The sequence below is a fragment of the Motacilla alba genome, chromosome 1 (genome assembly GCF_015832195.1).
Source record: "Motacilla alba alba isolate MOTALB_02 chromosome 1, Motacilla_alba_V1.0_pri, whole genome shotgun sequence".
Classification (NCBI taxonomy): Eukaryota; Metazoa; Chordata; class Aves; order Passeriformes; family Motacillidae; genus Motacilla; species Motacilla alba.
The window spans coordinates 24,902,699-24,967,987 of record NC_052016.1 but is presented as its reverse complement, the minus strand read 5'-3'; the positions used below and the strand labels follow the sequence as shown (position 1 = coordinate 24,967,987).

The 65,289-nt window shown below is 52.8% G+C and overlaps 3 protein-coding genes across 6 annotated transcripts; 2 read left to right on the top strand and 1 right to left on the bottom strand.

Moving 5' to 3' along the window:
* The first annotated feature begins 4,591 nt into the window (after positions 1-4,591).
* Positions 4,592-17,603, top strand: PDE2A (phosphodiesterase 2A). The gene is made up of 29 exons (XM_038145222.1): positions 4,592-5,482; positions 6,048-6,136; positions 6,602-6,711; positions 7,202-7,257; positions 7,333-7,392; positions 7,491-7,650; positions 7,738-7,790; positions 8,284-8,358; positions 8,469-8,510; positions 8,597-8,665; positions 8,782-8,912; positions 9,041-9,152; positions 9,237-9,276; positions 9,738-9,801; positions 9,893-9,971; positions 10,055-10,232; positions 11,124-11,236; positions 11,486-11,563; positions 11,761-11,883; positions 12,095-12,165; positions 12,544-12,666; positions 12,770-12,857; positions 12,966-13,013; positions 13,121-13,195; positions 13,353-13,452; positions 13,682-13,794; positions 14,053-14,091; positions 14,242-14,348; positions 14,557-17,603. Exons 1-29 carry the CDS (start codon positions 5,126-5,128, stop codon positions 14,780-14,782), a joined length of 2,979 nt encoding a protein of 992 aa, XP_038001150.1. The 5' UTR covers positions 4,592-5,125; the 3' UTR covers positions 14,783-17,603.
* Positions 17,604-19,636: 2,033 nt separating this feature from the next.
* ARRB1 (arrestin beta 1) lies at positions 19,637-32,924 on the top strand. Of its 3 annotated transcripts, XM_038144554.1 has the most exons (17): positions 19,637-19,999; positions 25,015-25,045; positions 25,656-25,716; positions 26,139-26,183; positions 26,552-26,748; positions 27,327-27,386; positions 27,506-27,573; positions 28,019-28,154; positions 28,234-28,318; positions 28,409-28,481; positions 28,824-28,961; positions 29,154-29,237; positions 29,434-29,457; positions 30,315-30,385; positions 30,759-30,810; positions 31,036-31,046; positions 31,446-32,924. In XM_038144554.1, the coding sequence occupies exons 1-17, from the start codon at positions 19,980-19,982 to the stop codon at positions 31,487-31,489; spliced, it is 1,200 nt and encodes a 399-aa protein (XP_038000482.1). In that variant the 5' UTR covers positions 19,637-19,979; the 3' UTR covers positions 31,490-32,924. The 3 variants fall into 3 exon arrangements, with proteins under 3 accessions (XP_038000482.1, XP_038000478.1, XP_038000468.1); XM_038144540.1 differs by lacking the exon at positions 31,036-31,046 and having other exon boundaries at positions 19,648-19,999; XM_038144550.1 differs by lacking the exons at positions 29,434-29,457; positions 31,036-31,046.
* A 2,386-nt stretch (positions 32,925-35,310) lies between these two features.
* Positions 35,311-42,255, bottom strand: WDR73 (WD repeat domain 73). Of its 2 annotated transcripts, none has more exons than XM_038144566.1 (8): positions 42,165-42,255; positions 42,022-42,089; positions 41,559-41,647; positions 40,798-40,886; positions 39,692-39,759; positions 38,858-39,031; positions 37,365-37,739; positions 35,311-36,753 (listed from the first exon to the last, which is right to left on the bottom strand). In XM_038144566.1, exons 1-8 carry the CDS (start codon positions 42,203-42,205, stop codon positions 36,515-36,517), a joined length of 1,143 nt encoding a protein of 380 aa, XP_038000494.1. In that variant the 5' UTR covers positions 42,206-42,255; the 3' UTR covers positions 35,311-36,514. The 2 variants fall into 2 exon arrangements, with proteins under 2 accessions (XP_038000494.1, XP_038000503.1); XM_038144575.1 differs by having other exon boundaries at positions 38,867-39,031.
* Between the last annotated feature and the right edge of the window lie 23,034 nt (positions 42,256-65,289).

Genomic DNA, 65,289 nt, shown 5'->3' with positions numbered 1-65,289 from the left:
GTGTGGGGGGTGACAGAGACAGGATGACAGGGTGTCAGCAGTGTAACAGCTTGTGGCAGAGCTGAAGGGTGTCAGGGATGCTCCTGGTGGGGTGGGAACAGGGATGCTGCTGCCTCTATTTCCCCACCTCTGTGGGGAGGATTCCCTGGGAGATTGTGGCTTTGGGCCTGGGGGAAGGAGCAGTGCGGGGAACAAGGTGACAGGGTTTGAGCAGTGTCACTCTGCCCACAGTACAGCTGGTGACAAGTGGTAACGTGCTGCCTTCAGGAGCTTGCTTCCCCGCTCCTTGGCTCAGTTTCCCCGTTCATACCCCAGTGTCAGAGGCTGAGATCTGCCTGGCCCTGCCGCTGGTTGTTAGCCCGGCGTTGCCAACGCGCCGACAGAGCTTGGCTATATTTAACCACCGTGGCCGGAGCACGAGGCTGAGCAGCTAGGGGAAAGCAGCCCCCCAAGACTGGAGGGAGCTGGGGCGGCTCAGCGTTGCTGGAGGTGGGAGAGGAGGATGAATCATGGCTCAGGGATATTTTGGGATATTTTTAATGCCGCCAGATTGCTCGGCAAATGCTTGGGCAGGGCGGCGCGGGCGCAGGCTGGGTGTTTGCTGGCAGCTGTGGCTCAGCTTGGAGGCCTAGGGGGATCAGCTGCTCCCCGTGCTGCTGTCACTCTACAACCCTGCATTGGAGAGGTGACAAAGGCAGGGACATCTGTCCCCATGCACTTGGAAACAACTCTGGGTATGATGGGTGGGGGCAAAAGGGGGTCCTGGAGCAGCATTTTTCTCCTTGAAGGAGAGGCAGGAGGGGAAAAAATTTCCCTATCACTTTCCCTGGAAAGGGGAAAGGGCTGGGAAAAGTCAGAGCTGGGGCATGAGAGAGAGGAAGGGTGTCTCTGCCTGCAGGGTTGTTGTGGATAGGGAGCCCTTCGACAGGGTCAGGTATCCAGGCACCCTGTGGGTGGGACATAAGGAGTGGTGAGGGGCTGTGCAGGTGGAGGTAGGCTGCCTCCCAGGAATCCAAACGGGATTTTGCTTTTCACCTGTCAAATGTAACAAGATCCAGAGGCTGGTGGCTAAAAATGAATCCTCTCTGAAGAGACTGCAGTGGGAGGGAGCCCTAAGTCCCCAGCACTGGCTCTCAGCCTTGCAACGAGGTGACCACATGGTCACCCTCCTCATCCAGTGCTCTGCTTGGTAGGGAATTCCTTACCTAACTGCTCCCCCAACCTGGGGAGCAGCTCCTCTGTCCTTGAAGTCTGCAAACCCTCTCTGAGAGACATTGGGGCTGGTGAGATAGGCAGCAGGGGGGTCCTTTGCTGTGCCCCAGACCCCTCCTTGCTGTGTTCTGCACTCCCAAGGATCCCAATCCCTTTGCAATCTGAACCTGTGAAATCCATTGAGAAGCATCTGCATGGGATGTGGGTACTGGGATGTGCTGCCCACAGGCACCGAGAGCTGCACACTCAGCATCTTGGAAGCTCTAATTTGATTTGGGGCCCACAATTGGGGGTGAAGTTGTCCAGACAGAGCGATGTCCAGCTCCATCCCAAAGGTGATTGCTCAGGCAGAGGCTAATAGACTAATCCACTGCCAAAATTAATTGGGCTCATTTTCCTTGTGTTCACAGATGGATAAGGTCCCATTGGAGGGCAGGAGCCGAGTAAGCTCTGAGGCTCACTGTCATGGATGCCTCAAGTTCAAGCGGTCACCTCTGGCAGATCATTTACTTGGAATTTTTACAGCAAAGCTGGGCTGGAAGCTCGGCAGGGAGATGATTCATTTCCTCGAGGTTCTTTGGGGAGGGTTGTGGCAGGAGTCTGCCACTAAAGCCTGGGCTGCTGCCAGCATTCCCCTGTAGAATCAGCACCCATGGGTGCTCTGGCAGTGATGGCAGGATCCATCTGGGGCCTCCCCAGCCCAGCATCCCCTTGCAAGGCAGGGTGGGGGTGCTGCAGCCCTGCTCAGCACTCCTCTGGGAGCAGGATGCTCCCAGGCACCTGGTATTGCTGCCTGGATCTCTGGCCCTGTTTTCCCGTGGTTACAGAGGAATCCAGTGGGTGGCAGGTCCCGGTTCTGAGCTCTGCTTCATGCAAACTCTACTCAGCGAGTGCTCAGGTGTGTCCCCCCTCAGAGAGAGACCCCAAGGTCCAGGTACCCTCAAGAGGGCTGAACATCCCAGTGGGTGCCTCACTGCACTGGATCCAGCCTCTGCCTGCTGCCAGGGGGTTCCTCCTCACCCTTGGGGGTCCTCCATTCATCTCCCAGGAGCAAGGCCAGGAGAAGGGGTGCAAGCTCAAAGACCTAACACCTTGTGGCATCACTGCCCTCCTCCTCCAGGCCCCCACCCTCCACATGGCAGGTGTGAAATGAACCTTTCTGAAGAGGAAGCTGGCCAGGATGGGATTTCTCTATTTCATAAACGTCCAGAGAAGCTGGGGGTGCCAGGGAGGACAAACCAAGTTGGTGGGCGTGGGGGGGCAGTCAGGGGACAGACATTGCTGATCCTCTTGAAAAAAAGTCATGTTTTCACTGCTGGTGAATTCCTTCTGATAAAAAAAAAAAAAAAAAAAAAAAAAAAAAAAAAAAAGAAAAAAAAAGCTGCATTTAAATCCCAGCAGGATCTATGGAAGCCTGGGATGGGGGCTTGGGAGCCTGTGCTGGGGGTCCCTACCACCACATGCATGGGGACAGGATGCTTCTGCAGCTATCCAACGGGAAAAAGAGGGGCAAAAACAGCAGGAGAGAAAAGGGCCATTTTCCATGAGGGAGAGAGCAGGTAATGCTCTGGAGGTTGGCCTGTGGCAGGATTTGGCTTTGCTAGAGTGGGGAGGGTCCATGTTGGAGCAGAGACAAATGCTTACTCTAAGGAGATGAATGGGGTCATTAATCTTCCACTAGCTCCAGTGGGAATATTGAGGCAGATATGGCTCTGGTGTTGCACCGCACCATGGGATGCTGGCCAAGGAGAGCTGGCAAAATTCCTGCAAGCATTGAAGTCCCATGGGTCACCCTGTCAGCTGAAAGAGTCTGGCAGGGTGACATCAGTATCCCTGTCCTCTCAGGCCAGAGGAAAGGTAACAACAGTCCCTGGGTGGGGGTTTCACGGGACCATGTGTGTGCACCGTGGGGACAGGACAGGGACAGGGTGCTGTCCACCTGCTCAGCAGGAGCAGCATCCTCAGCTCCTGGGGCTGTCAGCCATGCCATGCTGTGTCCCCTTCCTATACCCTGTCCTTGGATCTGTTCCCAAAGCCCTCTCTCCATGCCCATTTCCAGACAGCATTACCCTCCAGAGCTGCTGGATGTGCAGCACCTGGGATGAGTGTGTTTGACTCTGCTCCAGCAGCTAGGAGTTGCAATCCTTCTATGCTTTCTCCTGTTTTAGTGAAGTTAATTAACCCCCTGTGCCCACTTGGGAAGTGTTACCATAGCTCTGCCCTCCATGGAAGCTGGGATGCAGAGCAGGTGCTGGGAGTTCTCCCTGGGAGAGCTTTGGTCCCCACTGGGTGCAGGTACAGGCTGTGTGAGTCCGGCTTGGTGGGTCCTAGTGACATTCCTGGTGACAGGCATGGGGGGTGGCTGATGGTTTCATCTCTCCACTTGTGCTGGGGATGCGTGTGCCAATGCAGCCTCATCCAAAGACCCTGACATTTGTGGAGTAGTGATGGATCCGAAGTAGCTCCCACCCAAACTGGAGTAGTGCCTGGATGGTGTGGATTGCTGGGAGTAGGACACAGGGGACTCGACAGCAAAGGGAAAGGCTGTTTATGGCAATAACTGGGATTTGGCTACGGTAGTCATTCTGGCTGTGCTGGCTCTGGGCCCAGGCTCTGTCCTACCAGAGTGGGTCTGCAGCACCCTCTGGGCTGGGGGACAGGGGATGAGAGTGTTGGGGTAAACCTCTGCTCTGGGCTGGAGGATGTGGACTGGGAGTGGGATGAGCGGGACAAATGGAATTAGTGGGATGAGCAAGTGGGATACGCAGGATGAGTGGGGCAAGTGGAAGGAGTGGGATGAGCCATTGAATGGGATGAGCCATTGAGTGGGATGAGTGGGTTGAGCTGGATGAAAGGAACAAGCAGGGTGAGTGGGATGAGTGGGATGGGCAGGACAAGTGGGACAAGCAGTTGAGTGGGATGAGCCATCAAATGGAGTGAGTTGGATGAACTGGATCAATATAGTGAATAGGCTGGGATGAGTGGGAGATGCAGTTTAGCAGGATGAGTGGGATAAGTGGAATGTGTGTGATGTCCTTCCTAGCCCACCCTCACTCTCTCTACCTTCTTGCTAGGCTACAAACCCTCCTGCCAGCATCTGCTGCTGTCTCCTTGTCTTTGCAGTATCTTCTTTTAGCTCCTGCAGCTTTCCCCTCACTGTTTCAGGGATGGACCTGTATTCCCAGCCCTAATAAAGCCACCAACCATGTCCAGCTGCCACCTGTCCCTCCCAACACCAAGAATGCCACTGACACGTGATGCCCCAAGCAGACCCAAGGGACCCGCTCAGGCTCTGCCCCATCTTCCCCCGCCCCAGGGGAGCCACTGTGGAGGATCCGATGGGACAGAGGAATGGAGGACAGCCACCTGGCTGAGGCCTGGCTGTATTCTACAGTGCATGTGTCTCCAGTGTGAGTAAGTGACTGGAGATGCGGCCCTGTTGGAATAACATCCAGTGCCAATGTCTTCAGCTGGAAGCACCCTCACCACCAGCCACGCTCCCAGTGCCACTTGGATCTGGCCCCGTGGCCAAGTATGCTCCCAGGGTGGGTAGGTGGCATGGCCCTGCAAGGGGCTGCTGTCCTGGATGGGGTCATGGAGTGCATGACAGTCCCCAGGAATGGAGCCTGGAGCCACCTGGAAAAGCTGGGACCAGAGGAAGAGCAAATCCCAACACCATTATTCAGTGTCTGGTTCTGAGCATCTACTATTTCCATCATTCTTATCCCAGTCTCCCAGACAAGGGCTGGAGGCAGGAGCAGAGCTGGGAGGGTCACACCAGGGAAGCCCCTGTGCCCCCCAACTTTTCCAGGTGTCCATCCTAACACCTCTGCCTCTCCATGGGGTTGTAATCCCCAGATGAGCTTTAATCCATCTCCTTGCCCTATTTTTCTTCTCACTGGTGCTTTATGGCATGGCTAGCACTAAGGGCAGTGTGGCTCAGTGCCAAAGCCTCCTCTCCCTTTTCGGGGACCTCCCACCTCCCCACATGATGGATATTGGCCAACACAGGAGGGTTTGGCTCCAAAAAAGGCACCAGGCACACTGGAGGCCACTGCTAGGGGTCTGGGAGCAGAAGGACCCGTGCCATGGCAGGGGTCAGAGAGGGTGGGTGCTGCAGTGCCCTTCTCCATGGTATCAACCCCCAGTAAGGCCCTGCTCTGCTCTTGTCTCTCTGCAGGATGCTCTGCTGAGCCTGGGTGCTGCGCTTGATGCCGCCACCCTGCGTGATGCCCTCCGCCATGCCCTTGTCACCCTGCTGCCCGCTGTGGTAGGTGGGGGATGCATCTGCATCCCCTGGGGGACTGGGAGGAATGTGGAGCGGAGCATCCTCCTTGGGTGGGTGGGGATTATGGGGTTGCTGAGACTCCCTGGATTGGGGGAAACCCTGGAGGGAGTAGAGAGTGGATTATCTGCTGGTTAATGCTGGGGTTCAGCCTGGGGTGGTGTCTCTTTACCCCCAGCCCACTGCAGAGTTCTCTCCCTATATGGGCCACCTGTCACCACCAGGGTGCTGCTGGTGGCCCTGGTGCTCATGGTGGTCCCTGGGTGCTGGTGACCCTGTGGGTGCTGGTGGCTCTGATCCTGGTGACCCTGATGCTGGTGGTGGCTGGGCATTGTGCCAGTGCCATTCCATGGGGCCCCCCAGCCATGGCTGGGTGTGAATGGGGCACACGTGTACAGGTACGTGTGCACACCTGCGCATGACTCTGTGCGTGGGCAGGGCTGCATTTGTGAATGTGTGCATGTGCAACCGTGGGTGTGCACACGCGTTTATGCACACGTGCGGCTGCGCTCGCATGTTTGCACACACGCGTGCTGCCCCTCTCCCCCAGGAGCATGTCTATATCTACCTGCTGGATGGGGACACACGCCTGCTCTGCGATGACCCCCCCCATGAGCTGCCGCCCAACGGGAAGCTCAGGTGAGCTCGGCTGCCTCCCCAGCCTGGGCAAGGATGGGCACACAAGTGGGGCCCAGCTGGTGTGCATGAACAGGTGTGTCTATGGAAGGCAGGAGGGTTTCCATCCTTCTCCCCATCTCCATCCTCATTGCATCTCCATACTTGTGGCCATCTGCTTTCCCTTCCCATCCTCTTCTTCATCCTGGATGTGCACACGTGCACAGGGGCTATGTGTGTGCACAAGGGCTATGTGTATGTGCAGGGACACACATGTTGGCACAGGGGCGTTGTGTGTGCAGGAAGACACACATTTGTGTCCAGGGACTGTGCATGCGTGCAGGGACGCACAAATGCACACGTGTTGCACAGTCCTTGAGCCAGTCCCTGTCCCATGGGTGTCTCTGCCCAGGAGGTTGCCCCTTCCTGGGGGTTGACCTTCCCAGATGCCCTTCCCAGGGGGTACTCAAAGTATCCCTGTCCCCACAGAGATGCTGTGCAGAAGCAGAAGCGGCTGGAATGTGGGGGGCTGCTCCCTGCCGAGCTCCCTGGCCGGCACCTGGGACCCCTGGCAGCGCCCCTGGCCCCTGGCACACAAGGTGGGAGCTGTGGGAAGGATGCTCTCAGTGGACACATATGGGGGTATGGGCGTGGGGCTGGGTGGTAGGTAGGCAGACGGAGGGACAGGGAGGGGGGTTGAGATGTGAATGGATGGATGGATGGATGGATGGATGGATGGATGGATGGATGGATGGATGGATGGTCCATGGGTGGTCAGAGGCAGTGGCTGAGACAACAGTGTGTGGGTGAGTGATGGATGCATAGACAGGTGGGTAGAAACAGGATGGAGGCATGAGGGACAGGTGGGCACTGGGACTGAGGGGTGTTCTCAGGGACAACAAAGCAGAGAGGTGGGCAGATGGATAATGGGCAGATGGGAGGATGGATAGATGGCTGGCTGACTGGCTGGCTAGCTGGGTGGCTCATGACACATCAGGATATAATGGGGTCATGCACCCCAAGAGCTGAGTTCCACAGCTCTGGGCTGTCCCTGGGGCCCACCTGGGACCAACACTCTCTTGCTTGCAGTGCTCATCATCCCGCTGGTGGACAAAAACAGTGGGAATGTGGTATGCGTCATCCTGGTGAGTGCAGAAACATGGGAAGGGCTCTGGGGGCAGGGCCTGGACATGAGGATGCTGACATCACTCCTGCTCCAGGTACACTGTGGCCAGCTGAGTGACTCAGATGAGCAGAACCTGCGTGCATTAGAGAGACATGTGAGTGACTCCTTCTGAACTGTGGACCTGCCACCTGGGGACCTTCCACCCTTTCCCTCAGCCCTGCTGTTCCTTGTCCCTTCTGCCGAACCTTGCAGGCCCTGGTGGCATTCCGGCGCCTGCAAGCCCTGCAGAAGTTGCAGCCCTGGCCCCAGGTCAGCCTCTCCACCAGCTCCTCCCAGACGTCTCTGGCCAAGCCTGAGAAGGCACCTGACAGCAGCTATAGTGACCTGGACTGCAAGATCCTACAGCTCTGTGGTAAGTGGGGGGACACTGGGAAGAGTGGGGTGTGTGGGAAGGGTGAAACCATGCTCAGCCCCTCACAGCACTGTGACCCTCATACAGGTGAGCTGTATGACCTGGATGCCGCCTCGCTGCAGCTCAAGGTTATCAACTACGTGAGTAGCTGCTCCACCAGCCCCCTGTCCCCATCTGCCCCCAGCCCCAGGACACACCAGGGAGCCCTGTTTTATTTCAAAACAAGAAAATTCCCCAAAGCCAAGAAAAGCCTCAAGCATCAGCTGTGGAGTCATCAGTAGTGACCAGAGTGAGCAGCCTAGTAACAACCATCAATAATTTCCAGAGTTAACAGTGCCACTGTTAACTCGCCAAAAACTCCTTGAGAGAACATGCAGGTTCTTCTCCTGCTCTCTATCATTCTGTACCTTAGTATGACCCTCAGTAGTGTCCAGAGTGAACAGCCTTCCCCTTGCCATCAGTAGTCTCCAGAGTGAACCTGCTCAGTCACGGGGAGGAGGTTCTGGGGAGGGGCACATAGTCCTCTATGGCATGTGTGGGTGCCTAGGGCTCAGGGAGGCAGAGGAGGGGCTGGATTCTACCTGGGGAGTGCTTGGGGCCTGCTGGGCTGCTGACCCTCCCGTTACTCCCCAGCTGAAGCAGGAGACCCAGTCTCTGTGCTGCTGCCTCCTGCTCGTCTCTGAGGACAACCACCAGCTCTTTTGCCAGGTAGGTGCCACTGGGCCAGTCCCCCAAGCCTGACCCTCACAGAGGATTACAGGACACCCCCTGACATGGTGTCTTCCTCATGGGCACCCCCTCCTTCCCATCTTTTCCAGGTGGTGGGGGACCGTGTCCTGGATGAGGAAATCAGCTTTTCAGTGAGTAAGGGGAGGTGGTGAGGGGTTGGGAGGTCAGGGGGGTGGGCAATGGGTGCTGTGCACTAACACGTTCCCTTTTCCCGCAGCTTACCTTTGGGCGCCTGGGGCAGGTGGTGGAGGATAAGAAGCCCATCACCTTGAAGGACATCAGTGAGGTGGGTACCAGCTGTGTGTACCTTCCACACCTGGGAACATGGGTGTCACCCCAGTGTCCCATGGGGCTTCATGGAGTGCACCAGGCATTCCAGCCCCATCTTGCCTCTCCCTGCAGGAGGAGCACAAGCAGCTGAGCAGCATGCTGGGCTGCGAGGTCACCTCCATGCTTTGTGTCCCTGTCATTAGCCGGGCCACCTCCCAGGTGGTGGCACTGGCCTGCGCCTTCAACAAACTGAGTGGGGAGAGGTGAGCAGCGTTTTGGCTGGGACTCTCTGTGGGGCTGCACCCCCTCACTTTTGGGGTGCTGGAGCATTATCGCCATGGAGAAGGGGGGGGACCAATAGGGACGGACAACTGAGGTGTGCCCCCGCCAGCTACACAGACACGGACGAGCACAAGATCCAGCACTGCTTCTGCTACACTTCCACAGTGCTCACAAGCACTCTGGCCTTCCAGAAGGAGCAGAAGCTCAAGTGCGAGTGCCAGGTGAGTAAGTGCAGGGCTGTGCCACATGCGTGTGTGTGTCCCATCTTGCACTGGTCACTAATAGTATTCTCTCTGTCCCCTCAGGCCCTGCTGCAGGTGGCCAAGAACCTCTTCACCCACTTGGGTAGGTGCACTGGAGACTACCCATGGTGAGATAGTGGAATGGGGAGTGGATGACCACCCCCCACCCCCAGCCCTGGAGGGTGGTAGCAATGGAGTCTCTGTCCCCAGCCAGAGAGAACCTTGTCCCCTTATTGGGGAATGGTAACAGAAGGGTGATATGAGCTGGCACAGAACCTGGCATGCACTGATACTGCATGGCTGCATCCATGCATTTAGCCTGACCACAGAGCTCTTAGAAACACGTGTGCACATGTGCAGCTGCGTGTCTGCACTGCTGCACACACACATGTGCTGCTCACACGTACACATGCCCCACACAGCCCGCATCCCTCTGTGCCCCCCCAGACTTCCAGCCAGGACCCTGAGCTAAACACTCCCCCCTGCTTTCATTGCATGAGTGGAGAATGAGGGGGCAGTGCTGCCTGGCTGGGGGGCCCTGACCCTTCACTGCTACCCCTGCAGATGATGTCTCTGTCCTGCTGCAGGAGATCATTACGGAGGCCCGGAACCTCAGCAATGCTGAGATGTGAGTGGTGGTGGTGGAGCACGTGGGTGAGGGGACACGGGGGGACACTGAGCTCCCCTGTGGGTGAGAATGGCAGCGGTGTGTCTTGCAGATGCTCTGTGTTCCTGCTGGACCGGCTCAGTCACGAGCTGGTGGCCAAGGTGTTTGATGGTGGAGTGGTGGATGACGAGGTGAGCACAGGATGGAGTTGGGGAGCCTGGGGTTGTGTCCCTCCCCACAGGCCTTGCTGGTGATCCTCTTCCCCTGCCCACAGAGCTACGAGATCCGCATCCCCGCAGACCAGGGCATCGCTGGGCACGTGGCCACCACTGGCAAGATCCTGAACATCAAGGATGCCTACTCTCACCCGCTCTTCTACCGTGGGGTGGATGACAGCACCGGCTTCCGCACCCGCAACATCCTTTGCTTCCCCATCAAGAATGAGAGCCAGGGTGAGGGAGTGATGGGGGCACACTGGGAAGAGGGGGGCACAGGTCTGGCCCAGCAGGTGTCAGAATCAGCACATGGTGGTTTGGTCACCCGTCATGTGGACATTGTCCCCAGCATGCAGGCACGGGCACAGCATCATTCCCAGCCTGTGGGCATGAATCCTGTTCAAGCACAGGGGCACAATCCTGGCTCAGCACTGTCCCCAGCCCATGGGCACCATTCTGTCCCCAGACCATGGGCACCATTCTGTTCCTAGCTCGTATGTAGAGCACTGCCCAGCACATGGGCATGACCCTGTCCCAGTCCCATGGTCACAGTCCTGTTCCCAGAATCAGGGCAGCATTCTGTCCCATGAATATGGGCATGGTCCTGTCCTGACCCTTGGGCTCAGTGCTGTCTCCTGGCACAAGGGCACAGTTCCTGGGTGTGGTCCTGTCCCCCTGCAGACATACACAGCATTGACCCCAACACATGGACGTGATCTTGTCCTAGTCCATGGGCTCAGCATGGTCCCTGGACATGATCCTGTCCCCCTACAGACATTCAGCACTGTCCCCCAGCCCATGGCCATGATTCTGTCCCAGCCCATGGGCACAGGACTGTCCTGGAGCACATAGGCATGATCATGTACCCTGCATGTGGGCATGATCCTGTCCACCAACACATGAGCACAGGACTGTCCCTGGGCACGAGCCTGTCCCAGCCCCTGGGCACCACACTGTCCCCAGAATGTGGGTGTCATGCTGTCCCCAGCCCATAGGCACAGCAGTGTCCCTGCTACTTGGGCACAACCCTGCCCGAAGCCCATGGACACAGTGCTGTCCCCAGCATACAGACATGACCCGTTCCCAGCACAAGGGCCTGATACCCCTGCTGTCCCCCCTCTGCTCCAGAGGTCATCGGGGTGGCCGAGCTGGTCAACAAGATCAATGGCCCTTGGTTCAGCAAGTTCGACGAGGACCTAGCCACTGCCTTCTCCATCTACTGCGGCATCAGCATTGCCCACGTATGTGCTGGGGGGTCCTCTACTTGGAGGAGGTCACACACAAAGTGGGCTCCCAGCTCTGCCACAGCACAGAGGGATGGGGGGATGTGTGTGTATGGTCCCCATTCCTTGGGGACAAGTGGTGGTGGCCATGGGATGGGAAGGGAACTCATGGGCACAAAGATGTGCTGTGGTGCCAGGGTGGGCTTGGGGGTGCTGGAGGGTGTCTGCCCACCCGCAGCACTCCCATACCCTGATCCTGCCCCACAGTCCCTGCTGTACAAGAAGGTGAATGAGGCACAGTACCGAAGCCACCTGGCCAATGAGATGATGATGTACCACATGAAGGTGAGGTAGCATGAGGACAGGGACAGGAATGGGGACCCCCGCTGCCAGCATGGTGCCCCCACACTTTATCCCAAGGTGGTCACACAGTTGGGTGGTGGTGATACCCCAGGGCTCTCTGCTCTCACTGTGGTTCATGTGGCCTGTGGGACACCTGGTGACCTGGCCGCAGTGTGGGTCACTGGCTATGGCTCCCGCAGGTGTCTGATGATGAGTACACCAAACTCCTGAGCGAGGGCATCCAGCCTGTGTCCACCATTGACCCCAACTTTGCCAGCTTCACCTACACACCACGCTCACTGCCTGAGGATGACACCTCCATGGTGAGGAATATGGGATAACTCTCAACTGCCACCATCCCCTGCCTGGCTTCGGTTAGGTCATATATCCCAACCCTGGGGTGCTGGGGTGTTGGGGTGAAGGGATGTGGTTGCACCACTGAGCATCTTCCTGCTGAGCAGGGACAGGGGTGAATTGTGGGGGACCTTGCTGGGCATTGTCATCCCATGCCACCCACCCTATCCCCTCTGCCAGGCCATCCTGAGCATGCTGCAAGACATGAATTTCATCAACAACTACAAGATGGACCGTCAGACACTTACCAGGTGAGTCCCTATCCCTGTCCACTTTCTCTGTCTCCATCCTCATGTCCATCCCCATCCACATCACCATCCACCTACCTCATCCCCTCCATCTCCTTCCCCATCCCTGTCCCCACCCATGTCCCTGTCCCCATCCACATCCTCATCACTGTCCACCTTCTCTGTCCCCTGTCTGTATCCCTATCCCTATGCCCATCCCCATGACGATAACTGTCTACCTTCTCTGTTCCTATTCCACTCCCATGACTCATCCCCAGCCCTTCCCCATCCCATCCTCATCTTCATCCCCATCCCCATGCCTGTGCCTGCCTGGTGGACACCTGGCAAGGTGGAGGTCCCTGTGGGGTGAGACCCACCCGGCATGGCTTTGCCCCTGTCCAGGTTCTGCCTGATGGTAAAGAAGGGGTACCGTGACCCTCCCTACCACAACTGGATGCACGCCTTCTCCGTCTCCCACTTCTGCTACCTGCTCTACAAGAACCTGGAGCTCGTTAACTACCTGGAGTAAGGCCAGGTGCTATCCCTGCCCCTGATCTCCAACCCCTGGCCTGGCTGGGGTGCTCCCTGCTCTCCTGCCTGTCTCAGTTTCCCTCCTGCCCCTCCCCAGAGACATCGAGATCTTTGCCCTCTTCATCTCCTGCATGTGCCATGACCTGGACCACAGAGGAACAAATAACTCCTTCCAGGTGGCCTCGGTGAGCCGAGCCCAGAGCTGGGATGGGCAAGGGGAAAGAGAGGTATGGGGACAGCTGTGGGGGCCTTCACCCCCATAGTTCCATCATTCTGGGTGCTCTACCTTGCAGAAATCGGTCCTGGCCGCGCTCTACAGTTCAGAGGGCTCCGTCATGGAGGTGAGATCTCCCAGCTCTCCCATTGCCCATCTCTCCTGGGTTCTGGCTGCGTGGCAGCATCCTTGCCTGATCCCTGCCTGCTTTCACGGTCCTGGCTTCTCCCACAGAGGCATCACTTTGCCCAAGCCATTGCTATCCTCAACAGCCAAGGCTGCAACATCTTTGACCACTTCTCCAGAAAGGTGAGCCCCCCCACCCAAACACCTCTCTCATGCCACCTCCTGCCCATGCTGAGCCCCTGCATCCTCTCCAGTCCTCCTGCTCCCCATCCCTGGATCCTAGGGGATGTGGGAGCTGGCAGGGGCACAGAGCTGGTCATGGCATCTGCCTTGCCCACAGGACTACCAGCGCATGCTGGACTTGATGCGGGACATCATCTTGGCCACTGACCTGGCCCACCACCTCCGCATCTTCAAGGATCTCCAGAAAATGGCAGAAGGTGAAGATCCTCGATGGAGATTGGGATTGGGATTTGAGGGGTGGTAGGAACTCATCCCACCAAGGCTGGGAGGTGGCACAGGAGGTTCTTATGTCAGGGGTGACAAGGGTTGGGACCTGACACAGAAGGTTCTGGCTGTCCCTAAAGTGCTCACATGTGGCTTGATGGGGGCTATGGATCTCTGTCCTGAGCCCCACATCCCAACCCCGGCCCCACACTCTGCCCACAGTGGGATATGACCCCAAGAACAAGCAGCACCGCAGCCTGCTGCTCTGCCTGCTCATGACCTCCTGTGACCTGTCTGACCAGACCAAGGGCTGGAAGACCACCAGGAAGATTGCAGTGAGTGCCACACCATGGAGTTAAACCCCTGAATGCCACCTCACAATCCACCTAGGCCACCTGCATGTCCCCAGGCACACACCTGCCCCTCATGGAGTGGGTTCCTCCATGCAGGACCCTGGACCATGCAGAACCCAGTCCCTCCAAGCCAGACCGTATCCCTGCTTGATTCAGAGCTGTGGGGAGGGGTCTGGAGGGCAGTGGGGATGGGGGATCATCCCAGGCTGTACGCCCTGTGCTGACACCTGTCTCTTGCAGGAGCTGATCTACAAGGAGTTCTTCTCCCAGGGTGACCTGGTAGGTACCACCTGGCAGGGTTGGGCTTGGCCAATGCTCCTAGACAGCACCAATGGGATGAGGGGTGTGGGCAGTGAGCAGAGAGGTCTTGCCTGGGAATGGGGGGAAAGCACCACTGGCACTGACCCCCCCCCCTTGCCACCCATGCAGGAGAAAGCCATGGGGAACAGCCCGCTTGAGATGATGGACCGGGAGAAAGCCTACATCCCCGAGCTGCAGATCAGCTTCATGGAGCACATTGCCATGCCCATCTACAAGTGAGCCCCAGTGCTGGCGCTGGGATGGGGAGGACCCCCTGCCACCCCCACCTCCCCTAGGGTGGGATCGGGTGCTGTGTGTGGCAAGTCTTGCAGATGTTGGGGGGTGTTCCAAGCAGTGGGGATGGGGGTTGCACTCAACTAAGGGGGCTGCATTGAAGTAAGGGGTGCAGCCCTGTGCTGATGGAATGCATCCCCCACTCCCCAGATTGCTGCAGGATCTCTTCCCCAAGGCAGCGGAGCTCTACGAGCGGGTGGCCAGCAACCGGGAGCAGTGGACCAAGGTCTCCCACAAATTCACCATCCGGGGGTTGCCCAGTAACAACTCCCTGGACTTTCTGGATGAGGAATATGACCCACAGGCCCCTGACCCCCAGCTCAATGGCTGCCTGGAACCTGAGGTGGGGCAGCCCCCCGAGGCTGGGGCCGAGTGAAGAAGGCAATGGGGGGGTCACAGCCATGGCTGGGCTGGGAGCATCCCCAAGCCTCATCCCCCAGCTTATGGGGAGGAGGTTTGGGGGGATATCAGTGAATCTGGACTACCACGGCAAGGGCTGTGTGCTGCCAGCAGCCACCACTGGTCCTTCCCCACCACTGGGTGACTATCTCCTCCCTCCGGGGCAGGTCTTCAGGTGTCCCGTCCACCCGGTAGTCCGTGGGACACTGCCTTGGTGGCTGGGAGCACCAAGGGACACAGTGGGGCTGGGGGATGGATGTGCTTTAAGCTGCCTTAAGACTGCAGGTCCTGTCCCCATGGGGTGACAATGATGTCCTCGGTGGAAGCACCCATAGGGGGGTCGGTCACCATGACATGGGTGTGCATGGGTTAGCAGGACAGAGGGGGATGGTGTGGGGCAGGATGGCGAGGATGGCAGTGGGAGAACTGTGGGGTGGCTGTAGAGCGTATGGGGAGTATTGCCACGGACCATAGATCAGGTCCACGGAAGAAGGTTGGCTCCAGCTGGAGGAGGGAAGAGACACCAGAGTGGGATGGCCACGGCCATGGCGCCTGCATTCCCTGCTGGGATCCACACTAGAGAACCAGCTGCAGCCTCTCCCTAGCAGCTGCTGAGCATCCATTGGCTAAAAGCCCCACCACTCTACGACCCCTGAACCCACTTACCCATGGAAGGGCTCATATCTCTCACACAGCCCAGTCCCATGCAACCACACAACCACATCCCCTACAAGGGCTACACACTTGCCAAGGCTGGGGGTCCTGCTGCTGGTTTGCATGCACAGGGGAGACTGTGCTCTCCAGGGGGTCCATCTGGTCCCATACATCACCTTCACCTTCTGGTCCCATACATGTCCTTGCCATAGGTAGAGGAACATAGGTGTTCTCTGAGGTGCCCACCTGGGAGCCTCCTCACTGCAAGCAGCTTCTGTGGTGACCATGTTGTGAGCATCCCTAGCTCACAGTGGCTTCACAACTCCTGCCATGCCAACCTCTGTGCATGGATCCTGCTGACATTTTGGGATCCTTCCGGTCTTTCAGACCACTGGAAATGAACCTCAATGGTCTCCTGTGGTCCCTCTGGTCCTGCAGACCACCATGCATTGACCCTGCTATTTTCCTGTGGTCCCTCCAGTCCTATGTGGCACCATGCATGGATGCTGTTGGTCTACCATGGTTGATCTGGTCATGCATGGACCCTGGTGTTTTCCCATGACTCCCTTCTTGTCCTGACTGCCATGCATGCACCCCACCAATCTCCTGTGGTTTTTCTGGTCCTGCGAACCTCCGTGCATGGACCCCAATGCTCTCCTCTGTGTCCTACAGACCACTGTGCATGGACCCTGCTGGCCTTCCTGTGGTCTCTCCAGTCCCACAACCCAACCCACGTGGACCCTCTCACTCCCAGGGGCTCCACCAGCCTCCAGGGTCCGACCAGCTGTATGTGATCCTGGGCTCTATCACCCCAGCCAAAGCCACTTGAAACACCCATGAGCAGGGGAACTGCAGTGAGCAGCTTGTCCTGCTGGGGCAGAGCTGAAGAGGGAGCTGGGGCTGAGTGGGTGTGCTCAGCACTGAGGGATTAGGGTGCACTGAGCCTGCATCATCCAGCTTGTGGGGGTTGGATGAGTCCACCATACCAGGGAAAGGTGATGGGAGCAGCATGGTAAAATTCCAACACTGCTGGCATTGGTGTTGGTTGTGTTGGGATCAAGAGTGCACATGGGGCCGTTTGCCGCGCCATCCCCACTCCTCTGCAGTAATCCATGGCACCATCCCAAGTGGTGCCACAGTAGGTCCCTCCTGGATTTGGGCTGCACGGTGGCTGCTTCTCTCCTTGGCTTGTCTGTAAGTGATGACTTGCCTGTGTTCTCGGGATACCTGGAGCGCGTGTCTGCAAGAGCAATGGGAGACCTCAACGCTGAGCTGCTCCACGTGGCTGAAGTGACCTGAATTCCTTTTGCCTTACCTACTCGGAGATGCCTTTAGTGAGATGCTTTGCCCAAACCCTGGTGGGACCCACCTGGTGACTGAGCCTGTCTGCTGGCCCATGGTTTTGCCTCCAAGACCCCCTTAAGCCCTTCCCCCCCTCCCCACACTGCCATAGGGGTGGGGATGGTCCCAGAAGGCAGCAAACCCCCAAGCTGCAAGAGAAGGACAGCAGCTCCGTCCCTGTCGTGACATTGGCACAGCCCTGGTACCAATGTGCCAGTGCGTACAGGTGTTCAAAGACAGTCCCTGCATCCCAGTGCCGATCCAGGGATGCCTGACGATGCACAGATCTCTCCATCCAATAGATGTGGGGGTGGCCTGCACTTGGGTTCTGCATCCTGGGTACCACACCATGGTGGGGGCACACAGGGATGCCCTTTTCCCAGCTGTATCCTACTTTTCTAGCCCCTGCTACTGGTGTGTGTAGGTAGTCAATGCTTTCCCAGCTCCTGCCCCTGTATATACCCCTCTGGATACTGAGGAGTGCAGCTCACACCCAGCCCAGCTCACCCATGAGTGTGCACAGGCGTGCGTGGGTGTGCAAACCTCCTCCAGCTTTTCTGTCCTTCTGTCTTGCGGCACTGGTTGTTCTGGACTCCAATGGAGCCTAAGGAGGAGATGACTTCTCTTTCTTCCTCTCCTCCTCCTTTTCTTATTCTCCTTCTTTCCATCCTCCTCCTCCTTCTCCTCTTCCTTCTCCTCCCCCTACTGTTTCTCCTCCTCCTGCTCCTTCTTTATTATTATTTCTCTTTTTTTGGTGGGTTTTGGTTTTCCTAAATAAATTTCATATGTCAACCTTCCCGTGACAGGTTGGTGGGCGGCCTTGTTGGGGTCTGGGGAGCTCCAATTAAAACTTATGAACACCAAAATCACCTTCAGGGGGAGAATCCAGTTTGGGCCGTGTACCTCTGACTCCCAAGGAAGCTCCAGCCCCTCCTTGGATGTTCCACTCTCGCGGAATGCTCCAATGCACCAGGATTCACTGATCACCTCTGAGTGCTCCAGCTGCTCTAATCCCTTCCTGTGCCCTGTTCCCTCCTGAAATGTTCCTGAACCCCAGGATACTCTTTTCATCTCTATCTGCTAGGTTGGGGCCTGCCCAAGCCTGGACAGGAGCCATGCTGGGACCCATCCAGCCTGGCAGCAGGAGGAGCTGGGCCTGGGGCAGGATCCAGCTTAGGCCGGGACTGCAGTGGGATCCTAGGCTGGGATGCAGGATGAGGCCTGTCTCAGGACCCCTCTGAGCCTGGGCTGGGACTGGGGCACAATCCAGCTGCTCCTCTGGCTCCCGCAGCCATGCTTGCAGGCCCCAGAGGGGACCCCCTAGCCTGCCCATCATCCATCAGAGCTGTAGCTTTCATTCCCGCTATCCGGCTAAGGAGCAATTTATTATCCAAAATCAATGCAGCACTTTCATCCCAGCCCAATCAGTTTTTTTGCAGTTTATAGCCAGAGGAAAAGACCCCAGAGGCTTTGGTACTGGCACACTCTGGCACTCCATGAGCTGCCAAAATGGGGGTGAAAAACTGCCCAAACTACCAAATGCCTCCATCCTGCTCCAAGCGCCGATTCAAATCCTGGGATTAAATCCTTTAATCCTCCAAACTAGTCCCAGAGCAGGATTTACGGTTCCCAGCCAGGAGCTGCCCCACTTCTGCCTCTGCCACCGATGGCTCTATGCCCTTAGGTGACATTCCTTCCTGGATGCGTCAGGGTATCACGGCCTTCCTTCCAGACCCTCACCGCAGCCTCGGCCCGTCATTGCCTTCTGTCCTTTTGTCCTGGCTGATCCCTAAGGTGGGGTGCAGGTTTCCCCAAGGATGGGGTAAAGCTGCCCCGTGGGTGGGGTGCAGGTGTCTCCAAAGTGGGTAGAAGAGACACCACCTGTCCATCCTCGGTCCCCTCCATCCGCCCTACGATGGCCGTGGGGGCGGGATAGGAAGGGGATGCTCCAACTGGGGACGGACGTAGCCCTGGAATCACCTGAAGCCCGCTCCCATGGGCTGCTCTGCGGCAGGAGGCGGGCGGGAGGGGACGCGGCCAATGGGGAGGCCGCGGGGGGAGGACGGTCGTGTTCCTCCAGGGGAGGCGGATTCCATTGGAGGAGGGGAAGGACACCTCGGGGGCGGGGTGTTGTGTTGGTGGTGTGTGTGTGTGTAGGGGTTGTGGGCGCACATGTGTACATGTGTGCTCACATGGGGTGTGTGCGCGCACGCGTGCATTCTCTGTTTTATGTGCAGGTCTGTGTAGGCATGTGTGTGTGTGTGCGCACATGGATGCGTGCGCACACATCTGTGCGTGCATGTATGTGCACGCGTGTGCGTGCGTGCGTGCGTGTGCATGGCGGCTGTATGCAGATGTGTGCGCGGGTACGTGCAAGTTATGTCCCTCTGCTCACAGACACCTGTCTTTGTACTCACACTGCTGCGTCTGTGTTGACATGCGTGTCTCAGTGTGTCACAGCCGTGTCTCCGCTGACACGCAGCTCTTTGTTCTCACACACGTGTCCCTGCGCTCACACGCGCGGATCTCCCCGCTCTGCCCCCGTGCAGCCGCTGGGGGGCGCCCCGAGCCGCGCGCGTGCACCCGCCGCTGTGTGTGTGTGTGTGTGTGTGTGTGTGTGTGTGTGTGTGTGCGCGCGCGCACGCTCGTGTGTCCCCGCGCGCGCGCTGCCCCACACTCTCCTACCCCTTCACGGCCTTCCCGCCCACCTCGTGTCGGCCCGGTACACCCCCCCCCTCCTCCCCGTATCCTCTCCCCGTGCCTTCTCCCCGCCCGTGCGGCCCTTGCGCGCCGCCGCCCCCGGCCCCGGGGCCGCGCCGCTCAGGGGCGGGTGGAGGCGGCGGCGGCGGTAGCGTCCGCACCGGAACCGGGACGGGCCGAGCCCTGCCGAGCGGCTCCGAACGTGTCCGAGCGGCTCCGAGCGGCTCCGAGCAGTTCCGAACCTGCCCGAGCGGTTCCGAGCGACCCCGAACGGGCCGGCGTGGCGTCCGCCCCGGCCGAGCCGAGCGGTTCCGAGTGTTTCCGAGCGTGCTCGAGCGTTTCGAACGGTTCCGAGCGGGCCCGAGCAGGGCCGCACCGGGCCCCGCGCCCGCCCCGCCGCCGCTCCCTCTACCATCCAGCCAGTAATTTTCCAAGCCCAGCCGGCGCTTCTCGGCTGAGCCCGCAGGATCGGCGGGGCCATGGGAGACAAAGGCACCCGGTGAGTGAGGACCGGGACAGAGCGGAGCATCCCGGGGGGGCATGCCTGGGCATAGCGGGGGAGGGGTGGGACAGGCGCTGCCCGTGCCCTGCGCCGGAGGTCCGCTGAGGTGGCCCCGCTGCTGGGAGATGGTGCCTGCCCCACGAGGGGTAGTGAGGACCTGGAGACTGGGGGCGTCACTGCTCTCTCCCCAGCAGATTTGGAGCTTGGATGGGTTTGGGATGGGGGAGGCTGTTGTCATCGCAGTGACGCCAGGGGATCCAGGCCCTGATGTCACTCCCGGCATGCGGCACAGCTGGGGGTGTCAGGGAGCACGTGCCAGCCCTGGAACGCAGGGACACGAGGGCCTGCGACGCCTTCATCCCATGGGAATGCTGCCGTGGGGATGCTGTCTTTTAGGGGTCCCTGTGCAGAGGTGGATGGGGACCCCCCCTGCGCTCCCCAGGGCTCCAGGTGCAGACCGTGGCAGACACGCGGGGCTATGCATCCTGCAGGGGGCTGTTGGGATTTGAGGGAGAGCCTGATGACCCCTGCTAGCCCTTGCAGGGAGGCCTGGGGGATCTCCTGTGACATCCGCTCACTGGCTGGCACTGGCAGAGTGGTCAAGGAGTTGACACTGCCATTCTTCGCCCCAATCCCTTTCTACCCCCTTAGCCATTAATCATGGAGAACCAGGGATTTCAGAATGCCCCTGCTCACTCCTCAACACCATCGCTCTCCCTTTGCTCATCCCCATGTCCCCTTGGCATCAGGATCAGGAGCTTCAGTGCAGCCTCTGCCCCCCCTCCCCATGGCCACGGCAAGAGAGAAGGATGAGAGGGTCTGGCCCTGCCTGGGCAGAACCTTCCAGAAACATTGCAGTGTTTTGGAGTGGCAGGATGGGAGTTGTGGGTGCTTGTTGAACTCATCCAGCATTCTGGGAAGAGCTGTTGCTGCTGCTGGCCTGCTGGGTGTTGCATGGTGCCCCAGCCATAGCTGACAGCATCCGTTTCCTCCTTGCTCAGTATCCTGAATTCTTGAGAATTTATATTGCGCTCCTGGAGCCGGCGAGCAGCCCCACGAATCAGGGGGCTGGAGAACCCACTGGGTTCCCCCCAATGTCTGGGTGCAAACTCCAGGATGCAGCTAGTTTGGCCTCCAGGGTTTTTCGGGTGCCAGGGGGAGCTTGGTGAGCAGCATTCCCATCAGCAGGCGTGCCGGCAGGAGAGGCATGAGCTGATCTTCTCCCTGCCTACGCAGCGTGTACAGTGGGAGCCGGGGGAGGGTGAGGGGGAAGAATTAGGCTGACAAATCCCTCTTCCTCTTCAGTTTGGATCTCCAAACCCAAATCCACTGGGTTTGATCAGGAGGTTCAGCTGTGGGAGCTGATTTACTATCTGATTTCCCCAAAAGTCCATTTTTGCTGATTCGTGCTGTGGCATCCCACTTTTCTTGGGAGTCACCCGTGGGAAGAGCTGGAGGAAACAACTGAGTTGGTGGCTGTTGGCATCATTGATCACCTTTCCCTGCTTTTCCCACTCAACACCCAGCCAGGGCAGCTGCAACCCCACACAGGATGCCCAGCTACTGGAATTCCTGGCTGCTGGGATTCCTAGCTTGTGGCTTGAGGCTGGCTTTCTGGTGGCTGGGAAGTGCTGCAGTGGTTCTGGTACACCAGAGCCCCCCTTGGTTGGCATTAAGCACCCCTTGCACCTTTCCTCTGGCCCAGTAGTACCATCCAGCCCCTCTGTAGCATTCCACCATAGCATCTTGCTGCTAGTGGGGGGGTGACCCTCGCCTACCGCCAGACCTGCTGCTCAGTCCCTCTACCACCCCATTCATCCCTCTACATGAAGCCATAGGATGTGGGAGCAGGACAGGGATCTCCACTGGGAAGAGAAAGAGCCCTAGACGGTGGCCCAGGACTCCTGCTTCCTGGATGTTGTTTGGAGAGCAAACTCTGGTAATAACAGCAGGATCCAGACACATCCGGGATCCCACAGCTGAGGCGTTTCCTTGCCAAGGAAGTTGGTGGAGCTCTGACCCAGCTGGGGGAAGCTGCTGCTGCTGCCTCTGCGAGGGGATAGATAGGTGGATGCAGCAGGGATGCAAAATGCAACGTTGGGCCTGTGAGATGATTTTGCTTTGGGATTGGCTGGCATGGTTCTCCAGGCTTATCCAGGCACAGCTGTCATGGAGCTTCTGGCCGCCACCATGGGTTTGTGCCGGTGTGTATGATGTAGTTGCTGGTGGTTCCATTGTCCCTGGAGATCCCTTCTAACGTGGCTCTAGCTAATTAGGTCTGCCAGCCAACCTTGTTAGCATGAGAGCTGGCAAAATCCCTGAATTCTCTGCTCTGGGTTCAAAGGCAGTCAGTGCTGTTGCCATCAGATTCTGTTCTGATGCCTAGGGGAATTAAATCCTCATAAATCTTCCCAATCAAGATCCAACAGACCCCACTCAATGATTGGCCACCCAATAAAGCCATCATTAGCCCTGGCTGGGTGCCTAATAAGCTCATTAAGGGATGGGATCCATGGCAGGGAGAGGGCAGGCAAGATGGGATCTGGCTGTGTGGCAGCATAACATGCTCAGGGGGGCACTGGGACTGCCAGCCCACGGCATGAGGCCCCAAGCCTCTGATGGGCAGCAGCAGAGGCCACTTCCTGCCTCTTGTCTCCAGTATTTCGACACCAGGAAGGGCTGGAGGGGGAGGGAAGGCTTCACACTTCCTCCTTTCCTCCCTCTAGATCCGGTGGCGGGTGAGGGTCACCCCGCTGGCAGCAACAGGCCACTGTGTCCCCATGTGCCCCTTCCCTTCTGTCACTGGTGCTTCAGGGGAGACGTGAGCTCCTGCAGCTGTGGTGTGGGGCCAGGCAGGGCTGCTGCACCCACAAGAGGAGGGCAGCGCATGCTCGTGTGCCCACAGTGGGGAGCCAGCCTGGGCTCCTGCACGCGCTGTGCGGGTCTTGCATTCTGCGGAGCTTCTGCACCCATAGCGTGGGGCTCGGCAAGGCCCAGGCTCCATGGGGCTCCTGTTCCAGTGTGGTGCCAGCACGAGTATGTGCCAGGCAGAGTGGTGAGGAATGGCTTCCTGCAGCACCTGCCATCAGTCTCACTTGCACTGGGTTCATTAGCAGCTCTGTTAGTATCTTCAGGGCTGGGTGGGAGCATCACCCGTGTCTCAGGGGGCTGGCAGTGGCACCCACTGAGCCTCCAGCCTTGGCTGCCTTTTCTGGGGCTTCCCAGCACACCTCAGGTTGTGATCCACCATACTGGACCCTCTTTGAGGTTTCTCTTAGGAGCTGGTCTGTGGAGTGTGGGGTGACAGGCTGTCAGGGGATGCTCCTTATCCTGCTTTGAAGTAATGCCTCATTAATAACCCATGAAAATCCTGCTGTTAGTTGCTCTGGGCGCTCAGGAGGATGCATTCATTGCCCCTCCATCCCTGACTCTGAGACTGATCCCCCCATGGCTTTCAAATCCCAGAAACTCTGGGGTGCTAATGCCCTTCCATGGCAAGTTGAGGCCTTTATCTCCTCAAGTTAGTTAATTGTAGCAGCATTCGCATTAATTCCATCTTTCTTTGCACCAGCACAGGATCACACCTTCATCAGCAAACCCTCATGACAAACATCCTACTGTGGAAGTGCTTTCCCATTTTGGCTGGGAAAAGTCAATCTCCCAACCCCCACAGGGAAAAGCCATCCAGGAAGAGCCAGCAGGATGTTCCTGATGTTCCCAGTGGCTTGGGACAGCCAGAAGGATGTCCCCAGTATTTTATGTGTCTGGCAGAGGGTTCCTGTGGCTTATCTGGGGACAAGGGAATGAGGACCCCCAGCCCCCACACTCCCTTATCCAGACTAGATCCTGCTTCCTGGGCAGAGCTTGGCCAGGCTGTGCTGGTCCCCCTGGCTCTCAAGAGAGTGGGATCTGAAGACTTGGGTGTGCAGGAGTGCATGGATACACATATGCAGGGATATGGAGATGCAGGGACACAGGGAGGTGGGGACAGGATTTCAGGGATATGGGAGTGAGGGGTGTGCCCACACATCTCCCGATGCATCCTACCCCACTGCCGGGGTAGTAGTCATCCCCAGGCTGGAACCCACCAGCTGCTGCCTTCCCTGCCTGGCTTGGTGTGAGCAGCTGCAGGCACTGGGGGTGGCTGAGGGTTACTTGTAGTGTGGCTGATGGTCCATCATCGAGTAGCAGCCTTTGATAATTTGGCAGAGCCAAGCAGCTGCCCTGGGAAATTGTTATTTTCCAGCCTAAAACCACCACTAATCTTCCCGGATGGTTTTAATGGAATTTAAAGGCAAGGAGGGATTATCTGAGGAGAACCCATTATGGGTGGCTTTGTGCCAGGGCAGGCTCCAAAAAATTTGGCAGCACCAGGCACCCTACCTGCCTCTGCCCACTTCCTGCCTGCAGCAGACAGGCTGGGAATGCTCTGGCATTTCCCAGCAGTGGCATGTTGGATGCACATCCTTTCTCCCATATCTCTGTGGGGTGTTCCAGAAGGATTTTGGGAGTTGAGAGGGGTGTCTAAGGGTCATGGTTTGGAATAGGAATAAAAAGCCCTGGGGACAGGAGCACCCAGACTTTTCTTGCTTGTCCAGAGGCTTTGGGATGCATCCATGTGAAGTAATGGTGAGGTGGGTTCATCCCGTGGGATGCTCCCATCCTGTGCATGCCTTGAACCCCAGGGTCCCACACGCTGCTCCCCAGGGCCAGGTGGATGCTGGGGTGCTGTTGCCTTTCACGGTGGTCTCTGGACACCATCCTCAGGCAAAGGGGTGGGCTGGGGTCCTGACACCTCCATTATCCTAAACTGGGTCCTGGCAGTGGATGCTGAGGGTTGGATGCACCTGGCAACATAGAACTGTGCCAGGTGCTTCTTCCCCCAGGGACCCATCCTGAAGGGGATAGCTGGACAGCTCCATGGGCAGGGAGCCAGGAGCAGAGTGGGGGGTTCAGGAGTGGAGGAGGGTACCCCTTACTCCAGCACTCACCTTGCCTTTGCTGTTTTGCAGGGTGTTTAAGAAAGCCAGTCCTAACGGGAAGGTAAGGGAAACATGGCGGGGGAAACCATGGGGTGACGAGCACGGCTGGGAGTGGGGGATGGGCACATCCCTGAAGCCAGATTCTACCCTGCGCACTGCTGTCTGCCTCAGCATCCTGCCAGGGTGGCAGGAAGGGAAACTGAGGCACAGCAGGGCTGGTGGGGGGCTTTCCCAAGGTCAGGGGTCAAGCAGACAGGTTTTGGAGTGCTGGGGTACAGGTGACTGTGCCTGTGGGGGTTTTGGGTCAGGCAGCAGGAGCTGATGCAGAAAACCTTCTGCCTGGCAGCTGCCTGCCCTGTGCCTCAGTTTCCCCATCAGGAGAAAGGTGAGAGGGTGACACTAGGGGGCTTATCCTTGCCTGACAGTGGAGTACAAACCCCTGGGGTGCCACTCAAGAGTCCCCAGATGCAAAGTGCCTCCGGCTCTGGGGACATATAGAAAGGTTCCAGGCTTTCACTGGAATGGGGTGGGATTGGCTTTTGGCTACCACAGGAACAGGGTGACACTGGGAATGATGAGGAATATGGACCCCAGTGGGTGGTGACAACATGGGGGGGGGGGGCCTGGGGTGTTTGCTCTGTGCACCCCTGACACCCTGTTCTCCCCTGCAGCTCACTGTCTATCTTGGGAAGAGGGATTTTGTGGACCACATCGACGTGGTGGACCCTGTGGGTATGTGGTGGCAGGAAGGGAACCTCAGTTCTAGGAAAACACATGCCAGGGTGGACTGGGCTCTCTGGGAAGAAGGATTTTGGGGAGCTGAAAACAGCTGATTTGGGATAATATTCATGTCCCGCTGTGGCTTTTCTTATGCCCTGGGTGTGGTAGGTGCAGACTGTCCCCACTAGCAGTGTGTTCCCCCAAAGCCCCAGCTGGCAGCTTGGAGGTGATGACTCCCTGTAAAGGGGAACATGTCCCCCCTTAACTGTGCTGGGGTCCCCCCAAACCCTGCCTGTACATTCCTCTCTAACCCTACCAGCATGTCCCCTGACACTGACAATGTGTCTCCTAACCCTGCCATTGCATTCCCTGACCTTGCCAGTGTGTCCCCCCTGTCCCCGTGGCACATTTCTGACCTGGCTGTTCCGTTGCAGATGGAGTAGTGCTGGTGGATCCTGAATATCTGAAGGAGAGAAAAGGTAATGTCTACCCCTGGGATCCCTGGGGCCACAGAAGTGGCACTGCCACTGGGTGATGCTAGCATCCCCATGCAATCCTACGCAAGCATTGGCGTCTCTGGGCCCTTTGGTGACAATTTCCAGCCTGTCCCTGTGACAGATTCCCTGTCCTGTGCAAAGTGGGGGTGCTGTGGTGGGCATCCGAAGGCACAGCTGGCTGCTGAATCCTCATATTATCAACATGGCATGTCCTCAAGCCACCACTACTTCCCAGTGCTGGTGGGACTGGCATGAACCAGGATGCCACCTTTCCTTGGTGCCTCCATGCCATGATGGTCTCCTCCATGACCCACACCCTGCTACCAACCTCCCCTTGTCACCCTCTCCAGTCTTTGTGACGTTGACCTGCGCCTTCCGCTATGGCCGTGAGGACCTGGATGTTCTGGGGCTCACCTTCCGCAAGGACCTGTTTGTGGCCAACTCCCAGGCCTTCCCCCCAGTCCCTGAGGACAAAAAGCCCCTGACACGGCTGCAGGAGCGGCTCATCAAGAAGTTGGGCGAGCATGCCTACCCTTTCACGTTCGAGGTAGGGTGACAGCGGGTGCTCTGGGGTGCTTGAAGGGACAGTGGACCCTTTGGTGGGGACATCAGGATCCCATCTGGCCCTGTGGGTCGTGGTTGGGGGTGAGATGCTGCTATCTGTGATCAAGACACAGCTTTTGGTGGTGGATCTTCAAACTTGTGAGCAGAAAGTAGCCACCAGTAGGGAAACTGCCAGTCTGTGTCAGCACCAGAGGGTCTATGCTAACACTGAGAATCCATGCCAGCACTGGACAGCTCTGGCAGGGAATGGGTTGGGGCTAGACCCCCTGCTCCTCTGATTTCCCCAGCACAGCTTTGGCAATGCTGGCCACCCCCTCTGGAGCTCTGTGACATTTTACGGTGCTCAATCCTCTGGCCTCAAAAATGGCCCGATGCCCTGATTTCTCAAAATCCCAGATTAATTAAACCCTCTAAAATAATGTATTTTTGTAACATTTGAGATCTGGGAAATGCAATAGTAAAATGAGGAAATCCTTCCTGGATTTCTGTCTTTCCATTATGGATAGGATAGGGAAGTACTGGTAACCCCCAAAAAGCTCCTCAACTCCCTTTCCCTTCCAGATTCCCCCCAACTTGCCTTGCTCCGTCACACTGCAGCCAGGCCCAGAGGACACGGGGAAGGTAAGGTCCCCCATGTTCCCATGCCACTAGGCTGTGGTGAGTGGCCACTGCTGGGGTCACCTCTTGGGGGAGTGCAAAGGGGTTTCTCTGCCTCCTTCTCCCCCCTTCCTGGTTTTCAGGCCTGTGGAGTGGACTACGAGGTTAAAGCTTTCTGTGCTGAGAACCTGGAGGAGAAGATCCACAAAAGGTAAGGAGAGAGGATCCATCCAGCTTGGATGGGAGTGGCATCCTCCTGGTACTGGCAGCAGGAAAGGGGCACCACGATTTGTTACTCACCCTGGGTGAGATGTTTTCCAGAATGGGATAGAGTTGTCTTCCAGGAAGGGGCTTGGATGAGGATGTTTTCCACGATGGGGCTGGGATGGAGGTGTTATACAGGATAAGGATGGGTCAGAGAACATCTTGGGGCTGGGGTATCCACTACTGTGCATGGAGCCCAGCACTTGCTGTGGGCAACCTGGCCCGGCCATAGGGCTTTCCCCTTGTAGCTCTCTCTGGTGGGCATCCAGACAAGACCTTCCATGGCATCCTTCTGACCCAGCAGACCAGAAGAAAAGAGGAATTTGACCCAGAGTGGGCCAAAAAGAGGGTAGCCTTTGGGCAGCCTGAATTCTCCTCTCGTGTTTCCCCAGGAACTCGGTGCGCCTGGTGATCCGTAAGGTCCAGTATGCACCAGAGAGACCCGGCCCCCAGCCCATGGCAGAGACCACCCGGCAGTTCCTCATGTCTGACAAGCCGCTGCACCTTGAGGCATCCCTGGACAAGGAGGTGGGCAAGGACTGGGGAATGTACACTGGTGGCGTGACCCTGGGGATCTCACCATCCTCTCCATTCTACTCCCCTACAGATATACTACCACGGGGAGCCCATCAGTGTCAATGTGCATGTCACCAACAACACCAACAAGACCGTGAAGAAAATCAAGATCTCAGGTGAAGAGTAGGGCCCCACCCCACTGGTGTCCCTGTCCCCATCCCCGTGGGGACCTACCCTGATCCCCATCTTGCTGTGTCTCATCCCAGTGCGCCAGTATGCTGACATCTGCCTCTTCAATACTGCCCAGTACAAGTGCCCAGTGGCTGTGGAGGATGCTGAGTGAGTACTGGCTCCTTGAGAACATCATGAGGAGCCCTGGAGACCTCAGGGGGGTCTTGGAGGAGCATTGGATGTCTCCTGCCCCAGTGCAGCCCCACTGGGATGTTGCACTTGGAAAGCAGGAACCAGTGGGAGGAACGGGGAGATGGAGACCTTTATTCTGGTGGCATCTAGGGGATGTCACCCTCTGCGTCCTCCAGGAAGGAGATGTTCATCAGGCTGTGGCAGGGATGGGAATATGTGGAGTTCACCAGGCTAAGATGGAGATCCCTGAAGTGGCCTGTGGGGCTGTGGGAGCTGTGGGTGGCTGGGGCTCTGGCTGACGGTGGAAATCATCTCCAGTGATATGGTGGCCCCGAGTTCGACGTTCTGCAAAGTCTACACTCTGACCCCCTTCCTTGCCAACAACCGGGAGAAGCGGGGGCTGGCTCTGGATGGGAAGCTCAAGCATGAGGACACCAACCTGGCCTCCAGCACACTGTGAGCCCCTCTACCCCCCAGGGCTCCTGTCTCCCCTGCAGCATGGGGGCAGGACCTGGCCCTGGTGGGCATCCAGCCCCTGCTCCAAGGGTGATACTTGGGGTGGAGGTCATCCCACAGGGGGACCTCCAGGAGGACAGGGGGCTGGTCCCCGTGGATGTTCCCTCACTGATGCCCACCTGGCCCTTCCAGATTAAGAGATGGAGCCAACAAGGAGATCCTGGGCATCATTGTCTCCTACAAGGTGAAGGTGAAGCTGGTGGTGTCACGAGGAGGGTGAGTGTTGGGCACCCCCCCACCGTGCTGCACCTCCTCTCTAACCTTGGGACTGGTCTGTGCTGCAGGTGGGGCCCCATCATCCTTAAAGCTCCCCTGGGACTAAGCAGCATGGGCGGGACAAAAGGTGTGTGGGGGTTGTGTGTCCTTGAGAGGGGACAGTGACTAATGTGTTGTATCCTTTGACTCATGCCAGCCTGCTGGGAGACCTCGCCTCCAGGTAACACTGCACTCCCCCCAGCGCCCCCCAATCCTCACTGCAGTCCCCCATTCTACCCCCTCAGCCCCTCAGGGTGCTACCTGATCCCATTCCTGTCCTGGGAATTCCACTGTGTTGGGGATGCTGTCTCACCTAAAGCAAAAAGCCTGGCAGAGGTGGGGCTGGGGTGATGAGGCAGGGTTTGAATTCTGCATCCTCCTACTTGTACTGGAGTGAGAGGCCTGTGGGTGCTGCTGGGAGAGTGAGCAGGGCACAGAGGTGGCTCCATAGAGCTGAGCATCTCTGGATGTGGGGAGGCAAGTCTCTGGGCCTTCCTAGGTCTTCATCCTCACATCACTTCCCTCTCACAGGGAGGTCCCTACAGGGAACATGGAACTACTCGTTCTCTTTTGGGACCCTTCTCTCTCTGAGCTCTGTCCTACCTGCCTCCGGGGCAGCTTGTGGCTGTGCTTAGGCTGTCATGCCCTGATGTCACCATGCCCACTGAGCACTGGGAAAACTTGGCGCACCTCCTGCCATTCCCATGGCACTGCTGGCTGCAGCCTAAGCTCAAGGGGTTTTGGATACCCCTCCACCATAGCTGTTAAAGACAGATGTTTTTCATGCTGCTCTCCCTCCTGATGCCCCTCTACTTCCCAGGGGGCCTGTGCTAATCCCCCACCCTGGAGTCCAAGCTCAACCAAGAGGCATGAGAGCTGCTGAGCAGCTCCATGGAGGATGACACAGGGGTTTCTCCAGCTTTGTGGCCTCTACAGCAGCTGTAATGGGGGTGCTGTTCTGCTCCCCCTCTGTAAATTTGCCTCGCTTTACATGTAAAGTGCAGGCAGGCCTGTGCTTTACCCTTGTGTCTCTTCCAGTGATGTTGCAGTGGAGCTACCCTTCACGCTGATGCATCCCAAACCCAGGGAGGAACCAGTACACCGGGATAGTGAGTGTCTGTCCCTGAGTGACAGGGACATCCCTAGGGGGTGGGTGGGGGGCAAAGAGAGCCAGTGAGGCTGCATGGAGGGAGATTCGTGGCTCCTGTTGACCCTGTTCACAGGGACTCAGCATTAAAATCATGGGGGTGCTCCCACCACCCCAGTGTAGCCAAACTCCAGGGGGGGTTGCATCCACACAGTGGAAGTGGTGATGACCCCAGGGGAATCTCAGCCACCCCAGTGGGATGGCAATGATGATTGCAGGGGGGGTCTCACCCACCCTGGTAGGAGGGCAAAGATGATCCTGGGGAAGGTGTCACCCACCTCGGTGGGGTGGCAGTCACCACCCCGTGACTAATCCTGTGTCATCCCTTTGTTCAGTTCCAGAGAATGAAGCACCCATAGATACAAATCTGATAGAGCTTGATACAAAGTAAGAGACTAAAATACACCCCTCCCCCAATTCCCACCTTTCGAGTGGGAATGAGAAACATGGCGGTTGCATGGCACCCCCCCCCAATTCTCTAACACCTGCTGTGCCATGGGATTGGCACGTGTGATTAACCCCACGCATGTCACCTGTAATGCATGACGCGTGCTGTTCCCCTCTCTCTTCTCTCCTCCTTCGCCCTTCCCTGCATGGCTTTCCAAAAAACAGGAGAAACTGCAGTAAGAGGCCGCCGGGATCGTGTTGGGGGTGCGGGAGGTTGTTGGCACAGTGTTCCCCGGGCTGGTGATATGTTTGGGAGGTTTTAGGGTACTTAACCCACCCAGCTACTTCCTGCCGTCTGTGGTTCCCCCAGAGTGGGACAAATGCCCATGGCCCTGGTAAAGCTTTATCTGCTGGAGAGCTTGGGGGCTCTTTTTTGGGTGCATTGGGCAAGTATTAATAAGGCTTTGAAAACCAAGGCTGTTTGCTAGGGATGGGGAGTTTTGAGGCCCCCTGAGCTGCTGTAACATCATGGCAGTGCAGGTTGAGCTCACTGGGCAAGCTGGGACAGCTTTGTGGGACAGGAGGTGTTTCACCTTGAACCCCACCTAAACCCCCTTCCCTTGTGTCCCCACTAGCGATGATGACATTGTGTTTGAAGACTTCGCCCGCCAGCGACTGAAAGGCATGAAGGATGACAAGGAGGATGAGGAGGAGCGGACAAATTCCCCACAGCTCAATGACAGATAAGCGAGCCCCCCCCCAGCTCGCCACCCTGCCCCAGGGACACCCCTACATTAGGCTGCTTCTCTTTTCTATAATTAATTAATTTTGTTTTCTACCTGTACTGGGAGCCTACCGATTGCCTGATGGCCACAGGACCTATAACCGTCCAGCTGTGCCGTGTTGTCTCTTCATCCAGCTGCCAGAGCTGCTGTTTCCCGTGCAGGGCACGGTCGGGGAGGTGCTGGAGGCAGTGGGGCTCACTATAACTCCGTCCCTGTCCAGCCTCCTGCCATTTATTAGAGCCCTTTACCATGAGATGCCCCTTTTATGAATTTTATATAAGCCCAGTGTCAACACCAGTTTGCTACAGGGAGGGGGCTTGCAGCAGAATTGTGGGGGGGTGGTTTTTTTTAGGCAGCCTTCTCATGGGAAAAGGCACCTGTGCACTTTGGTGTCCCTTCCTTTCACCCATGGCCAATCCCCCTCTGTCCGGCCCTGCTGCATGTGTTCCCTCCCTGGGATGCTCGTTCCCTCCCACGAGCCTGGCTTTGACTTTGGCCCCTGCCCCAGCTGCTCCAAACAAAGGGGGTGGGCAGCACCTGCCCTTTTCTTCCCCCTAGTCCCCCCAAAGTGGCCAACCCCAGGGGTCCTCCCAGCTGCATCTGTTTTCACACCAGTATAATCTCCCTGGAGGAAACCAGAGCTGGGAGCTGCTGGTGCCAGGTTAAGGCAGCAGAGGAGACCCTGTGGGTCTGTGCCATCCACCACACACTGCTTGCTCTGGGAGAGGCATGAAATGCCTCTTCACAGCCATGGCAGTGTTGTGGCAGAATAGCCTTGTCCCCCAGTGGGATGTTGCCAGGGATACTTTTGTCCTGCCAAGCTGCAAAGCCCCTCTGGTTGATTTTTCGCTCTGCCTGCATGGGATCTAGCACCTATTTGGGGGTAGGGGAGAATCAGGACTTTTGCCATCCTAATCAGTGTTTTAACAGATGCTTGTACCTCCTGGATTGGTGGTGCCTGGACCTTCTCCCCCCTCCAAGGGTCTCTGGTCTCCCACCACACACTGAGAGGCCATTCCCACTATTTATTGTGCTGTTGCAGTCAGCGTTGTCATCTGAGAGCATTTTGTAGGGATAGCTCCATCCCCCCCACCCTGTTTGTGGGGTGCTGAGCTGAGCCCACCCCCCTCCCCCCATAATTTTTGGGTAAAGCTGATGGGCAGCGTGGTACTTCTTTTTGTAAAGTGGTTCCTTTGTACTGATCATTGATACCTGCTGCTTTGGTTTCTTCACCCTGTCTGTGATGTTTCTGTGTTCTGTCAAATAAATTATTCTAGTTTATTAAACTCAGAAAAAAAAAAGTAAAAAGAAAAAAGAGTAAAATACAGTCCCAATGCCTGGACACTTTTGTTGGCTAACAATGGGGGAACTGGCACAGGCAGCAAGTCACAGAACCATAGAATGGTTTAAGTTGGGAGGGACCTTGAAGCTTATCCAATTCCATCCTCCCTGCCATGGGCAGGGACACCTTCCACTAGACCACGTTGCTGAAAGATCGATTGAACCTGGCCTTGAATACTTCTAGGGATGGGGCAGCTTCTCTGGGCAACCTGTGCCAGGGGCTCACCACCTTCACAGGGAAATTTTTTCCCTCCTGCGCAAGCACCAGGGAGCAGCAGCTACCTGCCCTGCTCATGCCACCCCATCCCTCCACTGATAGCCTCCCTGATGTGCAGAGACATGCAGAGGAGCCGAGGAGGAGATGAAGGATTTTGTATCCCACAGCAGGGACTGGGCATTATTTTGGAAATGAAATGCATGGTCATGCAGTACTTGATAAGCACAGGGCACTAACAACCTGCTTGTTAAACAAGCCACGTCCAGTCTGTGTCCCACTGAGAAACTGCTCAGGGCTGATTGTTTTAATGATCACAGAATCATGGAGGTTGGAAAAACCCTCTAAGATCATAGAGTCCAGTGGTTCCCCAGCTCTGCCAAGGTTGCTAAACCATCTGCAGGGAGCTTCTCATCCATCCCCTTTGAGACTAGCAGGAGCCAGTACTGGGGAATGAGCCAAGTAACACCTCCTTTTATGGACCTGAATTCGGAGACAGTCCCTCATGGAAGGGCTGTGGATTGTCCCCTCACAGTCAAGGAAGGAGAAACCCTGTCTCAAATTGTGCCAGAGGAGGTTTAGATTAGATATTAGGGAAAATTCCTTCCCTGAAAGGATTGTTCAGCCTTGGGACAGGCTGCCCAGGGCAGTGGTGGAGTCCCCATCCCTGAAGGGATTTAACAGATGTGTAGATGTGGCAATTGAAGACATACATAGTTTAGTGATGGACTTGGCTGTGTGTAAAGATTGGACTCCGTGATCTTAAAGAGCTTTTCCAATATGAATGATGCCACGATTCTGTCTCCAGCTTTGTAATCTTGCCCAGGGGTTAAAACTCTGTGGCCTCTGTGAAGACAGGCCTTCTGGAGGACCTTTCCATGGTCCCAGGGAGAGCAGAGGTTGGACACATTCATGTCCCATGCAGCTTGAGCTGCCCTTGCCGTGCTGGTGCTATGGGGAGGCAGAGACTTAACTGTCCTTAAGTTAGTTCACTTCATGGGTGTTGGCATTTGTGCCAAAGGCTGTCTCAACCTTTCCTGCCAAAGACAAATCTGGCTCCAGCAAAGTCAAAGTCTCCACAGTCACACAACCAGACTCCGATTGCACATGGACATTGCCAGAGACTCCATGTGGTGCATTCCTGAGAGCAATGTCTCTACTGCCCAGCACAACTCTCCAGATCCCTCCTATATGCATAATCCCTTCCCACAGCATCTGTGAGTACTTAATATTTTTTATATCTCCAGTCCCCTGTCAAATCTGGTTCAAGCTGGACAAGAAGGCTTAAGTTATTTTAGGAAAAAAAAGGGAAGTTTAGATGGGTACAAACTGAACTATTGCTTAAGCTCCATTTTGAAAGCCAAGCAAATTCAATTCCCTGTCCTCATTGCACTATCTGCATCACTCTGATAAGGGAGGGGATCAGTTCCTCCACATGTCCCGGCAAAGGAGGCAGTCAGGAAGAGGTAGCTGGGGTACTGGGAAAGCTCCAGTGGTCTTCTCTCCACCTCAGAGCTCACGTCTCCAAGGTGAGACCCTCCCTCTGTGGGTGTTTCCCCCAGGAAGGAGGAGCTGCACAATCTGAATGCACCTCTGCCAAACTGCCTGCTCCCAGGGGTGCTTGAGGAAAACCTACTGAGCTCCAAGATCCCTCTCTGGGAGTCCTTCATGTCCGTGTACTACACACTGCCCTTCCTGAGGCTGCTACAGGTCCCAGTCATGGGGCAGAAAGGCCACCTCCTAAGCGCAGGAACCTGCAGGTGTTGGTGCAGGGGAAGGGCACGCTCAGCTCTACCACAGCCGGAAGGAACTGACTCAAGAGCAGATGAAGAGACTAGAGAGCCAGGAGCCCTTCCTGCTGCCCACACTGTGGCAGAAATGCTCCCAGGCTCTTGGTCAGAGCCCATTTGCCCCAGTTGAGCTCCAGCTTAACTGGATTGGTTTTGCTGTGGACCCCTGGAAGCAGAAAGGAGCTCAGCTCCTCTAGGACTCAAACAGGCTTTTCCTTTTGTTGATTGGTGGTGACACAGATCCATGCCTTTCGTAATTGACAAAACATTAACATCCCCAGCCTTGGGTAGGACATGTTGCCCCTGCTTCACATGCAGCCAGGCAGAGTTTTGAGACGAGCAGAAGTGCTCACATGGCTTATCCTGGAAGAAGAATGAAGCAGGTTCCAGGCTCAGCTGCCAGGCAGACAACTGTTGCCATGGCAAGAATGAGTCAGTACAGCACATTCCCAGTGTAAGGTTTCCCCAGGTGCTCTTGAATTACAGCCTTCATCCCATCTCACCTGTCTTCAACCCCTCCTCACCTCAGCTGACACCCAAGCAGAAGGGAGCCTTTCGCAGGCAGGTTGTCTTCCCAATGAACACCTTGGTAATAAGAGTGAGCGTTGCAGAAGCTGCAACACAGCCCAGGAAATCACATCAGTTCCATCAAATCTAAATGTGCAGTTGGTGGGAAAAGAGCCAAAGGACACCAATGCCTAGTCTCAGACGAGGTGCTCTCAGGATCTAGAGGGGGAGGGGCAGAGTTTGGAGTAAGCTGTGGCTGGAAAGGTTGTTCCTGTTCCTTTTGCAGGCTGCAAGCAGGAACACAAGTGGTCACACTGAAACTTCCTGAGCGGAGGTCACTGCTCATGACATATGTGCACGTGATAAATGTCAACACCCCTCAGGGGGTGCAGCTTCCACTTGGTGCTTTGGGCCTGGAATGCAGTGTGTATATATATCCCACAGAAGAGCCTCTTTCCTCAAATTCCTGGGATTTTTTTCATGAAATTGGAAAATGGTTTGGTTTGGAAGGGACCTCAAAGCTTATCCAGTTCCAACTCCCTGCCATGGGCAGGGACACCTTCCAGTACACCAGGTTGCTGAAAGATCCATCCAGCCTGGCCTTGGGCACATCTTGGGATGAGGCAGGAGTAGCTTCTCTGAGCAACCTGTGCCAGGGCCTTGCCACCCTCACAGGGAAGAATTTCTTCCCAACAGCCCATCTAACCCTGCCCTCTGTCAATGGGAAGCCATTCCCCCTTGTCCCGTCACTCCAGGCCCTTGTCAAGCCTCTCCTTTTTGCTCCTCTCCATTTCTGTAGACATAACACAAGCCAATGATCAAACAACAGCAGGATGTTCTCTGCCAGCAGCCACAGTCAGAACTACAGGCACAGCTCTCATCTGAGGGCTGGTACACAGAAGAACAAGTAACACAGGCAAAATTTTTACTATTATTAAAATAGAAATTTTACAGTTGTTCTGCTCACTGCAACAGTCTCCAAACAGTATCTGCAGGCAAACACACACACTGCAGCCCACGCAAACTACAGCAGAGGCAGGAAATGCCCCATCTCACCAAAACACCACCTACCCACACTTCCCACAGGGCTGAACCCAGTCCCAGACATGCAAGGAACCATCGCTCGCTGCTGACAACAAAGTTCTGGGTTTCTGCAGATGCCATGTGTGCACAGTGACCAAGGGAGGGTCCCTGCTGCCACCTGCTCCACCAAATGTGTGGCCTTTGTGAACGAAGATGGGCTCTGCTTCCCTGCCAGAGCTGTCCCAGCTCTGTGTGTCATACACATGCACGGTGCCATCAAAACCTTGGATAAAAGGGAATTAAAAGGATAAAGGAATAGAGACTGCAGAATTAACTGCTTTGGTCTAGTCTAGCTGGGCTCAGGATCACCTCCCAGCAGGAACAAGGGAAAATGGCCCAGACTAGAAATCTGTGAGAAGAGAGCAACTCTGCCTCTGAGGAAAGTCTCTCAGAGAAACAGCTGCTGCAGAGAGCCCAGACCAGATCCTCAAAGTTTGTGGACTCATGGGTGTGAACATGCAAGGCTCTGGTCAAGAGGAAGCCTTGCTGCCCAGCTGGCATTATCAATGCTGTAGCCTGCAGCCAGGCTGTGACTGGCACTATCAGGGCAGTGCTTGTGGTCAGCTTGGGGCCTTTGATCTCACAGAAGGGCAGCAGGCATCTTCCAGAATCCACCCAGGCCCCTTCCGGAGTTGTTGGAAAGAGGCAGCTGCAGAGGACAATTAGCTGGCATCTCTGCTGGCTCCAGAGGCAGCAATGAAAAGCCACCCTGTTACTAGGGGGGGGGCGGGGGGGGGGGGCAGGGGGGGGGTTTAGGTGGAGTGAGCTGGGCCTTCATAAAAATATAAATCAAAAAAGCACCCAGAAAATGAGATCTCTGCCCTAAGCACCTACCTGAAATGGCAAGGTAGCCTTCCAGAGCAGGAGCCCAGGAGACGCACAGGAATTCTGCACCTGAGCCAGGAGAGGGGACTCTGACCTTTGCCAAAGCCAAGAACTCAGAGGTTTTCCTGAGGTCTGTCAGGGCTAGGAGCCCCCTGCTTGAGAGGCGAGCCACGGGCTGGGAGCTCGTTTCCAAGCCCTGAGCTCCATGCCTGGTGCCCATGCACCACTGCTCACTGCATGGTGCCGAGGGCACTGACACGGCCTCCATGAGACTCTGTGGCTGTCGGATGTCGGCCAGGCACAGCCGGCCTGTGGCACAGCACAGAAGCAGCATGTTGCAGTCCAGGAAGGCTAGGTTGCTGAGCTCCTCGCTGCCTTGGGAAGCTGGAAAAGAGAGGCAGGTCTCAGGTCCAATGAGGAGCATTTTCAGGATTTCTGTGCTGCAGTATTGCCTGAGAAAGAAAGCAGGATGTATACTCAGGAGTAATGTGTCCAGCTCCAGGGCCTCATGCATCAGAAAGAGTGTAGCTGCAGGAATGAGTCCAGAGGAGGCCACAGAGAGGCTCTGAAGGCTACAGCCCCTCTGTCCTGGTGACAGGCTGGGAGAGCTTGGAGTGTTCAGCCTGGAGAAGAAAAGGCTCCAGAGAGAAGAGGAGCCCCTGCCAGTGCCTAACAGAGAGAGCTGGAGAGGGACATTGGACAGGAGCCTGGAGTGACAGGACATGGGGGTATGGGCTTGCACTAACAAAAGGCAGGGTTAAATGGGATATTGGGCAGAAATTCTTGTCTGTGAGAGTGGTGAGGCCCTGACAAGTTTGTCCAGAGAAGCTGTGGCTGCCTCATGCTTGCAAGTTGGTCAGGGCTTGGAGCTATCTCGTCCAGTGGAAGAGGTCTGCTCATGGCAGGAAGTTGAAATGAGATGAGCTTTAAATGTCTCTTCCAAGCCAAACCACTCCAAGATTCTGTGAGTACCTCTGGCACAGGGACAGTGACAAACAGACCTTCCTTTTCCTCAGTGCTGAGGAAAAGACCTTCACTGCCACTGAGTGAACACACCCATCCCCTCTTCCCTCCACAGCAATGAGCTCTGTGGGGACTGAGTCTCACTGCATAGATGAAGGCAGAGAGTCCCCAGATGGCCAAGAAACCAGACCTGCACCCACCACCCGTTGTAACCAGGCTCTCACCAGCCTTGTTTGGGACAGCACACACAGCAACCCTCTGTGAACCCAATTCTCCACACTGAAACCATCTGCAGGACTCAGGTAGCGCCCAGATTTGGAGCAGAAATGTGAGAAAACAGTGTAATGTGAGTGGTAAGCAGCTGGAGATGGACCTGACCATTGTCACCTCTTTCCTCAAGACAATATACTTGTGGCAAATATCTTTATAACCACTTGCACATGTCCAAAAGTACCTGCTCAGTGAAATGTTTGCTACTCAAGCAATTAGCATTGCTTTATCCAAACTCCACCTTTCCAAAAATAAGACATTAGGCTTGCCTTGAATACCTGCTGTGTAGACATTTTTCCTTGATTCAACCTCTGTAATTTGGACTCTGTCCAGTCTTGAGCCATGAAGGACCCACGGGGCTCTGGCTGAAATGGTGGCAATTTTAGCCCAGGATTGCCCAGTGCCATTTTCTGTTGCTATGGTGCTTACAGATTTAATAACATCTATTAGGAAGAAATAGAAACAGATGTAAAACACATTGAGAACCAACTAATCCATCCAATTAAGCTGCTTCACAACAATACCTCACAAAGGTAAAACTGACCTACAAAACCAATAAGAAATCTAATTATGCCTAACCCCTTCTTCAGGGTAAAAGCCCTTTCCAACTCATCCAGCAAGGACTGACAAAATGCTGAGCAAAATGAATGAAAATTTGTTAATCAAGATGTTTATGTTCAATTAAGTTTTCTCATTCTTTTGCACTTCTTTCTGGTGGTTTACAAGTATTTCCCAGTAGCAGCCTCCCTCTTTTTGAGAGAAGGTGGATCACGGTCTATCCCAAAAGGCAATGGATGGAGCTATATTTCTAACTATTGGAGTTACTAAGGGGACAGTGTGCCAAATACATGCAGTACAAGGCTACTGTGATAGGCCTAAATGGATTCTCTGATGAGGTTTATGCCGTTAAATCCAAACCACCAAAACTGGTGTAGACCCTTGTCTTGTACCCTTCTCCAGCCTGTGCCACACAAGTGTGGTCACTCAGGGTAGGGAAGTGGCACTCCTTTCCTCATTTCTGACACACAGGAAGAAGGGGAAGCTAGAGATGTGAGATGCAACAACAACAACTGCATTGGGAAACTGAGCTCAGAAACCCTTACCGGAGTCCTCTGCTGACACCTGCCAGACCTGGAGGGAGCTGTCGGGTGGGCCACTTGTTACCAGCAAGCTGAGGAAACAGAAGAATCTCACAAAAGAGCCTCCTCAGGAGCAGAGAACAGCCTTGTTTTCCCCATCCTGGGGAAACTAGTTTGCTGCTCCTGTATGCAGGAACTCCTGCCTCTGCTTGGAGCAAAGCAGTGGCTGGAAGGACCATAATCCCAGAACTCCTCATGCAGCGATGGTCCACACAGCCCACGCAAACACAGACCCAGGCAACAGCATTTATGAGGATATTTTATGAGGATCTGCTGAGCAGTGGCTGAGGGAGCTGGTGGGGGGTGCTCAGCCTGAAGAAAAGAAGGCTCAGGGGGCATCTTTTTGCTCTCTACAACTCCCTGACAGGAGGGTGCAGCCAGGTGGGAACTTGGGTGCTCCCAAGGAACAAGGGACAGGACAAGAGGAAATGGCCTCAAGTTGCACCAGGGGATGTTTAGGTTGCACATTGGGAAAATTCCTTCCCTGAAAGTATTATGTTGTGAAGTGGAGTTGCCATCCCTCGAGGGATTTAGAAGTTGTGTGTGGCACTTGGGGACATGTGTTAGTGGTGAGCTTGGCAGTGATGGGGGAATGCTTAGAACCAGTGGTCTCAGAGGGCTTTTCCCACCTAAATGATTCCATGATTTAATTATCATATTTTCCAGAAGGACTAGACTAAGAATGATCCAGACAGCCCCAAAGTAGTCAATGGGGACTTTTGTAGGAAGAAACACTGAACAAGAGATCAGCCAGCAGTGTTTGTTTGGTCTAAATCCAGACCAGGAAAAAAAAAGCTCCTGAACCTGCACACACAGGGTCTTGCAGAGCAGTGGCACCAGCCACCAGTGTCCTACTCTGCTGCCGAGCAGCTCCAAACAGTGTCAAATGCTGAAGGAAGCAACAACATCAGCAGTTCTTGGTATGTAACTGGCCCAGACTCACACTGGTCTTAGAGCTGGCAGGATTGACCAGCTGGGTTGGGAAGTAAGCACGGAAAAGGAGTTTGCTCTCAGTGGATAAGTGTCTTCTCCATTTCCAATACACCCTGGGAAGGACCTTGTGGTCATACCTGGTGTCTGGCACATATTTCAGGCTGTACACTGGGCGCTCTGAAAATCCACCACATTCTACCTTGAAATCTCTCTCTGGACACAGCCCCTAGAAATCAAAGGCAAAGCCATTTCTTCACACAGTGGTGCACAGCTTGTGCTCAGTTATCACAAAAAATGACAGAGACACGAAGCAAACTCTTGCTTGGTATCGCTCTTCCCTGCCCAGTGCTGCCTTTTTCATTGGGAGATATAGGACTGAAGGATCCCCAAATAGTCAGAGAGAACAGAAGCCTGGAGAAAGCTGCTGCCAAGAGCTCTGCCTGTGTTTGTTGCCATCTGGGCACATCTGGCTCAGGAGCTTTCTACTCACCCAGTGACCAAACACCACCTTCTACTCTAGTGCAGAGGTCACCCACCCAAGGGCCAACCTTGGTGCTCTGCAGGGTGTTCTCCCAGGCCTGAGCTGCTCAGCAAGCCCCTTCTTCACTTAGCTTGCTGTCCTCATCTGTTCTCTTTCCCCATGAAATGCTTTCATTCACATACCTGGAGATGAAATGTCCACAACCCAAGCTGAGCAGCTGCAGGATAACATGACTGGACAACAAACAGGTGACTTAAGTGCTTTTCCTTTCAACCAAAGCTGCTCATTCCCTGGCCATGCCCTTGTCACAGCAACAGGTAACAGCTCATGAAGGCCACCAAGCCCTGGCTTGGTCTCTGAAAATATCAGGCCAAGGAGGTCAGAGAGGTCTGGGGCTGCCCTGGCTGGAACACCCACCTGGGTCTCCTTTGTCAGCAGCGTTGGCGGTGGGATCAGCTGCAGGATCTCGTTCCCATCAGACTGTCCATACCCGGCTACACAGACACCTTGGTGGGGTGGGCATGAAGAGCCAGGAACATGGTGAGAGCTGCCCCCCTGCCCAGCCCACCCTCCCTGAGACAAACCCGAGTTACTGCACAGTCCATGGACCGCCAGGCCCTGAGCTCGAGGCAGGCTGAATCCGGAGCAGCTCCAGCCACTCAGCCCCACTTCTGGGGTCCTGGCCCTGCACCCTGGCCTCCCGGGACGCCAGACTGGCCCAAGCTCAGAGCCTCCCTTCCCCCTTCTCCCGCTACACGGGCCCCGGCCCGGCCCCTGGGCCTCCTTCTTTCCCCCGGCTAGCCACAGGCACCCCACCCCGCCAGACTCCAGCCCGGCCCCTCTCCTCCCCACCCCTCAGCACTCCCCGCCTCGCACTCACGGTTCCCGCGGGCCCATTCGATTAGGCGGGTGGGCGCCTGGAGCTCGAAAGTGTGCAGGTCGCGGTACCTGCGGGGAGAGGGCGGGTATGAGGCCGGCGGTGCCCGGGCCAGTGCCGGGTGCGGGGGTGCGGGGGTCCCTCACAGTCGCAGCGACTGCAGCAGCCACTCGTCCGCCGCCTCCATGGCAACGCCCGCCCGCCCGGCGCGCTGCTCACGTCACGTGCCAGCGCGCGGCAGTGACGTCACAGTCGCTGAGGCGCGGCGTGCGGCGGCGCGGCTGCCCCGAGAGACGGGCCGGGGCGGGCCGGGGCGGCGGCGCCTCAGCGCTTACCCAGCCCCTTCCCCTGCTGTGGCAAGGGACGTCTTCCACAGCAGCAAGCGGCACGAAGCCCTGTCCAGCCTGGCCTTGAACACTTCTAGGCACGGGGCAGCCACAGCTTCTCTGGACGACCTTGTCAGGGCCTCACCGCCCTCACAGCCAAGAATTTCTGCCCAATATCCCATCCAGCCTTGCCCCCTGTCAGTGGGAAGCCATTCCCCTTTTCCTGTCCTTCCAGGCCCTTGCCCAAAGTCCCTCTCCATCTCTCTTGGAGCCCTGTTAGGCACTTGAAGCAGCTCCTGCTCTTCTCCCCGGGGTCTTCTCCAGGCTGAACACCCCAGGCTCTCCCAGCCTGTCTCCAGAGCAGAGGGCCTTCCGCCCTTGAAGCATCTCCATGGCTTTCCTGGACTTGCGGCACCAGTTGCATGTCCTCATGTTTGGGGTCCCAGAACTGGACGTGTTACTCCTAAACATAAAACCCGCTTCCCCCCTTGTTCTGTTGCTCCAGGCTCTTGCCAAACCTCTCTTCTTTTTGTTCCTCTTCCTTTTGTCTCTTTTCTTTTGCAGACATGACAAAAGCCTATAATCAAACAACTGCAGGATGTTCTCTGTCAGCAGCCACAGCCAGAAACAGAGGTACAGTCACATCTCTCATTTGCCAGATCATATCCAGCTTTCCATCCAGTAGAATCTTCAATGCTTAATGTTTGAAATTCCATGCCCCTTCCATAGTAGGGGTTTGGAACGAGATAAACTTTAAGGTCCCTTTCAACCCAAACCATTTGATAGTTCTGTGTGGCAATGGCATCTTTGAAAAAACAAGCACTAGGTACCTTCAACTGAATGCAGGTGAGTCACGTGTTCTCTGACCTAAATATGTAAAATTACAAGAAAATAGAAATACAAAGTGAGGTAAATCCTGTCTCTTAGTTGAGATCCCATGTATCACTGTGTTAAGGGGAAAGCATGATTATATCTGTTCTGAAGACTATCACATAGGATAAAGAGATCTAAACTGGAGAGAGAAAAGAAAGAGCAGGGAAAAAAGGCACAGATTGCCCAGAGAAGCTGTGGCTGCCCTGTCCCTGAAGGCGGCTTGGAGCAACCTGATCTAGTGGAAGGTGCCCCTGCCCATGGCAGGAGGGTTGGAATGAGATGTCCTTGCAGGGAATAGGATGAGCCATCTGCAAATAGAACTGTATCTGGGTGATGTGAGGGAACATCAGGTAAATCAGTCTCTGGGTTGTTTGAAATGTGCATTGCTTGCTCACACTGGAATGTTCTGCATCATCAGGCAGAGGTAGTAGGCTCACTGGATTTAGGGTGATGCATCTTCTTAATCATCTTATGCTTGTTCTGGTGTTGGGAGTTGCTGCTGCTGACACCAACTTAATGCAGTCAGGTACTCCCGCTGCACCCGGGTACAGGTGTGGCCAGCTCTTCTCTGTCTCTCCATTCTTGGTTGCTTTAGTTAGAAACTTAGTCAATTCCCCCAGCCTTGGAATCCACAGTCCACAAAACAACGCACCTCTGAGGAAACTTTGTACCTGCTTTTTGTGACCAGACATGGGAGCTCAATTATTGCCTCTATTCTTTCTGGATTTATCATTTGTTGCCCCTTTCCCAAAACAGAGCCTAAATATTTCACCTTGCTTTGGCACAGCTGAGGTTTGGATGGACACAGTGTCTTTCTGCTAGAACAATTCGTAATGTACAGTGTCTACTACACAAGTAGAGTAATTTTATCCCTTAATTGCAGTGCATTAAGTACCAGAATTCTCTGCAGATACAACAGGGCTGTGAGAAGGATAAGGAATTGGTTGCATGGTCACATCTAGAGGATGGTCATCAGGGGCTCAGTCCCGATGGACATCAGTGACCAGTGGTGTCCCTCAGGGGCCTGTATTGGGACCAGAGTTGTTTCGTATCTTCATTAATGACACAAAGGGATCGAGTGGACCCTTGGCCAGTTTGCAGATGACACCAAGCTGAGTGGTGCAGGTGAACCCATGTGAAGGAGGGGATGTCAGTCAGAGGGACCTGGACATCTCAAGAACTGGCTCATGGGAATCTCATGAGGTTTCACAAGACCAAGCACAAGGTGCTGCATCTGGGTTGAGTCAAGTCCAAGCACAAATCCAGACTGGGTGGGGAATGGTTTTGAGAGCAGCCCTGCTGAGAAGGACTTGGGGGTGCTGGTGGGTGAGAGGCTGAACATGCCCTGGCTGTGTGCACTGGGATCCCAGAAAATTCTGTATGCTGGGCTGCATCCAAAGCCCTGTGGGCAGTAAGGAAGGGGGGAATTCTGCCCCTCTACACCACTCAGGTGAGACTCACCTGCAGAGCTTCATCCAGCTCTGGGGTCCCAGCACATGAAGCATATGGACCTGATGGAGCAAATCTAGAGGTGGTCATGGAGATGATTAGAGGGATGGAGCACCTCTGCTGTGAGTAAAGGCTGAGGGAATTTGGAGTGTTCCGCCTGGAAACCTTAGAGCCCCTTTCAGTACCTAGAGGGAGTCTAGAGGAAAGATGGAGACTATTTACGAGGTCATGTAGTGACAGGATAAGGGGTAACAGCTTCACATTACCAGGGAGCAGGGTTAGATGGGATATTGGGAAGAAATTCTTGGCTGTGAGAGTGAGGAGGCCCTGGCTTCCCACAGGTTGCTTGGAAAAGCTGTGGCTGCCCCTTCCTTAGAAGTGTTCAAGACCAGGTTGGACTGGGCTTGGAGCAACCTGGTCTAGTGGAAGGTGTCCCTTCCCATGCCAGGGAATTTGGAATGAGATTATCTTTAAGGTCTGTTCCAAGCCAAACCATCTTGTGATTCTGTGATTCTGCTTCCCGAAGACCACAACAGAACTTTAAAGCATTTTCTCATTAACTTTTTTTTTTTTTTTAATAGCAAAAGTTTTTTCCATCCTGTGTGTGGAGCACTGCTGAGTGACTTAAGACACCTAATGTATAGGAAGGCAGCAAAATATCTCTCTATGTGCTGTCCTCTCAGGACTGGAGCTCAGCTGCATATCCATCTTACGAGAAGTGGAGGATTTTTCCCAAGAGGGTTTTGATGAATTCAGAACAACGCCTCATAAACCATCTTAATGAACTATTTTCTGGCTGCTTGGCCTCTGTCCTTAACTGAATTGATCTGCAGCTGGGAGAGTAGTCTGATAGGCAAGAAAAGCACAACTGGAATGATATAAAAGGCAGGAGAAGAGGAAATACACATATCACAAGCGACCTCTGTAGCCTCCCCACTATCAAACCTGACATGGCCAAAAGCAAGGCACAAAGAGATACCTGAATAAAGCCTAAAGTGGTCCAAAAGTATAAATGGGGAACTTTTTGGAAAAATGAAGCTGAGATAGGCAGCATGATGTGCAGAGAGGTCCCACCAAATTGTGCTGAGTCTGCAAAAGAGGAGATGCTCCACTGTGAGCACTGCCTTCAAATTCTTCCAGCTTGCAGTCCAGAGGGGCCCATCCAAAATTGCAGTGACAATCGTTTTGGTCACGCACCTAAAAGAAAACATGCACTTTACAGGGTGAAAAATGAATCCTGAGGTAGGCCTGTGTTCATCTGGGGAATAGCACAGCAGAGACAGGCTGGATGAAATCCATCTCCTAAGATAAATTTGTTACTTTGCTTTAGCTGCCACTCTAGTAATGTTCAGCCTGTTGGGTGCAGAGGTGACAGTCTGATGCCCCTGGTCACAGGCTGCCGTGGGCAGTGTGGTGTGTACTGATCTGTTGATGTTTGCTATGTTGGTGAGAGGAGGGCAGTGGGAATTCCCAATCCATCACTGAGGTCATGGTCATGTTAGAAAGTGTACAAAGGCAGCAGGGAAGAGAGGACAGCACATAGAAGGTGAAATATGGTTGTAGTTGTCTTTTTGCAGCTTAAGAGGAGTGTTTTTTGCATTTCTCAAGCCATTTTCACCTCAAAGCTGAAATACACTTTTGTACTCTTTATGAATTGCAGAGCAACCATGCTCTTGTAAATGTTCTGTTTCTGCCATGACAACATTCACAAGTATGTTCAAAATGAAATTGTCACCCTCAGTTTCAAAATTACAGGTTTTCCTGCAAGATAGGCTCATGACTCCCTCAGTTGCACATTTATTTTCCCTGTCCAGGCTGGACTATTCAGCTCCTGCGTTCCTTGTTTCTCATTCATGGTCTATAACAGCTAAAAACTTCTCATGAGGTGCAGTGAGAGTGTGGCCCATAAAACCACTCTGTCACACCCCTCCCTACCAAAAGTCTGATGGATCAAGATAAGGGCAGAGAGAGATCACTCAGTCATTACTGTGTCAGGCAAAACAGACTTGATTTGGGAAAACTGGTTTAATTTATTATCAATCAAATCAGAGTAGGATAATGAGAAATAAAATATTGAAACACTTTCCCTGTATTCCTCTCTTCTTCCACTCTTCCTGAGTTGAGTCAAGGCTCAACTTGACTGGCACGGAGTCCTCCAGCTGCTGCAGGCAGATGTCTGCTCTGCCATGCCCTCCATGAGCTGCAGGGGCACAGCTGCCTCACCATGGGCTGAACTATCGGCTGCCAGGGAATCTCAACTCTGGCACCTGCAGCACCTCTTGCCCCTCCCGCATGGATCGTGGACACTGCAGGGCTGTTACACTCACCTATTCTCACTCTGCCCAGCTGAAGTTGCCCAGTATTCTTTACTTCCTTGAATGTTTTGTCTGAGAGGTGCTCCCAGTGTTACTGATGGGCTCGGCCTTGGCCAGTGATGGGTCTTCCTTGGAGCTACCTGTCATTGGCTCTGCCAGACACAGAGAAAGTTTCTGGCATCTTTTCACAGAAGCCACCCCTGTGGCCTCCCTGCTATCAAAACCTGGCCACACAAACCCAATACAGATGAGTTGTCAAAGAGGCTGAATATCCCCAGATCAGAGGGAAGACTTCCCCGAGGACAGCTGCCTTGATTTTTGGGTCGTGCTTCTTTATGGGTCTGCACTGAGCCTGTGCCTCTGGCGTGCCTTGAGGTGCTGCAGAAGTGAGCCTGTCTCTTGTTGCATGTTAGTTTGGGGTTAGAACCCTTCTCTCCGGGAGAGAGCAAACAGCAGGCATTACTCCAATGACTTTGAGAACACGGATGCCAAGAACATAACTTTTGTTGACCAAGCAGAAGGAAAGCAGACCTTCCAATTACAGCCTGACAGACTACCAGTAACTTTTATTACTGGCCCTCAGCAATAATAAAGGACAGATAGTTGGCAATCTTCCCACTATTCTGCCGTAGCATTCACACTGACACCTACAGATCTGGTCATCTACAATAATACTTGTCTGGGAGGGGGCAGGTACCTTGGAAGTGATGTCAGAAAAAAAGATCCACCTGTGAAAAAGTCTTGCCAATGTTAATGTCTGAACAGTAGAGTTTATATAAGACTAAGTGCAGCCTGTGTTGTACAAAATGTGCGATTTCCATCACATTTGTAATGAAAACAAAGGGACAGACCTGAGCATGCATTTTTAATAAGATCTCTCTGACTCCACTTAATTTAAATTCAGTAGCAATGATGGACTCAAGGAAGGATGAAGTGTTATGTTGTGGAAGTTGGTTTTCATAGTATTTGAGGCAACAAGGAAGAAAAATGGTACAAGTAAGCAACAAACACTGCTATGAGGAGCTGAGGGTAGCCAGAGCAGAATCTGTGAGGACAGTCATGGGTGAAAACCAAGATAATCCCTGTACTGCTGACCCAGGAATGGTGCTTGACTTCTGAGACTGCTTTTGAGAGACAAATTTACAGTTCGTCCCCTCTCCTAGTCAGAGGATACTTAGGTGGTTTTCACTTAGCCCTTTGCCATCAAACTTTTTTCTCACTACAGTTGTTCATAAAAGCTGCCCTGATATACATCCTGTTCCTACAAATCTGCAGAAAGAGGCAGATTTATATAAATAAAATTATTCCATGACAGATGCTATGAAAGGACATTGACTGCATAAAAGTAGTGTGAAACAGTGGGCCGAGTCTCTTCAGTTATTCATTTAATTATTTAATTTTATTCAAGACTTTTCTTTCTGCAAACAAGCATGTCTTGATTTGAAAGACAGGTGTCTGCCAAGGGAGGTGGGAACCTCCCTTGAAATGGAGAATATGACACCTTTCCCTCTGAATTATTACAACTTTGAAATTGAGGGGCTTTCAGGCAAAGATATGGGAAAAGGAATGACAGTTCTTTACTAGTATGTGTAACAAGGCAAACAGCAAAACCAGCAACCTCGAACAAACGGAAGCAGAGGCGCAGTAGCCGCCTTCTCTCGGCCGCAGGCACCTTCCCCCTCGGTGCAGTTCCGGTCTCAGCCGGCAGGGGCGCTGGCGGCTCCCAGCCGGGCGGGGCAGGTGCAGTGACTCCCCCTCGGCTGCAGGGGCGCTGTGGCGCGAGCCCGGCCGTTTCTCTGCATGTGGACAATGGCGGACGGGCCCGGCGGAGAGGGATGGAGACGGGGCTTCCTTCACAAACCCCCAGGGGCAGCCGGTCCCGTGCCGCCTCTGGACAGCGAAAGGAGCTGCAGCAGGAACCTGGAAAGCAGCAGGCTGGAATGGCAGGGTGGGCTCACCCGGGGTAGTAAACGGCTGTATCTGGAACCTCGGGGTGTCCCTGCAGGCAGGGGCTGCGTGGCTACAGTGTAGCAAAAACCCGGAGCAGTGAGAGAGGAATGGCGGCGGCTGGGCAGCGGCAGCCCCGCCGGCTCTGGAACACGGCAGGGAGAAGCTCCCTGGGAGGGAGAAAGGGCTCGGGATCTCGCATTTTCCCCTGAGGCACCGTAGCAGATGGTGATAGTGCTTTTTGTGGTGAGGTAGGGTGTTAGTAAAGTCCCAGGGCGATGGCCGCTCTTAAGAGCAAATGCTGCCCCACGGCAGGTGACAAACAGGGCAGGGCTGGGCTCCGGCCGTGACAGCGAATTCCCCGCCCCCTTCTTCCCCCAAGCAGCAGCTCGACCGTCCTTGTCTGAAATCAGGAGAGCAAGAAGAGCCAGCAGCTGCCCCAGTCCCCCTTTTCCCAGCCCTATTCTTGAGGTGTCTCTGCTCCTCCGAGAGAAACCCTCAGATAAGAGCGTAGCCAGCCCCACTGTTCCCGGGGCAACTTATTTTGTCTCTCTTAGGTACCCGGTCGTTATTGTCTCTTAGCAACAAAATGGGATAAACTTCCCTAAGAGAAAGAAAATAAAAGGAAAAACTCTAACCTCCAACTAGCATAAAATGATGATCTGATATTCCAGATTCAAGACAAACCAAAGGGGAGACTGAACTGGGTTACAAAATGCATAGAAAACACTTCTGCCTCAGGAACTGAGTAATTAAGAGTTGAAAATAATTGAAGGTAGTGTCAGTATTAGTAGAAAGTACCCTATGTTCCTGCTCTACTCAGCTTCTTCTCGAGATACCTGCCTGAGACTGGTGGGGGCTGGGGCTGGGTGGACTCTTGGACTGATCCTGCACAACTATTCTGACCTTGGTACAGAAATGCAACACCCAGCTCCCACGAGTGTGGCACTCAGAAACTCTGTTACTGTCCTGCCCAGATAACAATATGAACAAGACCTTGGAAGAATATATGATGTGTGCAGTGAATAACTTGGGGTCTGGGAGACCCAAATACATCTCCTCTGTGCTACAGGAGAGTGAAGGAAAGAGATTTTCAACTTTTTGCCATGCAAATTTGTTATTTTTGGAATTAAGGTTTGCATTTGGTGCTGTGAAATCCATGTCTCCTGAAAGAACTCGACTAAAACCACTACTGATCAATTCCTTCCCTTTTGGTGTAACTTAGCACCTCTGTTTTCCTTAGAAATCTTTTCCCTGCCATATACAAGCAGGAAAGTCATCCTTAAGTAGGTCACTGGCTTGTCAGGAACTTGGTCTTCTGTGTGGGTTAAAGGGAAGAAGTTAGTCCTATTCCTGGGACTACACCTCAAATTCATTTGAATGTACAACAAATAAACTTCACCTTTGGTTGTTTGCCTCAAAAGAAGAGCACAAACTTTTTCTTTTCCCTTCTAATGGAGAAAAAAATTAGCAGCAGGAATATTTGAACATTAAAGAAATGCAGAACAACTTTGCCTTAATAATGTTAAACCTCACCTAAATTACAGCTGTAAATAAGGGGTTTGGGTGACAAGGAGATCCTTTCATGGGGAAAAACCCAACCATCATCCATTTCTCCTCTGGGAGTAGCCAGGCAGGTACTCACAGGCCAAGTGTGCAAGCAGCAGCAATGCATACTGCTAGCAGGGATGTTAAGGGATATCACAGGCTTTTTCTCTACTTAAAAGAGAAGGGTGTCCTTATAGGATATTCAGTAAAATATAATTACTGAAAATTATTTCAAAAAAGATTTTTCTATTTAATAAAATAGAATTATTCAAAAGTTTTTTTAGAAGATTTGACAAAATAATACATTGAATTTGAAAAAAAAAAGTTCAATAAATTCAGCATTATTTTACTATGCAGAAAGTTTCCTTCCCCCAAAATGAAGGAAAAAGGAACAGAAAAAAAACCATCCCAAACCAGAAACAAGCTGCTAGGTTCTAAAAAGCAAGTGAGTGAAATAAGTGATTGAACACAGAATCACGGAAGGATTAAGGTTGGAAGGGACTTGAAAGATCATCTCATTCCATCCCTGCTGCCATGGGCAGGGATCCCTTCCATTAGACTAGATTGCTGCAAGCCCTGTCCAACCTGGCCTCATCCTATCAGAAAGGTTTGATTGAAATCTCAAGTTGTGAACCACATATATAAATTATTATATCTTAAAAACAAACAGCCAACCCCAGTGGCTTATATATATGAAAATGAATAAAGCTAAAAATGAGATGGAAATTATTCCATTACAGACAGCTGTATCAAAATCAGAAATGAGCTGTGCCCTCTGTGTGTGTTCATGAGTGGAAAAATACAAGAGAGGACTTTGAAAGGGAAAAGTGAATTCTTGTAACAATTTACATGACAAATATGTGCTGATTAGTACATGGACTGATTAAACTGTTACATTTTTTCCCCCACGTAAGATATTACTGGGACAAAAGACTTATCAGCATATACATGTAAAAACTTGTAAAAGAAGCAGATGAAAATATTCTTGCTCCATGCTTATCTCCCCAGAGCCGGTGTGTGAGTTGAGCAATTAACATGAAGGACTCCTACAGCCGGAACTGGACACGGTGACAATTAATGTGACCAACAGCATTCTGGCACCTGGCAGCCAAGGCCTGTAGTGCTGCGGTGGGCAGTGAAGGGTCTTGAAAAAGACACCTCGGGGGGCACAGGCGTGTCTGTGCTCATGCCGGGTGATCTCAGTTCTTCTGTGATCCAGGCAATGCAGAAGAAGAGACGGGGTCTTTGTGTGAGGTTCCAAGGAGAGCCTTTATTGAACTCCTTCCTCAAAGACATCCAGGGAGAAAAGAGCCACTCAGGCATGGAAAGCAGGAGTTTATAGAGGGATGTCGAGGGGCAGGACAGAACACTAGAGCAAATAGGATGAGGGCACAGAGGCAGAGCAAAGGGGAAGGACCAATGGGGTAGAAGAAGTCAACATACAGTTGCGAGGGCCTCTGGGGGCAATTTTCTTGCTCTCCCTAAGCTCAGGGGTTGGCCCTCCAGCAGAGTGCAGCAGGCTTTCCCCTTTCCAGTTCTCTGGCCCCCACACGTAGGGTCCGGGCCAGGCGGGGAGCATGTTACACCTGCCCTGTCCCAGTCCTTGTCTTCATGTGCTGACCATGGTCTGCACCTTCATGCAGTTGCACACCTGAAAGACCCCAGCTTGCAGAGCTGCCTCCAGCTCCAGGGCTCCCAGCACAAGAAGGACATAGAACTGCTGTAAGTCCAGAGGTTAGAGAGATGGTCCAAGGGCTGGACCCCCTCTGCTCTGGAACCAGGCAAGAAGAGCTGGGGGTGTTCAGCCTGGAGAAGAGAAGGCTCCAGGAAGACCTTAGAGACCCTGTCAAGGCATAAAGGGGCTGCAAGAGAGCTGGAGAGGGACTTTGGGCAAGGGCCTAGAGTGACAGGAGAAGGGGGAATGGCTTCATGCTGCCACAGGGCAGGGTTAGATGGGATATTGGGCAGAAATTCTTCCCTGTGAGGGTGGCAAGGCCCTGGCACAGCTTGCCCAGAGAAGCTGTGACTGCCCCATCCCTGGAAGTGTTCAAGGCCAGGTTGGTCAGGGTTTGGAGTAACCTGGTCTAGTGGGAGGTGTCCCCACCTGTGGCAGGGGGAATGGAACTGGATAAGCTTTGAGGTCCCTTCCAACCTAAATCCTTCTGTTATTCTATGATTTTATGAAGGCAGTGAGAGCTGGCATCCATGGCAGCCCATGGCGTGTGTAGCAACCCTGGGTTCCATGCTTTGTTCATGCTCCCTGCTTTGTTCATGCAAGAAACAGCTTCTTGCCTAAGCTGAAAGAGCTGGGCATGCCATTTATTTTCATGCTTTCCAGTAATTTGAGCTTTCTGTGTAAGTCATTTTTGAGTACTTTGTGGCTGATGCCCCAGCACCTTATTATTATTTCTGGATGCATTTACCCAGAAAGAGCAGAAGATGGAAAGCCATGTGGTGCTTTGGAGGACTCAGAGCAAGAGGGAGGTGAAGAGACAAATCAGTCACAATTAGCTACCAGGAAGCAATTAAGAACACTAATGTGTATTCCCAAGCAAGTGTTTTAAAGGTCTAGTGTCAAAATTATCTTTACACTTACTTTGGTCATATTTGAAGCAATTGAACCACTGAAGTGGGTGTTATAGCACTGAGGAACACATTGGCTCCTGGTGAAGTGACTTCAATCAGGCACAGACCATTCCTCCTTTTTCCAGGGCAATGGTTTGGACAACCAGCCAGTGGTGCAGAATGGTGATTTTTATTACCATGTCATTAAAACTCTATGCTCAGGAGTTTTTTTATGGACATGAACTGATGTAGCATCGTGGTTTTGTTGCAGGTATTAGCTTTAAAATGAAAGGAGTTAGGGCTACATTAGGATAGTGTCCGGTGGGCAGAGGCAGGATCTGGAGATCAGAAACTTCCTGGAAGTGAAAAAATTACTCTGCAGTTATTGATGTAGGTTCAGGAGCTTTAAAGCTTACACCTTATTGCAAAAGCCAAAGTGGTGTTACTCAAACTAATCCAGAATTTCCCTTAAGTACAAGAACACAGAGCAATTATGCATTAGAGAAGGATTAGTGAATATAATGGGTAATCAGCATGAGAACAGAGAAATCCAGAGACAGGGCACAGTTGTAGATGGAGTTTTCTTGGCAGCTGGGGGATTACCTGGCACTTCCCATGCCAAATTAACTCACTGCTGCAGGCTCTTGCATGTGCTTAGACCATTTTTTAATTATTACATTTGACACCACAAAAACTGTGTCAAAGGGAGAATTGAGTGAAGCTAAGTATTTCTTGTTTGTGTCCTTTGCACATTTATCTGCCCATGGGCAGCTCTGTGGTTAAAATTTGCTCTTAAGTGTGACAGGCCTGGGCTGAGTAGAGCTGATTGACTTCTACAGTTTGTACAATCCAGCATGTTAATTGCTGGTAGCAGTTGGTTAGTGGGTAATCTGAGGAGGGCATTCCTAAAATCACAGGATCACAGAGGAGTTTGGGTTGGAAGGGACCTTTAAAAGCTCATCTAGTCCAACACCCTTGCCATGGTGTCTCAGCTTAGAGACAAATTTTGGGAGAAAAGTGCCCTGGAATGAGCGTTTCGTCCAAAGAGAAGGGCCTCAATACAGTAATCCCTTTTTGCTGATGAGAGGACTGAATACCCGTGGGTGAAAATGAAAAATAAAGTAAAACTGTTTCATAACAAAGCAAGATACCCGCAAAGCATAGCAGAAAAAAAGCACCTCATTGCGTGGCCAGGATGCAAAGATGGCAGCTGCCCTTCTTTTTCTCAGAGAAAGGAGGAGAAAAAAGAGTTCATGCAGCAGCTGGGAACCTGTTGGATTTCTGGTGTGATTCTTCTCCTCACAGCAGGCAAAGTTGGTGGAGTTGAATGTCTCTTCTTTCACTGTCTCAGTCTTTCCCAGGATTTGGACTGTCTGTGGCGCCCCCCCAGGCTCCTGAGATTGAAGAAAAACAAGAAACTGAGACAGTTCAAGGAAATAAAAACGAAAGGCTGCTGAAAGGATTTGCCGGTGAAAAGCCTCCAGGCCAGGGGAAGGAAAAACCCAAAATACCAGAACTTTCTTGCCTAAATTGGTGAAATTGATCTAGCAAAGGAAATGAAGTAACAATCCGTGTAGCCCCCGACCACGCCAGAGAGAGAGATTGAACAGAGCCCGCGCCTGGGGTTCCCGGGCTCTGGCCGCGCCCCCTGGTTCATCTTAAATATACAGCAGCCATTTCTGGGCATAAAGCAGATGATTAGGGAATAAAGTATCATCATAAAATCACCCCAAGACACATGGGCAGAGACACCCTCCACTAGACCAGGTTGGTCCAAGAGATATCTAGCCTTGAACACTTCCAGGGATGGCACAGCCACAGCTTCTATGGACAACCTGTTCCAGTGCCTTTCCACCCTCACAGGGAAGAATTTCTGCTCAATATCCCATCTAACCCTACCCTCTGGCAGTGTGAAGCCATTCCCTGTTGTCCTGTCGCTTCAGGCCCTTGCCCAGAGTCCCTCTCCCTTGTTCATGAATCCTTCTCTTAGCCCACTTAGGGCCCTGGCAGGGTCTCTAAGGTCTCCCTGGAGCCTTCTCTTCTCCAGGGTGAACACCCCCAGCTCTTGCCTGGTTCCAGGGCCGAGGGGCTCCAGCCCTCGGACCATTTCTCTGGCCTGCTCTGGACTTACTCCAGCAGCTCCATGTCCTTCTTGTGCTGGGAGCCCTGGAGCTTGGATGCATTCTTTTCCTCCCAGCATGGTGGTGTTCAGTGGCAGCACTGTCCCCTCTCGAATAAGGTGAGTGTACACTAAGACTGTCCAGGTGGCATTCGTGAGCTGCAGATTTGGTCAAGCAACAAGGACAATAAGAAGCTGACCCTACACAATCATGGTGGCTTCTTTGGCACAAGCTGGGAGATGGAAGTGAGGAAGACATGTTAGCATTGCCCTTGAATAGTTCCTAGGTGCTTTGGAGGTAGAAATGAGGAGGAGGGTTTGCTTTCTCTCAGAAACACAACTTTCTAAATGCTTTGGCTTTTGCATGGCTAAAAAGATGCTATTGCTAAAAGTAATTTTAAGCATGGGGACCCAGCTATCTCTTGAACAAATAGCATATTATTATTATTATTATTATTATTATTATTATTATTATTATTATTATTATTATTATTATTATTGTTGTTGTTGTTGTTGTTGTTGTTGTTGTTGCTGTTGCTGTTGTTGTTGTTGTTGTTGTTGTTGTTGTTGTTGTTGTTGTTATAAATTGTCCTCTTGCCCTGGTATGTTCTCAGTAAATTCAGTGAAACTGTAGCAATTTATAAAACTGTGTGAGTGGTGATAAGCAATTTTTTTTTCATCTGAATGCTTTATACTGTTATCAGGAGGCAGCATCTCTGAATGTCACTTCTTATTTTGTTCACCTAATGTAATCACAGTGCACTGGCATAGGCCAGACTGTTGCTATAAATACTCCACACTCAAAGGTACAAAAATAACATTTTAGCTCTGTTGAAAGCAGGAACAGCAATGACAAAAGTCCTCACAAACTTCAAAAGCATTCATATAAACCAAAGCAAATATACTATTTTTTAAACTAAGGTGTTTCTGAAAACAACCATATCAGTCATATCCAATATCAAATTATATCAGAGCAAACTAATTTTCTTTGAAAACATGGAAATTGAGTTTTTCAACAGAAAAGAAGCAGCAGAGATATGCATTTTGGTATTTCTAAAGCATTTTTTTTGGTATGTTATTTAAGCAAACTGTGGTAGTAGAATTTAGATTTGCCATAGAATTTAGATTCACTATAAGGTGCATACTAAAACGAGACAGAACAGTTGTTGATCTTTATTGCCAAGATGCAAAGATGCATTAAATGAAGTGCTTTTGCTCTGGCTGTTTGCTTCCCAGTGCTGGTGATAGCCCTGCTCCGTTTCAGGGGCAGTTAATAGTGGTGGGCAGATGTTTTCAGAGAGCTCACATGCCTTTTCCCAAGCGTTAACACCTAAGTTCCAACTCGGTAGTGCATGCCCTGTGTAAATCAAAGCCAGCACACAACTGCTCTACAGTACAGGACCACAGCAGCTCTTCCCAAATATTTTGTTACCCTTCATATTTGTGTCATGGGAAATTTCCCCCCTTTTTCTTTTTCCTTCTTTGCCAGAAGCATGACAAGCTACATGGATTCAAAACAGACCCAACTGTCTTCCATTTACTTTCTATCCTTGTGAACAATGTCTCTATTAACCAGGTACAGAGAGGAGACCTTTTTTTAACCCGTGGTAGTTTTGTTCCTTTTTTTTGTTTGTTTGGGGTTTTGTTTTGTTTTGTTTTGTGTTGGTAAGAGTCAGAAAGTAAAGATTATTTAAGGAGGAATTGCATACAGTGATGTCTGAAGTGGATGGAGTAAAGTTGACAGGCTTTTGTATACTCTGTGTCTTGGTTTAAAAGACAGTTGTCTGCCAAGGAAGGTGGGAACCTTCCTGGAACGGAAAATATGAACCCCTTCTCTCCAAATTATTATAACTTTGAAATTATGGGGCTTTCAGGCAAAGATACAGAAAAGGAGTAACAGTTCTTTACTAGAATATATATATATATATGAGACAAGGCAAGCAAACAACAAACTTGGGCAATGCTGGGAGGGGAGCCAAGGTGGAGCAGGGAAAGGGGGGTGTTTTAGGGTATTTTTTAATTTTCTCTGTCTGTCTTGTGTCCCATGTGACATCCTGGTGATGGCAGCAGCAACCGGGCTTCTGCAAGCACCCAGGAGGTGCTTCCTCTGGAGAGGGGGAGGGGGTAGGTGGTCCTGTGGGTTTCCCCTGAGGCACCCAAGCAGATGGTAAGGGGCCCTCCCAGTGTGGTTGGATGTTGAAAGGCCCCAGTTCAAGGGCCACTCTTGTGAGCAGAGACTCACCCACAGTAAGGAGAAGCAGCAAAGGACAAAAAACTCCACATCAGCAGTAAATCCTCTCTGCAGCGGCAGTCCAAAACCAAAACCATCTCCCCTCCAATCCAAGAGAGAGAGAGCAGAGCCCAGTCCCTTGACCCCCACCCAAGTCTTGGTTAATGCCCCTCCCCAACCTCTTGTGGTATCTCTGCACTTTCCAAGAGAAAACCTCCCAGCCAGTGAGCTCACTCTCCAGCTAGGAGATTGCAGCAACTGCACTCCTTCCCTCCTCCTCCCTGTCCTTTCTAAATCTTTTTTCTTTTGAGTATTGTCATTGATAATCTCTTAGGCAACAACTGGGGAAAAATTCCCTGAGAGAAAGAAAAGAATTAAAAAAAAAGGAAGAAATTAACTTTCAACACCCTCATAATAGAAACTCTAGATAATTTGAAAAGCGTAACAGCCAAATGTAGATGGGAACTAGCCTGGGGAGATGGATCAAGGAGAAGGGTCTCAGCAGCAGGGGGGAGGAGGGGAGTGCTCTGTTGATCAGGTCAGGTTGAAGAGGAGCTTTCTCATCTCAGACACAGCGTCATCCCTGCTCTGAAAAGTCAGGTCACCCTCCCCAGATACGGGAGAGGTGACATTTCAGATCAGAGGTATGCAGGGAAGACAAATGATTTCATGACCTGGAAGGTCTGAACTGAAGGGCTGACACTGAAAGACCCTGGAAGATGCCCAGCTCTCCCCAGGCATTGGGGAAGAAATGGGGAAGAAAGATTTCTGAGGAAGAAGTAGGGAAGAAAGCCACTAAGCCAGGAAGCTGCTGTAAAGCCTGGTTTGGGAATGGCTTTCCAGTTGTTCCTGGGCTCTCTGGGGTTCAAATAATAAGGCTTTTCTTCTCTGTAAAAGAAAAAAGCCTTGCCCTCACTTCTCAGCTGTTTTCAGACTCTCATGGTGTGGTAAATTCACAGCAAAGGTCACACAGCTCCCTGGGAGTAGAGGCAGGCAGTCAAAAGCAGAATATCTGCAGATAGCACAGGGTTACAGACAGTGTCACCAAGTGCTGCACTGTTGGTGTAAATGGATGAAAAATGGTGTTAAACCACCAAGAGAATGATGAATTCCTTCTCCGTACTCTGCCGTGGCACATCCCAGTGGAGAAGCTGCGTTACGAGGGCTCTGCTTGCAGGTATGCTCACTTCACAACCTGCAGCTTTACTTTTTTGTATTTTAAAACCCCAATAAACCAAAATGTGTATCCCTCTACTGCAGATGTTATGACATTTCCAACCCAGATTTCCATTGCTCTTAAATTTAGAAACATCCCTGGAAACCTTTGTTTTTCCCTGCTGTGATGCTGCAGCATCACTGTATGAGCTGAACAAGACTGATCTGCCTTAAGGAGGGAGGTGTCCAGCCCACTCATCCTGGTGACTCCAAACATTTCTAGGTGCAGACCCTCCTGCATGGAGAAATACAAGAGGCAAGATGACTTAGCCTTGTGGATGGCTGGTTTTTTCCTTGTTGACTATGGAGGAGCTCAGCTGGAGAGGTTGGCTCTGAGGCATGAGAAGGGGAGACATCAAATGAGGGGAATGTTGCTTGTGGCACTCTTCACAGACTTCTGAATGACCCCAGTGAGAATTGTGTCTTTTTTGGAGGGAAGGAGGTGCATCAGGGTACCCTTGGGTGCATTCTTCATGGCATGTGGTAGTAGGTGAAGCAAGCTTTCAACTCTTGCCTAGCAAAACCAAACAAAACCAGCAAAATAAATGTATTTTGAAGTTCTTGTGTTCAATTGTGAGCCTGAAGGAGCCATGGAAAAAGACTATCTGCTTTTACAAGAAATTAAAGAGGAAAAATTCTGATTGCAAAGTAGATTACATTAATATTATAATTTTAAGCTATTTTTATGTCTTGGCTTGAAAGACAGCTGTTTGCCAAGGAAAGTGGGAACCTCCCATGCAATGGAAAATATGACCCCCTTCCCTCTGAATTATTACAACTTTGAAATTAAGGTGCTTTCAGGCAAAGATATGGCAAAGGAATTACAGTTCTTTACTAGAATATATACATATATATACACATACATACACACACACACACACATACATATATATGAGACAAGGCAAGCAAACAAACAAAACCAGAATCCCAGCCGCAGTCGTCTCTCGGCTGTCCAACATGTCCCCGTCAGTGCAGTTCCGGTCACAGCCAGCAGGGGTGCTGGTGGCTCCTGGCAGGGCAGGGCAGGTGCAATGCCTCCCCCGCAGCTGCAGGGGCGCTGTGGTGCGACCGCCTCTCTGCACGTGGTTCTTGGCGGGTGAGCGGGAGAGACAGAAAAGGGGCTTCCTTTGCCAGCTCGCAGGGGCAGCTGGCCCCGCTGTCCCTCTGGATGGCAGGGGAGGAGGGGCTGCAGCAGGAACCTCGGGGCAGCAGGCTGGAACAGCAGTGACGAGGACACCCTGGGGTGGCAAACAAAAACTCCAGAGCTGTGCCAGGAGCCATGGGGGTTTGCGCAGATCTGGGTGTCAAGTTAAAGTGTAACTAAAAACCCAAAGCAGTGGCAGAAAACAGTGGGGCTGGGCAGCGGCAGCTGGGCTCCCACAAGCAGCTGGGAGAGGTTCCCTCAGAGGGGTCCCAGGGTTTCCCGTGGTGTTCCCAAGCAAATAGTGAGGGCACTTTTCCAGTGAGGTTGGGTGTTTATAAGGTCCCAGTTCAACAGTTGGTTTTATGAGCCAAGGCTTACCCATCAATCCCGAGAGAGAGAGAGAGACTAGAGCCAAGCCCAGTCTTTCACCCTCCAACCAAAATCTCCAGGTATCTCTGCTCTTCCAAAGAGAATGCCCCTCAGCTACAAGAGCGCACGCAGCTGCACACCTCTTCCTCCTCCTTGGCTCCATCTTTTGTCTGTCTTAGGCACTGTCGTTATCATCTCTTAGGCAACAGATGCGATTAAAAAAAGAAAAATCCTAACCTCTAGCATGTTACAATGGCACAAAACAATCTGGCTTTTGCTTCACACCCATGTATATGTAATTTGCATGATGTGGAAGCTTGTGACATAGGAAGGAAGTCTCAGGCACTAAGAAGCAGCAGCAAGCTGAGGAGAAGAGGACTCTCATGATGGAAGGGGAGACCTTTGGGTGAATGTGGACACTGATAAGCCTCTTGGCATGCAAATATTTTTATATAGATGCAAAACTAGACATATATTGATTTGATTTCTGGATTTTCTTTCATTTTGAGATGAGAAGTAAAAAAAAAAAAAATCAAACCACGGTTTTCCTGTGAGGTAATAATTCTATTATTAGAATCACAGAATAGTTTGGGTTGTAAGGCACCTTCAAGACCATTTAGTCCATCCCCCTGCCATGGGCAGGAACACCTTCCACTACACCACATTGCTCCAAGCGCTGTCCAGCCTGGCATTGAACACTTCCAGGGGTGGGGCTGATTCACGACAAAGCTGAGCTAAAAGTCACCTCACAGACTCATTCAGTGAGGTGGGTATTTGCTTTATTCAGTGCCGGGTACGTGGGGATCAGTCCTCCTAACATGCACACCCAGCACTTTTACACAGTATGGTTAAATTTCCTGCATATTCATGACATTCTGTGGGATAGGAGTGGTTATTATTACCACTTCTCAGAAATCATCAATATAATTAGCATATGTGACGAGCTAGCACAGTGTACTCTGGTGGTCCCACCGAGGAAGGCTCTGAGTCTTCCTCAGCAGTCGTTCCAATGAAGGCTGGCAGTCTTCCTCACTTTGCACTTTTCACCTTTCTTTCTGAAGCATGTGCAGTCCTTCACTGGCTGCTTTAATGTTTTCTGCTGAAAATAGGTTTTGTTCCTCTTATCTTGGCAAGGTGCATTCCATTTCCTTATCTTTACAAAGCTAAGGTGCATCCTGCTTCTTAGGCTTGTGATTAATATTTGCTGACTCTTAATAGTTAACTCATGCTTACATGAGTTAACTATTGATCAACTCCTTTCAGGGCAGCCACAGCTTCTTTGGGCAACTTGTGCCAGGTCTTCCACACCATCACAGGGAAGAATTCCTTCCCAATATCACATCTAACCCTGCCCATTCCCCCTTGTTCTGTCACTTCAATGCCTTGTAAATTGTCTCTCCATCTTTTTGTAGGCTCCATTGAAGAAGCCTGAGCTTCTGGAATGGGGAGGGGATGCAGAAGGGGGGCTGACATCCCCCATCCTCCCTCATCGAGATGAGGTAGAGTAATTTAAGTGTAATAAGGAGTAATAGGTAAGAAAATTTGCTGCTTGGATAGAGAATAAGGTATTTTGCAGTGCTGTTCTGGCTCACACAATATTACAGTGTTGTAAGTATTTGGGGGTTTGTATTCATCAGCAGAGTGCCTCTCGTGGTTCAGTTATGCCTGGAAAAACTGACACTCAGAGCCTGCAGCTTCTTCTGCTTGTTGTAATTCTTATTCTTTGTTTCATATGTAACTGAGATGAAGGTGGGGAGCAGAAAATGCATTATGGGAGTGCAATGTTTTGTACAAGGCAGCTGAGTGACCCTGTGGATATTAGGATAATGGTATTGCTGCAGATAACAAATAATATTAGTTGGAAATGGTTTCTAGCTGCTAGGCAAAGTTATATTGTCAGATGTGATGATGCTAAAAAGTATTTAGCATCCCATCTTGGGAATTCTATTCTTTGATGGTATTCTTCATTGGCTGCAGGCCTCTCAGCCCTCCCTGCTCTGACCTTCCCCCTTGACACAGGTGTTAGGAGCCAACTGTGATATTTGCTTCCCTTTGAAGAGCCAACAGCACTTCCAGGTGAAAAAGTCCTGTTCCTCAAAGTGAGGGAACAGGTCAAACTGTAAAAGGGGAAAACTGTTTCAAAACTATGTAAAATCCTCTGGGTGGATTTTCTTCTTTTACATAATGTGGTGGTTTAAAACCAGCTGGGAATTAAACTCCAAATAAACTGTTCCTCCTCTCCCCTGCCATGGGTTGAGATAACAATTTACTGGAAGCAAACAGCAATAGGTTGAACAGTGTGAGCAGTAACAGCAATATTAATAACATGAGTGTGTATACAAGAGAGGAGGTGCTTTGCATATCGAAGGTGTTCATCGCCTTGGCTCAGTTCATGTGGTCGCCAAGACAAAGACAAGGTGGTGGCTGTTTCCACAGCCTGGCAGGGACATGCAGGTTGTCGTGAGACAAAGAGAAGAATATTGTGTGAACTTTTCAGCACCACAATACAAAGAAGACATTAATGATTATAGAGAATCCAAAGGAAGGTAACAAAGATGGTGAAGGGCCTTGAGGGGAAGCTGTAGGAGGAACGGCTGAGGTCACATGGTCTGTTCAGCCTGGAGGAGAGGAGACTGAGAGGTGACTTCATTGCTGTTACAACTTCCTTGTGAGGGGAACAGGAGGGGCAGCTCTTTGATTTCTGCTACCTGGTGACCAGTGACACACCTGAGGGAGTTGTGTCAGGGGAAGATTAGATTTGATATTAGGAGAAGGTTCTTCACCCAGAGGGTGATTGATCACTGGAACAGGCTCCCCAGGGAAGTGGTCACAGCCCCAAGGCTGCCAGGGCTCAAGAAGTGTTTGGACAATGCTCTCAGGCACAGGTTGTGACTCTTGGGGGTGGTGCTGTGCAGGGCCAGGAGTCAGATTAGATAATCCTTATGGCTTCCTTCCAACTCAGAATGTTTTGTGATTCTGTGAAGATGGCAGTTGTTTCTGCAGTCAGCATTCCCCTTCCCCAAGCCTAAGACAAAGAAAAATGATGGACAAACCCCCCGAACCATGTTGTCCAGGCTGTGCTGCTCTGACTGCTCCGCTGGGCTTGGCTGTGTCTGGCAGTATTCATCTGAGCCTGGCTCAACTCGGCTCAGCTCCGTTTGCTGCTGCTCTGTTCCCTGTGGCTGCTTCCAGCACTGGTGCCTGTGGCGTAGGCACTCTGCTGGACCTGGCTGTGTTTGCCGCTTGGAGCTGTGTTCTCCTGAGGGATGAGAAGGGACAGGCAGCAGTGGGAGAAGGGCAGAGTCCCCAGTGAATGACACCCCTTCTGGTGTGTATTCACCTTTTCCTTCCCCCTGAAGCTGCACCCTGGTGATGATTTGAGTGATATAGAATAGCAACCTTGCAATGCCCACATGGCTCTAGGTTTTGCCCATTCTCCATACCTGTGAGAAAAACTAGGAAATTATCTCCCCCTGATTCTGTACCATCTACTCATGCCCAGATTCTACACCTTTCAAGACATATAAATATACACAAGCACAGATATAATTTCTGTAATCATCGCCATCCCTCCCAGATGTCTGCTGAGTTCATTCAATCCCTGACTGTGGGTTCTGTCCCTCCTAGATGTCTTCCAGGGCATGAGGGCTGGTGTGCTATTGGCTGGTTGCTGCATCAGGAGCTCCTGGCTGGTGTATCTGGAGCAATCCATCACTGGACATGGCAGTTGTGACATACAATGTCATTCAACAACCAATACTATAGAATTCAACATCACAGACTATTCAGAAAAACCAGATTCCCATCCAGGTACACATTGTGTTTCCCCATCCCCCCGCATTACCCACCAAGTACACCCAGGCTCTTGACCAAAAACAATCCCAAGGATATGTTTGCCTTTACTTGAGGCAGGATTAATCCAAACTCTCTTCCCTAACACATTTCTCATATGCACCATGAGGACTTTATCCCTTTCTGTGGTTCGTGGAGGTTTTGATTGGCGAGAGCCAGCTCAATTGGTTGAGCCTCAGTTGTTAGATAACCACATGGCCTTCTCTAAATATAGATCCCAGTGTTTGAAGGTCCCACTACCCATTGCTTTCAATTGCTTTTTAACAGTCCATTGTACTATTCAATTTTCCTAGAGACTAGTGCATGACAGGGAATGTGATACACCCACTCAATTCCATGGTCTCTGGCTCAGGTCTCTACAAGGCTGTTTTTGAAATGAGTTCTGTTGTCTGACTCAGTTCCTTCTGGGGTGCCATGTCGTGCTTTCCAAGGCCCAGGATGGTGTTCTGGGCAGTGGTGTCAGGCACAGGGTATGTCTCCAGCCGTCCAGCGGTTGCTTCTAAAACTCTAAGCACCAGAAGCCCCTTCCTTGGTGGATTTGTGTGAGCGTGATGTAACCAATCTGCCACATAGTCCTGCTGGCAATGAGGGGCTGCACTTGGGCTCTTCCCTTCACTTTAGGCTCCTCTCCTTCTCAGGAAGTCCCAGAAAGGTCCCCTCCTTCTCGAAGCTAAGTCGCAGTGATACTGCAATGTGCAAGGGGGGACAGAAGTTCATGGATTCATGGCTTTATGTTAATAATTTCAAGAGACAGATATACTGGAACGATGCCTTCCAGTGTAGCTCCTGTAGACAGTTCCTGTGAGGCACACAGAGGGGACGCCTGTGGTTTGGGGGAGGTTTATTCTCTTATAAGCACAGAACCACAGAATCCTTAAGGTTGGAAAAGCCCTCTGAGAGACCACTGAATCCAACTGTTACCTCAGTACTGCCAAGCCCAACACTTATCCCGTGTCCCCAAGTGCCACATCCATATGGCTTTTAAAATCCTCCAGGGATGGGAACACCACCACTGCCCTGGGCAGCCTTCCAAGATGTGCTGTGTCAATGTTCTCTTTTTTTCTCCTCACACTCTCTTTTGCCCATGGGTGTTGGAAAGGGAGGAGTGGTTCTGCTAAGGTGTCTTAGCATTTCACTCCTGTGGCTTCAGTGGCTGATTCCCCATTTTGCTTCGTGGTTCTGAGCCTTCCCCCAAGACCACCATGGGATTTTTATGGCAACTGGTGACATGCTCCCTGCTGGCACTGGGAGAAACCCAAATGTGTCCTTTCTCCTTGATTTAGTTTTTCTTTCCTGGTAACTAGCTGTGGGAAGAGCAC

Excerpts from the sequence above, each read along its gene's own strand:
- PDE2A (XM_038145222.1), top strand. The coding sequence starts at position 5,126 with ATGGCTAGCACTAAGGGCAGTGTGGCTCAGTGCCAAAGCCTCCTCTCC. Across the intron at positions 7,258-7,332 it reads ATGTGGTATGCGTCATCCTG|GTACACTGTGGCCAGCTGAG; the intron begins GTGAGTGCAGAA and ends CTCCTGCTCCAG. Across the intron at positions 14,092-14,241 it reads TCTTCTCCCAGGGTGACCTG|GAGAAAGCCATGGGGAACAG; the intron begins GTAGGTACCACC and ends CCACCCATGCAG.
- ARRB1 (XM_038144540.1), top strand. The coding sequence starts at position 19,980 with ATGGGAGACAAAGGCACCCG. Across the intron at positions 28,319-28,408 it reads GAAGAAAATCAAGATCTCAG|TGCGCCAGTATGCTGACATC; the intron begins GTGAAGAGTAGG and ends GTCTCATCCCAG. Across the intron at positions 30,811-31,445 it reads CTGATAGAGCTTGATACAAA|CGATGATGACATTGTGTTTG; the intron begins GTAAGAGACTAA and ends TGTCCCCACTAG.
- WDR73 (XM_038144566.1), bottom strand. The coding sequence starts at position 42,205 with ATGGAGGCGGCGGACGAGTGGCTGCTGCAGTCGCTGCGACT. Across the intron at positions 42,090-42,164 it reads CTGCTGCAGTCGCTGCGACT|GTACCGCGACCTGCACACTT; the intron begins GTGAGGGACCCC and ends CTCTCCCCGCAG. Across the intron at positions 40,887-41,558 it reads TGCTGACAAAGGAGACCCAG|GGGCTGTGTCCAGAGAGAGA; the intron begins GTGGGTGTTCCA and ends TTTGATTTCTAG.